Source organism: Pinus tabuliformis, chromosome 9 (genome assembly GCF_031772625.1).
Source record: "Pinus tabuliformis cultivar Carrire ecotype Pingquan chromosome 9, CPIR1, whole genome shotgun sequence".
Lineage (NCBI taxonomy): Eukaryota > Viridiplantae > Streptophyta > Pinopsida > Pinales > Pinaceae > Pinus > Pinus tabuliformis.
The window spans coordinates 1,655,746,891-1,655,818,979 of NC_142307.1; the positions used below are offsets into that span (position 1 = coordinate 1,655,746,891).

The following is a 72,089-nucleotide window of genomic DNA, read 5'->3' on the forward strand; positions in this document are numbered from 1 at the left end:
TTTGTTAGGAACACTGTTTATTTTTTGAGCACCATATATGGAACCTTGTTGGTTTCAATCCATCATTGCAGAGAGTCAACGAACCAAACTTTCATTTAATTTTCTAAAATGTCTCACTATAATCCAACTTCTGAAAGTTGTTATATAAATGATCGAACAGACACTAACTATGGCAGTAAACTATCTTGAGGCATTATCAGGGCAACGAATCATCCCTGAGACATTATCTGAGGCATTGGCCTATCTCTAAGGCGTTATCTATAGCAGCACATTAAATATGACGCTTCACTATGGCAGCAATATTTCTATGAAGCAATTATGAGATAGAAACACTACAACAAAACAGGCAATTTGCGCCAGATTTAGCACCAGATTCTAGTGCATTTTTTTCTCAATTGGGATGAGCAACCTGGCGCAAAATCTGGCTCTATTGTACAATTTTTCAAGCGTCCTTTTTTGCACCAAATTTTGCATCTTTTTTACGCCAAATTTTCCATCATTTTCTGCATCATATTTTGCACCAAGATTTTCATTTGGTTTTACAACAGGTTTTGCTTCTAGTTTTGTGCCTTTTTTTGCATCTATTTTTGCATCATTTTTTGCTTCCTCTTTTGTGGAATTCTTTGCTTCTATTTTTGTGTCATAATTTGCATCGATTTTTACACCATCTTTGACATCTTATTTAGCGCCTTTTTTTACATCCAATTTGTGCCAATTTTTGCATCTGCTCTTATGCCATCTTTTGCTTCTAATTTTGTACTTATTTTTACATCTATTTTTGTGCCAATTTTTCTGCCTTTTTTTACACCATCTTTTCCATCCAATTTTGCACCATATGTTGAATCTGATTTAGTGCCAAATTTCGCATGCATTTTTGCACCATTTTTTGCATCCACTTTTGCATTTTATTTATCTCCCTTTTTTGCATCCTATTTTGCACCATATTTTGCATTTAATTTTGCATCATTTGTTGCATCCAATTTAGCATCATTTTTAACACCATTTCTTGCATCCAATTTTTCATCCTTTTGAGCATCTAAATTTGCATCCTATGTTGAACCATATATTGCATCTACCTTTGCATCCAATTTTATGTCTATTGTTAAGTTCACTTTTGAGCTATTTTTTCGTCTACTTTTGCATTTGTTTTTGCACCAAGTTTTGAATGATTTGTTGCATCATTTTACATCCAATGTTGCATCTCAATTTGCATCCAAAATTGAGCCATTTTTATGCCCATTTTTGCACCATTTTTTCTTCTTTTGTGTCCAATTTTGCACCATTTTTTATGTCCAAATTTGCATCCTTTTTGGTATCTAGTTTTTCATCCTTTTTGGCTTCCAAATTTGCATCCTTTTTTCTGCCACATTTTGTGTCCACATTTGCATCTCATTTTTCACCTAGATTTTAGTTGGAATTTTCATCTAGTTATGCATCATCTTTGACATCTTTGGTTTCACCATTTTTTAGTCCCATTTTGCATCTTGTTTTGTGTCTTTTCTTACATCCTTTTTGCATCCTAATTTTACACCATTCTTTGCATCCTCATTTTGGTGTCCATTTTTGCATCCTTGTTTGCACCCAATTCAGTATCCTTTCATATGCCCTATTTTGCTCCCTTCTTTGTGTCTAGTGTTGCACCCTTTTTTAATTTTACTTTAAAAACCTTTTTGTGTCATTGTTTGCATATTGTTTTGATGGCTAGTTTAACATCCAATTCTACTCCCAATTTTTCATCCATGGTTAAATCCACTTTTGGCTTCTTTTTTAGAGTTTTACTTTTATTTCCATTTATGACCACCTCTATGGGTTCATTTTACTAAGTTCATTTACATAGTGAAATATATTAAATTTTCTAAATATCATTTTGCTGTAGGATTTAATGCATGGTTAGATGAAAACAAAACCATCTCAGTTTATCTCAGAAACCTAGGACAAACCAATTAAGAGAAAGGTTGTTCTAAGGCTTAGGATTCTTAGTAGATCAAGATGTAGAGTATAGATTAAGAAAAAGAGAATGAATTCTTGTGAGTCCTCACATGCAAGTCTTCTTGGAGTTTTTCGTATAGCCAAGAAGCGCTCCTAGCTAGCTCCAAAGCTTGGTCCTACACATAAGAGAGAGAATAAAGCAACCTTCACAACGTAATATCTTAATAATCAAAACTATAAAAAACATATAAATATTATTGAATAAATAAATATAAACCAAAATCCCATGCATACATTAGTTAAATAGAAGAAGTAAAGAATGAATAGAAACATATGGAAGGAAGAACAACTGATCTATATGAATAAAAGAGTTGGAGGAAAGTTACAACAATCAGATATAGTTGCAACATCACCTCCCCCAACTCATAGCTCCAAAACTCTCCCTCTCAAGACAGATCTCAAGAGCGTCACAATACAAAATTCCCATCATTTTTTCAATGGCCAAGCCTCTAATATATAGGAAAGTGGAGGCTATGAAGATTTCCAAAATTCCTCACTAGTTCAATTTGGGAAAAATCTTTTGGGTGAATAATGTTTCCTCATATAAAAAAGGAATTTTCCACTTTTTAGATGCTTTTGTTCTTAGGAAAAAGCCTCCCCATGCTTTATGGCTCTTTCCCACTTTTGTATGCTTTTATTTTTTAGGAAAAAGCTAAAGATGAGGATAAAGAGATTACATTCCACCATATGTTTCCGAAAGTGACCAAGAATGTCAAATTCAAATTCTAGTTTGCTTATGTTTTAGTTTTTTTTAAATATATATTTAGTTTTAGTATTTTTTTTTCTAGAAAAATATATTTAGTTTTTGGTATATTTTTCTATAAGAAAATTTATATTTTGTTTTTATAAAAATTGGATTTTAAACATTCCATTCATGCTAAATTTGTGATTTTATGATAGGAGTTTAAATTATATATAGTAAAGTAACTTAATGTCATGTGTCGTGTTGCTGAGATGGGTGTTATACATCTCTTTCTTGCTAAGTTATAGAATGTGCTTGGGTTTTCTTAATGCAATAAAACTAATTATGTTCTTCATGATATCTTGAAATGTTCCTCTTGAACCAGGCTAATAAAACAATAAAGTTAAAATAGGTTTTCCTTTGTCCTTTACAGCTCTTTGTCCCCATTAATCTTGGTCTTAATAGATTAATTGTATTGTGGTGGCCTTGAGTGGTCACTTCCATTAGTTGCATGCTTTGTAATTTTCAGTTAGTGACATTTCTTAGGCTTGATAATATGATATTTAATTTATCAAAATGTGTTATTGTCCATATTATTGTTAAGTATTAATCTTAAATATGTTGATTTTTAAGCATGTTTTAGCAAAACTTTCCCAAAATGTTTATAGATTGTATTTTATAATTCAATGATTCTTTGCTTGATGAAATTGTTTTGGATATTTTTTTTAATGATTCATTGATTGATGAAATTGTTATGGATATTTTTTTTAGTATATTAAATTGTATGTGATAAAGTCAAAAATCAACTCTTTTTTAGATTTTCATTGATCAATTTCCCTTAAGGCCATCAAGTTCACCATTTGGTCCCAGGTTAAGGAAATATAGGAGTCATGAAGTGGAATTGTCCAAGCACTTAAATCTTGAGACATGTTTCTTTTCAGTCACTTTATACTTTCTTTCTATGTAAATTTTTGATGAAAATAGTCTTGGAACATGAGGGGCGTCAATAGTAAGCGAAAACAAACTCCTAAAAGAAAAATGGTATGCAAAGCACCCATAAATAATGTTGATATAAGAAGCAAAAATATTAAGTGAGGTTCAACCTCATATAATTAGAAAATGGGGGAGGAATTTCCAAGTAGTAGTGATTGATGCTTAGAGATACTTGGGTGGAATGGTTATTATTTGAAATGATTAAGACATCAAGGTTACCAATATGTTTACCTCTTTTCGCATTATGACAATACAATTTTAGTTAATTGACATTGAGGACTACTACCATGTATCCAATGTCTATGACTCCAATATCGCAAATGGAAAACCTCTATTTCTCAATTCTATTTCTAGCACAAGTAATTTATACTCCCCATCTCCATGGATTGTTGGGAGTGACTTCAATATTATAAGTGTCTCGAGGAAAAGAAAGAATGAATCGAAATGTTTAACAAGATATTTTGTAAGCTATACCATTAAAGCCACAAAGTAGTCTCCATTAAAGTTGTCAAGAAATGAGTCTCCAACCCACACATGTGGATCAATGAGATGTAATACATGTTTGTGTGGTTACGAACTCAATACACCTCTATAATAATTCCACAAACTTATGTATTTCACTCTGTCACATAAATTGACAGTAGTGTGACATAAGTAAACCAAGAGTAGACATGAAAGCCTTAGGAAACAAACATTCCTTAGATCCTCAATTAGGTGCTTAAATGATGAAGTGAAAATGCAAGGAGAAAAGAAGAATTCATGATTTAACCATCACATACATGTGATCAAGTGTGACTAGGAGTGTATATATTCATATATTTTCCAAAGAGGGAGTGAATACATGAGTTACCATTTATTGGTCCTTATTTTTCTTTCTTTTTCATTTTCTTATATATAGGACTTAGGGAATAAGGTTTTCATAATTTTGGCACAACTCATAGATATAAGATTCACATGAATTTTCACTTCAACCTTAGAGTTTAGACTTAGATAAATCAATATAGTGTATGTTTAATGACTTTGGCTTTCACTTTTTTATTGTATTTCATCACAAATACAAAAGGGGAAATATTTTGCCACAAATCTATGAATGCTTAATCATAAAGTCGTCATGTGATGAAAACAAATTAATGATGGATATTCTTGAGAAAATATTATGCTTGTGGATGTTTCCTCCTTGGTTGAGAGGGAGTGAGGGTAGACACCATGTTATCCATGTGTCATGTACTATGGCTAGGATTAACAATCATAAGCCTAGTAAAGGCACTAGTAGGGATAATGGTGGATTGGATAAACATCTGGGACCAATATTCTTTGAGAATTTGGACATTGACTAGGACTAATCGCCATAAGTCAAGTACATTAATCCAAGATAAGAATAGTCATGAGGATTGACATTTTCTGGTGTCAAATATTATGATAGTGGATTAGGAAATGATCATGTGAGGACATACCTGGTAAACATCTTGGTGGGGTAAGTGCCTTGAAAGGCAGTGGTGTCCAAATTTATGCCTCCCAACATTGTGCTCTGATCTAATGGAGAGATAAACTTGTTAGTCAAGGCCTTACTATTTTGAAAATTTTGGCTATGATGATGTAAATCATCATTGATGGTTATCAATCTAGATCCCTTCTTATATGAATATTTCAACTTGAGAGTACTTTTTGGTCTCATTATGAGTACCTCGCTAGTTTAGAGGGAGGGTCATCATCTTCATTATTGCCATCATCACCACCATCAATGTGATCATTATTGTCATCATTGCATTATCATCATAATCACCATTCATGTCTTCTTTATGATCATCATCATCATCATGATTTTGTATATTGTCGTCAGATGTTCATAATTATAGGTATCATAAGAAATATCACCAACCTTAGGACACATGATATATGAAAGAAAAATAACCACTTTATTTTTTAGAAATGATTGATGATCATCAACATCACTACCATTATCATCGTCATTATAATTGTCATCATCCCCATCATCATAACTAATATAAGTTTTATCATAATTTTTGTCATCTTCATCATGAACATCATAATCATCATTCATGCCATTATTGTTCTTGATTATGACCAAGATGAAAATAATGATAATGATGATCAGATGATGATGACTTGGAAGATGACGCCAAAGATAATTATTATGATTTTTACCATGATAACATTTAAAAATTGGGAGGAATGGCCAAGGTCATTAGCATCATCATCATTGTCATTGTAACTCCCATCGTCTTTATCATCATTGTCATTATCATAACAATCACAATTCATGTCATCATCATCATCTTCATTATCATCATCGTTATAATTATTGACATTGTCATCAGTTGTTCATAATTTTCAATGTCATAAGAAATATAATCAATGCAAAAGATATGATGTGTGTTGGAAAATGGATGCAAAAGTAAACAAAAAAATGGGGGTAAAAAGAGACGTAAATTTGGATGAAGAGTGGACACAACATAAGTAGATGCAGAACAAGACAGAAAAATTGAACAAAAGTGGATGAAAAAGTAGATGCAATAGTTCATACAAACTTGAACACAAAATAGGACTCAAACATGGATGAAAAAGTGGAAGAAAACATGGGCACAATAGTAGGCATAAAACTTAGCATGAATTGTGGTGAAACAAATGTGGATACTCCAATGAATGTAAAAAAAAAGGACACAAACTTGAATGCAAAAAGGAGGAAAACTTGGATGAAAAAAGGGATGTAAACATGGGCCAAACATGAGTGCAATAGTGAACGCAAAATTAGTTGCAAAACTAGACAAATCAAAAGTGGATGTAAAAGTAAATTCGAAATGGGATGCAAAAAACATAAACAATATTTGATGCAAACTTGGACACAAAAGAGGATGCAAATATGGATGCAATAGTGGAAGAAAATGTGGGTTGCAATGATAGGCATAAGATATGGCACGAATAATAGCACAAAAAAGGTGGATGTAATAATAGACACAAAAAAATATGCAAACTTAGATGCAAGACAAGATGCTATAAGGGATGTAAAAGTGGATGCAAACACGGGTGCAACATGAGAAACAAAATTGGATGCAAAATATGGATGAAATGGAAGTACATGCAAAAGAAGATACAAAATGAGATGCAAAACACAACACAAAAGTGGATGCAAAAATAGATGAAATATTTTATGCAAAAGAGGATGTGAAGATGGATGCAAAATTGGAAGCAAACGTGGGTACAACAGTATGTGAAAAACATGGAACAAATTTTGTCACAACAAAAGTAGATGTAATGATAGATGCAAAAAAATAAGCAAATGAAGATGAAAAATAGGATGCAAAAAGGGATGTAAAAGTGGGTGTAAACATGGGTGCAACAATGGATGTAAAATAGCTTTTGCAACTTATTTGAAAGAGCAATTTTGTCCCAACAATTAGACTTGTAGCATAAAGAACATGGTTAATACATATGATTCGACCAAAAACTAGTTACTACCAAAATTCAAACAAAAAAAATATTACTGCATAAAAATAGAATTAAAAACAAAAAAAATAAAAACAAAAATTTCCCAAATTAAAAATAAATAAATGATAAACTTTTTTTTACCAAAATTTAGTGATTTTTTTAGTGCTAATACTAACATCACCATTACAACAAGATATTTTTCTAGTGCTGATACTGCCATTACAACAAGATATAAGAGGGATATAATGCAAAAAGTTTAATAATAATATTATGTAGAAGATGGTCTTCAGACTGGTGAATTCATGATAATCAATGGGACTACAGTCAAAATAATTGGATGTTATTTACTTTTTTACATAGATTGTCAAAATAATTGCATAAATCGATTTTTTTTAACCAAAATTTAACAAAAACTTTGCTAGTGCTAACATTAGAACCACCATTACAACAAGATATCTTTCTAGCGTTGACAACACCATTATAGTAAGATACCTCAAGAGAGACAGAAAATTTAAAAAGTATGATAGTAATATGTATCCAGAAGATGGTAGTGAAACTAGTAATTGTTCATTCTCATTATCATAATCATTGTCATCATCATAACCATCATCCTTGTCATCGTTATTGAAATCATTACATTATCATCATAATCACGATTCATGCCATCATCATCATCATTATGGACATTGTTTGCAATTGTTTATAATTATAGACGTTGTAAGAAATATCATCAACCCAAAAAATGTGATCAGTGCTAGAAAAGGGTTGTTTAGGACACAATGATATACGTAAGAGAAATAACAACTCTATTTTTGAGAGATGATCGATGATCATCATCATCACCACCATTATCATCGTCATTGTCATTTTTATCATCCCCATCATCATCATTAATGTAATTTCTATCAACATTGTTGTAATCATCATCATAATTCATGCCATTATTGTTTTTGATGATGACTTAGATGAAAATGATGATGATGACACCAAAGATCATGCTTATGATTATGACAATGACAACATCTAAAATTGGGAAGATTCGCCAAGGTCATTAGCATCGTCATCATCATAATCACAATTCATGTCATCGCCATCATCTTCATTTTCATCATTGTCAATATTATTGACATTGTCATCAATTGTTCATAATTGTCAATGCCATAAGGAATATCATCAATGTAGAAAATATGATGAGTGTTGGAAAAGGGATGCAAAAGCGAACATAGAAATGGGGGCAACAATAGAAGTAAAATTGGATGAAAAGTGGATACAACATAAGTAGATGCACAACAACATGAAAAACCTAACACAAAAGTGGATGCAAAAGTAGATGCAGTTGTCAACGCAAACTCGGATGCAAACATGAAGGCAAAAGTGGAAGCAAACATGGGTCCAATGGTAGGTGTAAAACTTGGCACAAACTGTGGTGAAACAAATGTGGATGCAACAACGGACACAAAAGTAGATGCAAAAATGGATGAAACAAAAGTGGATACAATAGGGGATGCAAAAACATAGACAATATCTGATGAAAACTTGAACACAAAAGAGGATGCAAATGTGGATGCAAACGTGGAAGCAAATGTGGTTGCAATGGTAGGCGCAAGATATGGTGCAACAAAAGTGGATGTAACAATAGACAAAAAATATGAAAAATAAGATGCAAAAATGGATGTAAAAGTGGAAGCAAACATTGATGCAACATGCAAAACAAAATTGGATGAAAAAAATGGATACAGTGGAAGTAGATGCAAAAGTAGATACAAAGTGAGATGCAAAACCCAATGCATAAACCTGACACAAAAGTGGATGCAAAAATAGATGCAATATTTGATGCAAAAGAGAATGTGAACATGGATGCAAAATTGGAAGCAAACGTGGATACAATAGTGAGTGCAAAACATGGTGCAAATTATGGCATAACAAAAGTGGATGTAATGATAGATGAAAAAAAAGAATCAAAGTACGATGCAAATGAAGATGTAAAAAGGGATGCAAAAAGTGAAATTTAAAATGGGTGCAACAGTGGATGCAAAATTGTATGCAAAAGTGGATGCAATAGAAGTCGATGCAAAAGTAGATGCAAAACGAGACACAAAACCCGATGCAAATCCTGGTCCAAAATTGGATACAAAAGGGGATGCAAAAATAGATGTAGTAGTTGATGAAAACCTAGATGCAAATGAGGATGCAAACGTGGATGCAAAATTATAATCAAAAGTGGGTGCAAAAGGAGGTACCAAACTAGGCGCCAATTGTGGCACAAAAATATTAGATGCAATAGTGGGTACAATAATAGATGCAAAAGAGTATGTAAATATGGATGCCAAACAAGATGGAAAAGTGGATGCAACAAAAGTAGATGCAAAATTATATGCAAAACTAGACACAAAACTCGATGTAAAACTTGGCCCAAAAGTGATGCACAAATGGATGAAAAAATGGATGCAAAAAATGATTTAAAAAAGGATGCAAAAAAGGATGCAAAAGTCGATGCAAAAGTTGATGCAAGTGTAGGTGCAAAAAGTGGATGCAAATGAGGATGCAAAAGTATGTCAAACAAAAATAGATGCCAAAATTGATGCAAAGCCTAGAACAAAACCTCGTGCAAAGGATGACACAAAACTTGGCATAAAATTTGGTGCAAAACGTGGTGCAAAACCTATTGCAATACCTGGTGCTAAACTTGGTGTAAGATTTGGTGCAAAACTTGATGCAAATTTTGTGTCAAGTTTTGCACCATATTTGATAAATGGATGCAAATAGCACCAAAAATGGGCTCTAGATGCAAAAAAAGAAGTAAAAAGGGACGCTAATCGCTGGTTTTGTTGTAGTGAAAGATACCTCTGAGGCACTGTTCATGACAACAGATCATCCCTGAGGTATCAATTGTGGCAGCGAACCACCTATAAGGGATTGTTTGTGGTAGCAAATCATCTTGAGGTATGGTTTGGGGTTTTGAGGCAAGCCAGGTCTGGTTTGGAGTTGATTGTGGCTGTAATTAGATAGTGAAGTAATGCTTATAGGCAACAAGGAGATATTCTATAGAGATTACTTTGCATTATGCGACAATAATTTAAGACATTGAATTACCCTTTGTAATATAATCCAGAGAACTCCTCAACGAAATTAGTATTACATGCATAGAAGTTTAAACCAACATATTTTAGAATAATTTTATGGTTTTACACGTTGTCATATATTTCAACATTTATTTATGTAATGATCCTAACTAGTGTCCACAAACTTTTCTTCGTAGATTTCTATTACATTATTCTATACAAAATGGCAGACCAGGTATTTATGTTGCTTTTGGTATTTGTATTATTTATGTTGTTGATTTAGTTAGAGGTTGGATTTGGTTTTAGAAATAAATTTAAAATGATACTTCAAAAGTTTGTTTGTGACTAGTTAAATGCTTGTTGGAACACTCTAATAAGCTTGCCTCAAAGTGTTGGACAGATCTTCAATGCTCACTCAACACATATTTGGTGTTACCAATTCTATTTTCTTACTAGTTTTTTGATCAAGGTTTTCTTATTTTTATGTTATTATATGTTTTTTAAAGAATGTACCCATGGGTGTTACCGATGCTACTATGGGGGATTCAATGATATTCACTAGCTTTATGGAAATGTTAACAAATGCACGAGGGCAAGATGCTGCTATGATGATGCATGAGGTAAGCTTGAATATTGTCTTTTATATGTTCAATTATCTTATATTCCTTATTATATTATGATAATTTATGTTTGTGGAATGCAAGCAATCGCTAAAGTCATTCCAACCCCTATAACACCTTATAAAACATCTAAGGTAATGATAGTGGTAAAACTTGATCAATATTTTTGTGCATTTAGTTAACTTATTTCACTATATATATTTATTAATATTTGTGTTTTTACTAAGCGTGCATTTTGTTGGCATGCAGGGATCATTAATGCCCCCATATACATCTAATGTTATGCAAGATGTAAGATTCAACCATTTATTTATGTGAGTTTGATTATGTTATTTGTTGAGAAATCTAGGGCATATATTTAATAAAGTTTTTGCACAATGACTCCATGATTTATGAGGTGTTACGAAGAGCTACATCATGCCTTCAAATGGATCACCCCATCCGTTTTTTTCTTCTTGTACATGCAATACTATTTTAACAAGTAACCCAAGCAATATATTATTTCAAAACATGATGTCAAGTTACTTTTTTAGGGTTTTTATGTAATCAAGAGGCCTTTTTAGGGTTTCTTAAATTCAAACCTTAGATCATACTCTTTTCCCTTTATGTCATTCTAGAGTTTATCCCATGTCCTAGAAATCAAATCATAGGGAACAAATACCTTGAGATTAAGGTTTATGAATACTAGGGTATTTCTTAAAATATAAACCCATAAATTCAACCCTACTATATCTTATGATGGACACTTTAAAAGAAAATTATTATACATACCTCATGGACACCTATCTGTGCTGATTAGTATTTTGGTTTCCATGATTATTTGCAACTTTACTATACATTTCATTGATCATTTACCACCTTCATGACCTTCTTTTAATGAGTCTTCCGATAATGGGACTTGCTTCTTCATGTGTTCATGAAACCCATGCCTTAGTCATAATAAAAATAATCTTCTTTTTCCTTTTTTTACATAAATTACATAGAATTGTGATTAGATATGTCATTATGAAGACCGAACCTAGTTACATATTTCAACATTATTCATCTGTTATTCCATATTATTATTTATATTTGTGCCTTGCAGGATGTTTCTAGGGTGACTCCAACAAGTATACAATCCGTTGGTATAGAGGGTCATGTTATGCCATCTACGCCTAGACTAGAACCCCATAACATGCCCTTTACTCAATCTGTTGGTATAGAGGGTCATGTTATGCCATCTACACCTAGACCAGAACCCAATAACATGCCATCTACATCAAATGTGGGTCTAGTCATCATTCTTCCACCAAGACTAGAACAAGTTTCTTTGAGGAGTCTTATAGACTCACAAATAAGAATGTCAAGGCTCCTACCAGATATTCCTGCAAATGATCAAATGAGACAAGAAATAATTGAACAAATTCAGTTATGGGAAATGTCATTATTGGAGAGTGTAGCTACTGCAAGAGATCAACGGGTAAAATTATTTTATTTTTTTTATAATTTCATTTGTTATGTTTAGGATCATTATTTTAGAAATGAAAAATAGTTTCATATTTTGGTTGGGTTCTTAATAGTTCCACAATTTCATTGTAAATGTAGGAAGTAAGTGACACAGTGCCTAATGTATCTATAAGGGAACCTTCCTCAATCCCCAGGACTACAACAATATCATCGGTGACCAGAAGAGGAATGTAAGAAGCTACAATCTTGCTCACTTCAGAAGGAAATATCTTGAAGGATGAAACAGGGCTGAAATTTTATCACTTTATTTTTCGTCATGCAAAACAATTATTTAGAAATACCATCAAAATGGATTGGAGGAAACAAGCCAATGCCAAAAAATAGGAACGATTTAAGGATGTCGTAATAGCATTTGGTAATCCTGGATTTGATAAGGAACTTATTTTACAAATTGCAAGTAAATACATGCACTCAAAAAGGTCCAATTTAAGGACAAAGTTGACGAAAAACTTGATGTATCCACGTCCATCTTGGATCACAGACCAAGTGACGTGGGATGAACTTATGAAATATGCCAAGTTTAAGAGGAAAGTCCTCAGAAATCCAAACTATACGCCATCTACACAAGGAGGAGCTAAAAGATGCCTACAAGATACAAGAAAAGCAACCCAAGCTAGGGTGTCAAAAATTGGATCTCACAAATTAGGCTCTGGTGGATATAATAGTATTCATGGTGGTATGGTAAGTGATATTTCCATCTATTATATTTTCTATTTTAGGCAAAGTAACCATGGCCACATTGAGTTAATTGTATCTTATTAGTTATTTTACCTTATAGATATGATTATCTTTGTTAATATAGGTTCACCAGTTTGAAAAGGAAGCTTCAGAGGAAGACCTAAAATATGATTTATTACATGGTTCCCAAGGTCTTTGCCAACACATGATAAATCGAGGGGAAAAATTAATTACTGGTTATGGATCCGAGGTTAGTTGTTTATAATATTATATGAATAATGCAATAAATCAATTGGAGGTTTTAATGTTATTATAACAAGCTAAAGTGTGTTGTGTATAGGAATCAGGTGAAACATCTAGGAGTGAGCATGGGGAGGAGATACAAGAACATGATGATTTTCTTGTTGCACAAAATCATCCAATAGTCATTCCTGAACCTTGGCAGGAAGCCATTGTTGAATTTCAGTGAATGGGTGACAGAAATAATGAGGAGGGTGTTCAATGTGATGAGCATTCCACACCCACAATTAATGTAGCGCCTCCCAAAAAGAGGACAAAAAGGATTGATATGTGTTAAATTTTAATAACTTGAACGTGCATTGCTCTAGCTTCTAAGGAGCACACTAGGTTGTGAGGGTCCAAACATAAACTAATTATGTGTGCAACAAAACAAATTTTGAAGATACTTCATTTTTTCGATGAGTACTTACATATTATGGGCATCACTAAGACTGTTGCAGGTCCTAACTTGTATTATTTGTTTGATTATGATCAATTTGATATCCTTATATTTGTCTTGTATGTAGATGACCTGGTCCTAAAAGTTAGTTAAAAAAACTCTATCCCATGGTGCAAGAAGAAACTGGCAAGTGAAGTTGACATGAAGGACATACACCTCATGTGTTATTTCTTGGTCTTGGAGGTTTGGCTGAGTTGAGGTGAGGTGGTCCCCGAATAGGGGTAAGCAAGCAATTGAGATTCTGAAGAAGTTTCAGATAATGGACAATAAACCATAGGCTACTTTTATGATACATATTTTGAAGTTATCAGTAGATTAAGATTTAGATTTGGTTGATTAGTCAGCGTAGAAAAAGTATATAGGTTTCCTAATATATCTGGTAGAATTTAGCAGTCAAATTGTTGTGTGCATGAGATCCCTTGACTCACAAACAAGGGGGGCTCAGACACCAATTTAGTGTCCAGCTTGGCTGCTAATATATGGTTGAGCTGAGGTTTTTGCAGATATGCTCCATGGTCTGAGGTATTCGAGGTACTTAAAGGGCACACTAGCACAGTGCTTTGAGCTGCTGCATGCTTTAGTGGATTTTGATAGGGCCAGAGATGCAGGTGGTAGGAAGAGTGATTCATGGTTTTGTTTCAGCTTGGGTTCAAATATAATATCTTTGTTAGGATGGGATATCCATGTGTGCAAGTTGAAGAAGTCCCTTTCTAGGCTAAAGTAGCCTCCTGTGCTTGGTACTCATGGATTTATGAGTACTTATAGATTATGGGCATCACTAAGACCGTTGCAGGTCCTAAATTTTATTATTTGTTTGATTATGATAAATTTGATATGCTTATATTTGTGTTGTATGTAGATTACCTAGTCCTAACAGTTAGTTTAAAAAACTCTATCCCATGGTGCAATAAGAAACTGGCAAGTGAAGTTGATATGTATTATTTCTTAGTCTTGGAGGTTTGGCTGAGTTGAGTTGAGATGGTCCTCGAACATGGGTAAGTAAGAAATTGAGATTCTAAAGAAGTTTTGGATAATGGACAATAAAACCTAGGCTACTTTTATGATACATATTTTGAAGTTTTCAGTAGATTCAGATTCAGATTTGGTTGATTCGTCAATGTACAAAAAGTAGATAGGTTCCCTAACATGTATGGTAGACTTTAGCAGTCAACTTGCTATGTGGATGAGATCCCTTGTCTCACAAAGAAGGGGGGATCAGACACCAATTTAGTGTCCAACTTGGTTGTTAATATATGGTTGAGCTGAGGTTGCTGCAAATCTGCTGAAAAATGCATGTGCCATCCTTAGATGTGTTTTCTTTTTCCAATTCAGTTCAAAAATTATTTTCTGTCATAGCAGTTTTGCAAATGGTTTTTATTATTCTAGATTGAAATGAAAAAGTAAACCTCTAGCTCATGTACTTGCTTTTTATTTGGCTTTGCTTTTACAGATCAATGTCTTACAATGTTTCTAGTTAGCCTTCTCTGTTTTCATTTATCAATTTCTTATGCTTTGTCCGATTATTAGGCCGATAGGCCTTCCTCTACATCAACAATCATCAACACTTTTACCCTGCTCCGTTTGATCAATTGAGACACTTTCAACCGTTGATTTGAAGTGTGACTGCTTTTTCCAAATATTGGTTGAGCTTTTACTGCTTTTTCCCATTCTTTTATGTCACTCTTGAAGATATTTTTACTGCTTTTTCCAATTCTTTTATGTCACTCTTGGCCTCAAATTTAATCATTTCTTTGGATATTTTTACTGCTATTTCCCATTCCTTTATGTCAGTCTTGGCCTCAAAGTTAATAGTTTCTTTGGTCTGCGAGTTGTTGTTGTTGTTCTTCTTCCCTGGCTTTTGGCAAGCACTATTCTTCACCACTTTCACTACTCTATTTGAAGAATGAAGCAACCAACCATTACAGGCCTGCAGGTTTATACACATCAGTTATTGGTTCTTCATCATAAACTAATGTTTTCTCCATTCCCATTCCCATTGCATTTGTGGAGCTGCAGCTGCTCAGAAGGGTTGTTGAACTCTTCCTCTGGGGTTTCTGCCTGATTCATTAATTGATAATATCAAAGGCATCATGGAGAGAGGAGAGTTAAAGTATTCAGAGGGAAGAAGTTGCATGCAGAATTGCCATATGTTGATTAGGAATGCAGCTGGGTTTTTCTTGGCATTAAATATCTTTGCTATTGCATTTGCACCTGCAGGTGATGTTCCAATTTAGGGGTTAAATTTTGCTAATTTCCATTTTACAGGTTTAAATTTTGAAGTTTGTTTTCTATAACACGCCAAGATTTATAATATAAACCTATTTTTACCATAAAATTTGGCAAAATTTTAAGTTTTAAGATCAATTTCCATTCTTAAACTTTTCCATCATTATCAAAGGTATGAATACAATATTAACTTAAAATTTATCTACATTGTGTGCTTTACAGGTGCTTATGATCCACTGGATCCAAATAGTAACATAACGATCAAATGGGATATTGTGTCTTGGACTACAGATGGATATGTTGCAAGTAATGCCCTTTCATCAAATAGGTCTTGAATTATAATTCCCTTTCCTCATTTTCCTTAAATAGATGCTGAGCTTTTCTAAATCTCATTCCTACTAGCCTACAAGTTAAATTCTCAAAGCTTGACATGATGACAAATTTGGAAAACCTTCAAGTCAGGTAGAGTTTATTTTGATATTGATGAAAATTTTTGATAAATTTTGTTGTATTGATTGGTATGTTTGATATTTTCAGTAAATACTTCACTCATTTTTAATTAGCTTTATGTCCTTGAAATTAAGTAAGTATTCACTAGAAACATCGGTACAATTTACTAAAAATTCCCTGAAAATCTTCGTGCTAGAACTTATTTTAATCTTTGCTGAGTCTAATGAGCTTCCCTCTGTAGGTGGCCGTGACCATGCACAATTTTCAGCAGTACCGCCATATACCAAGCCCCCCAGGATGGACTTTGGGTTGGCACTGGGAAGAAAAGGAGGTCATCTGGGCTGCGGTTGGTGGCCAGAGAACAGAGCAAGGAGATTGCCCCAAATGGAAAGTAGGTGTTCCACACTATTGCAAGAAGGACCCCACCATTGTTGATCTCTTACCAGGTGTGCCTTACAATTAGCAATTTACTTATTGTTGCAAAGGTGGAGCATTGGCATCTTGGGATCAGGATCCTCCAAATTCCATTGCATCCTTCGAAGTTAGTGTGGGCAATTTAGGGACCACTAACAAAATTTTCAAATTGCCAAAGAATTTCACTTTGAAGGCTCCAGGACTGGGTTATACTTGTAGCCCTGCTAGGATTGTTAAACCCAACCTCTTCTTTAGTCTAGATCACTGTAGAACCACTCAAGTACTGAGTAATACACTATTATAATCCCTTATAATTTATATATTTGTGAATGTTATGTGTTTCACTCTGAGCTGGCTAAGTCTTATATTTGAATTTCCCTTGTCCTTGTGCAATGACATGGAATGTAACATGCACATATTCTCAGTTCCTGGCTCAGAAAAGTTCAACATGCTGTGTCTCCTTATCATCATTCTATAATGATACTATAACACCATGCCCTACTTGCGCCTGCGCTTGCCAGAACAACATAAGTCAACCTGCTTGTATTGAGTATGATTCTTATTCCCTTGCAAATTCATTCAATTAATTTTAAATTTGCAGATTTGTGAAATATTTTAAAATATGGCCGATAGCAGCAACTTCTTTTTTCTTTCTGGTTCATTACATTCCAAAATATTTTCAACAATATGAAGTCATTTCTATCTTTATGGCAGATTGGTAAAATATTTTAAAATCCAATAAATATGTAATTAGGTTACTGTTAATAAGATTTCAAAATATTCTTAAAATCTTCAATCAAATTGAATTCAGCAAAAAGACCCTGATCTTCTACCAAATCTAGATGCATCAGATTCTAAACTGTGTTGTTAATTTGACACAGCACCGATTCACTAGTTCTTAAGTTCTTGGGACAAATTTTTCCACGAACACCTTGCATCCACCACTTCTACGATGCACCCTTCATATGTGCCCGATTAGAGTACACTGGCATGTGAAGTTGAATTACAAAGAGTACTGAAGAGTGAATATCACAGTGACAAATTTCAATTACAGAATGAACTACACTGACTAGACATTAGTTGCACAGCATCCAAACTTTGATAATGTAACCCAAGTTTTCGGCTTCAACTATAAATATTTAACTCCATATGGATCGATTAGTAAGTATATATTTCGAAAACATTTACTGTTATTGATTTTAAGCACAGTTAATTTAACTATATCTATCAAATCAAATTTTTAGAATATTTTGGAATCTGCAATCAACTATACAAACTTCTGGTTAATTGTGATTAAAATATGAATTGATGCTATTCAACTGAAGCCTAACCTTATTTTAGATTTAGGGGTATTTTAGAAATCTGATAGAAATGAATGAATTCATCCCATGTCCATCAAATTTCCAAGATCTTCTGAAATCTGCAAAACTGTTAACTGTAATCTGTATATGAATACTAATAATGTCAATTAAAACTACCTGCACTTGATCTAGTTTGACATCTTCTCATCCAAACCAGCCGGGACGCAGACCCAAACTTGGTTAGCTTTTCCTCTTTTCACCCGTCAGGTGACCAAAAAATCACTGTTGTTCAGGTTATTGGGAGGGAGGACAGTCAAACATTCAATGCACTCCACTGGAGTCTAAATGTGCAGATCCTATCATCTTAAATATTTCTGTCATGTAATTCTCTCATCTTGGAATTTGAAATAGAGTTGGATCCTGTTATATTTATTTTGTTGCCCATAAATGTAATATTGGAGGGCAACTCGATTAATGGCAATAATTGATGTCATCCATCATTCAATTTTTATGGCTTTCAAATTTTACAAGTGGTCCAGCCAAATCAAAGAAAAATGGAGGAGGTAGTGCAGGCTTTAGGGTTAATAATGATAGTGCTCTGCTTCTTCCTGCCAGGTAAATATTGTGCTTCCGCTGGTTGGTTAATTTTTTTTTGTTGGTGAGTAGCCAGGCTAGCTAGCCTTTTCACTTGGTGGACTATGTGGATTACATAGTACTTGGCCTTCGTTCCTTCTATTTTTAACAGTTCAAAATGCTGTTTAATTTCATTATTTTATCTCAGTGGTTGAGTTTACAAGTTTTTGTAGGGCATGAAATAGATATGCTGTGATTTGTGAGCTGCTTTGCACATCAATATATTATTTCCAGATGACCAGGTACGTGTAGATTGATACCTTACATCTAAATTAATTAGAGAAATTGGTCCTGATTCGTTTCACAGAGTTCTAACCAACCATATTCATTAATTAGAAGTGTTGAGAGTGGGGTATGTATGTCAAAAGGAATCATAGTAGCTGAAAAACATCATGGGATCATGAGCATATCCATGAATGGCTCTTGGTATGCTATGAGAAAGAAGAATATTTCATGGAATTTGTTTGCAGATATTCCTATTCATAGTATTCTCATTTCATCTACTCTACTAGATGTTAAATTGTTATTCTAAAGCACCTTATGATTGGGCTGTACAAGAAACCTGACATTGTTGTATCTATTTTGTGATGCTATATGTTAATCATTAACAATATTTAATTTCATACATCTGATTCTAATGGTTTTCTATTTTTTCAGGTGTTTATTTATTTATTTATTTTTTTGGCAGAAAAAAATGGATGGAGAATGGTCATGTCGAGATCATGGAATCAAATAGATGGATGGGACTTATAGTGTTTTTAGTAGTAATTATAATCTGCTTCACCTGCCCACCAGCTGGGTAGATTGTTCAATATTTTACTTTTTTGTCCATGGGTCTATGTTTTCATCCTTCGAGCGACCAATAAATGATTGTTGTTTGGGTTTTCTGAAGGGAGGGAGGGAACTTAAACATTCGATGAATTCCACCTAAGTTTGAATGTGTAGATATCTTAAATATTCTCATAAGTAATGCTTTCATCTCAGAAATTGAAACAGAGTATCAATTCACATCTTGTGTCAGTAGGAGGACATGTTATATTTATTTTTTTATTAAAGCATGGTTTGAGTTTGATAGGTGGTCAGTTGTGACTTCCCATGCGCCTTCAAAATCTCCAAGGTGGAAAGCATTTTGGAGTGATTCTGCATAAGAGAGGTCCAATTCTTCTCTCCACATCATTCCTGAGACATCTGGTAGCTTTTTTTCCTTTAGCTTTACTGTGTTATAAAAAATCCCTATTTCTTTCAAGATGAGTTCTTCTCAAGCGAGCGTGTTCGAAGATATCTACATGGATCTTTGGACATGGTATTCAATTCTCTACATTGGAAATTGGCTCCATGGTATGTTTGCATCTTCAAGATAGGTTTCTGAGCAAGATGAGCTCTTCGTTTCTCAAGGCATGTAGCGTTGTGTTTAGAGTAGAAGCTATAAGGAGACTCACAATTTAAAGTAAGCTACTTTAGTTGTTCATTAGGAATTACTCAACTATACTCTTTATTTATCTGTATGCTCCAAACCCTACATTCTAGCACTTGCCTCATGAATTCATAAGTTACATTCTTTGTTTAGTGACTAGTTGATATATTCAAACTATCATTTGTGTATGCAGACTAATATGGAGGGCTCTCGATGTTCTCGGTGTTGCAGAGTCCCTTCGCTTGAAGCATCCACAGTTACAGGGGTATTGTCATTACATCATTCAATTTGATCCTCTGTACTTTACCTCTAGCTACTCTTCCCACTATAATTTAGCTTCTTGTATGCCAATTTACAGGGCACATGTGACTTCCTTCCCTTCAGCATTTACCAAACAGCTCTCGTACACTGGCTTTGGAAAATTGTAAGTATGCCAGCATAACTCTTGGCTGATAAATGTCTCGGAAAGCATGCAAGGCCATAGCAAACATAGATGTAGAAATTGTAAAAGCTCACTATATTATTGTTTCTGCCCTCATGCATTCAGGATTTGATCGCCAAAACAATAAAACCACAATGGCTGACACACAACTTATCACAAGGCATGCAGTGTTGCGTTTGGAGTAGAAGCTATAAGGAGACTCACAATTTAAAGTAAGTTACTTTAGTTGTTCATTAGGAATTACTCAATTATACTCTTTATTTATTTTTATGCTCCAAACCCTGCATTCTAGCACTTGCCTCATGAATTCATAAGTTACATTCTTTGTTTAGTGACTAGTCGATATATTCAAACTATCATTTTTGTATGCAGACTACTATGGAGGGATCTTGATGTTCTCGGTGTTGCAGAGTCCCTTCGCCTAAAGCATCCACAATTACAGGGGTATTGTCATTACATCATTCAATTTGATCCTCTGTACTTTACCTCTAGCTGCTCTTCCCACTATAATTTAGCTTCTTGTATTCCAATTTATAGGGCACAGGTGACTCCCTTCCCTTCAACATTTACCAAACAACTCTCGTACACCGGCTTTGGAAAATGGTAAGGATGCCAGCATAAGTCTTGGATGATAAATGTCTTGGAAAGCATGCAAGACCATAGCATACATAGATGTAGAAATTGTAAAAGCTTAACATATTATTGTTTTTGCATCTAGGAGATGGCTTCAGCACTCCCTCATTACTAGTATGACATGATGTACTTTCTATCCCATTAACTATTTTGAAACAACTCTCGTACGCCGGCTTTGGAAAATGGTAAGTATGCATGCATTACTCTTGGCTGATAAATGTCTCAGAAAGCATGCAAGACCATAGCAAACATAGATTTTGAAATTGTAAAAGCTCACCGTATTATTGTTTCTGCCCTCATGCATTCAGGATTTGATCGCAAAAACAATAAGACCACAATGGCCAACACACAACTTATCTCAAGGCTGTAGCATTGCATTTAGAGTAGAAGCTATAAGGAGACTCACAATTTAAAGTAAGCTACTTTAGCTATTCATTAGGAATTACTCAATTATACTATTTATTTTTCTGTATGCTCCAAACCCTGCATTCTAGCACTTGCCTCATGAATTCATAAGTTACATTCTTTGTTTAGTGACTAGTCGATATATTCAAACTATCATTTGTGTATGCAGACTACTATGGAGGGCTCTCGATGTTCTTGGTGTTGCAGAGTCCCTTTGCCTGAAGCATCCGCAGTTACAGAGGTATTGTCATTACATCATTCAATTTGATCCTCTGTACTTTACCTCTAGTTGCTCTTCCAACTATAATTTAGCTTCTTGTATGCCAATTTACAGGGAACAGGTGACTTCCTTCCCTTCAGCATTTAACAAACAGCTCTCATACACCGGCTTTGGAAAATGGTAAGTACGCCATCATAACTCTTCGCTGATAAATGTCCTGGAAAGCATGAAAGACCATAGCAAACATAGATGTAGAAATTGTAAAAGCTCACCGTATTATTGTTTCTGCCCTCATGCATTCAGGATTTTATCACCAAAATAATAAGACCACAATGGGCAACACACAACTTATCTCAAGGCATGCAGCGTTGCATTTAGAGTAATAGGTTATTAGTTTTATCGTTTACAAGGGGTTGTCACATGGAATGAGTTGATCTTGCGGACAAGATAGACCTTCCTAGAATCTAAAGAAGACCTAATGACAAGCAAACCAACCAGACACTATCTTTCTCTAAATATGCTTTTGTAAACCATGGTAAAAAAGTGTTTTTAGGGCCTACCTCAGGTCCTTCGCAAGTTTGTGGATGCCCTCGCTCCTTTGATCCAAATTAGCTCCTTTTCGCGAATCTGCAAACACAAACAAGGTAAACAAATTAAATAGCACCTGGAAAACCAATTGCATAAAACATATTTAACATGAAAGTCAAGGAGTCCATGAAACAAATAGCATAAGATACTTGTTGAGGAAGATGAGTTTGATTGTATTAATTCAAAAGAAGAAGAACTTTACAACCTTTGCCTTGACGCTGTACAAGCTCCTCCCAGGGTCCAACAAGAAGTCTCCTCTACTTTGACAAGCTTCACTCACTCCCCAACGGAACCAAAAAGGTATGTGATCTCTCCTGTTAAGCTCAACTAGGAAGTCTTAATTTCACCAACATTTACCCTCAAAATGTTCAGCTTCTAACCTCCGTAGTCCTCACCCCAATGCCTGTATTTATAGTGCAATGGAGGGAAGTTACTAGTTTCTCCTTCAAAGGGATAAAGCCCTCCTTCAAAGGGATAGCTCCTTTAGTCAAGGGATTAGCTCCTCTTTTGGGATGCATGAACCACCTCAGAGTGAACAATCCACGTCAAAATTCCTTCTAGAATCCTCTAGATTTTACCCAAAGTGAGTTTTTTAAGATAAACTTTGCGCCTTTTGACTTTCCAGGGGTAGGCACCCACCCCTTTACAGACAGAGCGTGCAGATACGCAGTTGACATGAACAAAGGTTGCGGGCCCGCAGGTGATAGTGAGAGAAAGTGCGGAACCAGAGCTTTTATTGATTTTCAATATCTTTCTCTTATTTTCAAAGCTTGACTTAAAGAGCTGAGGTCTTAGACTTGCTTAGGAGGACAGTACAAGTGATGATGGACCCATACTGACTGCAAATAATCATGATGACGATATTTTTGTGTAACATATTGCCCCCTAAAGTGCGAAGTCTGTAGTAGATGAGGATTTCATTTATCATATAGGAAGAGTGAAGTATTTTATCATTTCGAGGATCATCTTGTGGAGAGCCCGGTCGGAACCTGTAAAAACATTCAATACAAGATATATATATGAGATCATATCATCGCTGAGGTAGACATTCCCATACTCAGATCAAAAACTAACTAGAAAACTATCTACTGCTCTGATATAGGAATGATCTTGTAATACATCACAAGTATAGACTCATGTGAACACAGTATGGACATAGCCATCTGTTTATGAATAGTCCACAATATAATGAACACAAAATTCCTCGTAGCCTGGATGGTGGAAACTAGATCCAGGGTCTTCATTTCTACTTCCCGAAATAGTACGATTCTATCCATGCGAATAAATGTGTTGAAGTCGAACATGGTAGAAACCACTTGATTACCAGTCAATGATGTAAACTGTAAGCAAGTGTGAGAGAAACCACCAGTGATGTCAATGGCTCTCAAAGTACCCAGTACAATCCATGAGATGTGAATAGATGTGTTGATGTCGAACATATCACGGAATTCTTTGATCGAAAGTCAATGATGCAAACTGTCGTCAAAGGCGAGAAACCTGCCATTGAGGCATGCAGATCCCAAGGTACTGACGATCTCTAGATCATCCTTCTAGATAATGAGCTGAAGTCGATAGAAAGCGATCCATTGCAGGCAAGCCCACAACACGAAATCATAGATCAAATTGAAGAAATTTAGTTGCAAGGACTGACTCAGGGATGGTCAAGATGGATGACAGATATTTTGCAGATGAATGGCTTATTGGCAGTGACCTCTTGAACACATAACGACACGACAGATGGTTTGGCGACAATTGACCCAAAGTTAATACCCAAAAACCGGCTGAAGACTTTCAATGTGGTTTGATCAACCGTTAGGCAAAGGATTTCCCAACCCAGGTGAATGAAAGTGTCGTGTCCAAGAGGGGTTACAAAGTATGACAATCAGGCTCATTTTTCTCTCTTTTCCCCCACCATTTCTGGCAAGTACCTCTTTATTTTTGACAAGCTTGAGGAGGATAACATTTGCTTGATTATAAGCTCATCCTTCGGATGAGTCCAACTTAGTTTAGATTCGAACCCTAAGAAGGAGTGGTTCGTTCCTATTTGTAATTGAACAGGTCCTCTACTGTGAAATTTTAATGAGTCTAGTATAGGAGAAACTCGGTGTTTTTCAATTTTAGAGAGTCTGAAAAAACTTAAGAAAACTCCAGGGTTGACCTTTTTCGTAAATTTGTGTCTCCCAAGCCTGAAAAAGTATAAAATAATACTTGAGAGAACTGCTTGATCTTTCGACCAAGGAGCACTTTTCGTAATTAGTGCCCTTGACCCGAAAAAGTAAAAAAGCAATCAATGACATGTCGTTTTAAAACCAATATCAAAATTGAAACGACAAAAATCCGGAAATATTTTCATGTTTTAGGTGTCAGAAAAGGGCTTAAAGATGACTCTACTTGTTTTTTCATCGAAAATGATAGATTTCGCCTGAATAATCCGTATCCTGAACAAAAAGCAAACATTACTCATACCTATTTGAAATAGATAAAAATGCTGCCAAATTACCTTTCTAAAGTAAAACATAAACAAATTTGTAATTCATTTACTCAAAAAACGTATAAAAATGGGTTTTGACAATTCATTTTTACCGTTTGAGTTTGGGTGAGAAAATAGTGCTTTTGCTCAGAAAACTTCCCGTGAAGATTGCGGAAAATCCAACCGTCGGAATCGAACGCCATCTTCTCCAGGTATTCCACATCAACTTACTCTTCACTTTTAACCGTTTCATTTCTTGTTTTAGTCATGCATTTTATTTTTTGGAGGGTTTTTAGGCTTAAATTCCGCGCGCGGGGGCCCGCAGGTGTAACACTGGTAACCCGCGGGCCTCGAATTTTTCTCCATTGGGAAAAAGCCAGGGGCCCGCACCTTCCATGTAGACGAAGCGCGTACCCACGCACTGTGTCTAACCTGGAGGGTGCGTACCCCGTCGCGATGGTTTTTAACCCAACAATTCTCAAAAATCGACCAAATAAAACAATTCCTAGCAATTTAATTAATCCTTTTACTTGATGTTGAGAGTACATCATGCTAGATTGGCGCGAAAGAGAGCATGAGGACATGGATGCTGCCGCATGGAATCATCAACCTTCAGTTGATGCTTTGAGGGCGTGCGGTTTGTACAAATTCTTGACCATTCCTGGCATGAGGGCTCAGGTGGATTTCTTACTGTGGCTGGTTGACAGGTGGAGCATACAAGACCAGTGCTTCTTCATTGGCGGCCACCAGCTTGAGATCGAGCCGGCAGACATATATTTCTTGACTGGTTTTCCTAAGAGAGGTGAAGACTTGACTCTATCTGGGACTAGGCCAGGTGGCCAGTCTGTCGATAGCCTCAGGCTAGAGTACTGCAACAGCCAGGCTAGAGACAAAGGGATAGACATAAAGACCATATCCCGTCCTGAACTCATGGTGATTGCGTTTACTGTCACCAGACTTTGCGGAGCTGCCACATTACATATTGCCACCGGATCCCAGATGCGTATGGTAGTTGATTGCTTTCGAGGCACCATCTTCAACTGGTGCAATGCTGTGTTGGCCAATCTGAAACGCCAACTGACCAGGGCCAAAGACGGACGACTCAAGACCTTTGGTTATGGGGCTTTGGTCGTGAGTTTTGGCCTGGAGAGGGTTCCTATGTTGATCCTGCAGCACCTTATTGTTGGAGTTGGGCTTCCTCAAGAGCCCAAACTCATGCGACGGGTCGCAGTTATGGCCCGTCACCCGGACGAGGGAATAGAAGTTGTTCGATTCCAACCTGAGTATTTCCAATGGCTGGAAAACCAGGTCTTTTCTACTCACGACTTCCCTTACGCTGGGGTAGATTTTCGTGGTGACCCAGACATGGCTCTTCCTCCAGGAGAGCAGTGGGATGACTCATGTAAAATCCTTTTCAACATTTTTCCTATTAATTTTTTTTTATTATTTTTCCATCGTCTCAAAACTGATAGCAAACGTTTTAAATGCAGATGTGGGTCCACAGAGACCAACCACTCTTCGGCCTTTCAAGAGGAAACAACCAGTTGCACCCGCGCTAGCCCCATAGGACGAATCAGCAGAGGTTTTGGCCGAGTTGGAGAGTGATCTCGAGCGTATGACAGGAGATATTCCCGAGACCACTATAGATGACATTCCTCGTCGACTTCAGCGCTATGTGATTGGGGTCCCGGGACCTTTTAGGAGGTTCCTTTGCAAGGTGGCCCGGGCAGTGGTTTCTTATAGAGATCATCACCAGTGATAGGATGATCGCCTATTGTGGGCACATATGACATTTTTGTTTTTTGTACTTATCATTTTTGCCGATCATAAGGTGTTTTTCAACCTATGATCGAGGACGATGTATTTTTTGACACACTCCTATATATATATATATATATATATATCACTATTACCGACTTATCTTGTTAAACATGTGTGATGAAATGTTTTTAAATTTACATGTATGATTATTGCAAATGTCTACTTAACGTTCGAGAAGCAATTGCATCTGCTAATGTATTTAAAGATCTTGGAATATGTTGATATTCAATATAATCAAACTCACGTTCCAAGAGACGCACTCTCAAAAACAATCTCAGTAACACTAGATTTCTAATGGCATACACTCTATTAGGCTGTGATACAACGAGTTCAGAATCTAACCTCACTATCAAACTCCGAATCCCAAATGAAATAGATTCAGATAATAACTCAATCACTGCACTATACTCGGCAATGTTGTTTGTTGTTTGACTGAGGCTTACCCCATGCATAGAAACTAACTCGTCAGAGGGCGAATAGATAATCCAAGATGCGAAAGAAATGTTCTGTGTATTATGACAAGCACCATCAGCAAATCCAATGTATGTTTGGAGAGGCATCGACATCTGCAATATCAAAAGTAAAACCAAGATACGCAGGAATAATGACGAAAAACACTCTCTAAGCTAAGCACACTTTTTAAACTAAAACACACCAGCTAGAAAGAAAAAGTAACCTAACTAAAATCTCCATACCCATCTTTTAAGCATAATACCTCTTCAGGTAAAGACCATTTCCGGGTTTACCTAAAGAGTCCCCGTCAAAGTCTACCAATTCATAGGCCCCTTTTGCTAGCTTTCGCTTGACAATATAGGGACCATGCCACATAGGAATGAATTTTCCAGCACCTAATTTATCATTAGCTTGATCATACAATAACACTAGGTCTCCTTCCGAAAAATTTCGAGGGGTCACATTTCGATCATACTGAGCTTTCATTCGTTTTGCATGAGTCTCGATTGCCAATGCAGCATCACGTCGATTCTCATCTAATTGAGCCAAGTATAACAAATGCTTTTCCTCTTCGGAAGTGGCTGGAAGTAATTCGATGGCCATTTGCAGTGACGGTATTTCGCATTCAATGGGTAACACAGCTTCCAGACCATAAACTAGTTGGAAAGGATTAAACCCTGTTGATGTTTTCACTGATGTTCGGTACGCCCAAAGCGCTGAAAATAGCATGTTGTGCCAATTCGATCGATGAATTCCAATGATTCGTCGGATCCTGATAACTAAAACTTTGTTGATGGACTCAACCAGACCGTTAGCTTGTGGATAATAAGGAGTTGAACTATCGTAACGTAAACCAAGCTGGCCTGTAAGTTCGGTCATCATAACGTTTCGAAAATGACGCCCATGATCAGTGATAATCGCCTGTGGGACACCAAACCTAGCAATTATATGATTGAATACGAAAATTGCAGCTGTTTTGCCGTCTGCCTCAAATGTAGGCATCGCCTCGACCCACTTAGTAAAATAATCTACCGCAAGGATGATATATGCATGCCCCCTGGCCAAGTGAGGGTTACATGTAATAAAATCGATACACCATTTGGTAAAAGGACCAACAACAATTATAGGGTGGAGAGGAGTAGGTGGAGTGCACATCTTTCGATCAAACACTTGATAGTTGTGGCATTTTCGGACCGTGTTAATACAATCTTTAAACAATGACGACCAGAAGTAGCCAGCGCGCAATATCTTTTGGGCTGTGGCATACCCAGACATATGACCGCCACACGCTCCAGAGTGACAGTCATTTAGAACCCTTTCAGCTTCCTCGTGAGTTAAGCAATGTCGAAAAACCAAGTCCGCCCCACGACGATAAAGAGTATCTCCAATAATCCTGTATTGTTGGGACTGGAATCGTATTTTCCGACGTCGTGATTTTGAAATTTCTGGCCGAAAGGATTGGGTCTGGAGATAGACGATGATATCCCCATACCATGGATCTACAGTGCTGATTAGAAATAGGGATTCGTCCGCAATGGGCTCCTCCGCCACAGTTTCCGTGTCAGCATGCGGGAAGTCGCACATTAACTCCGCAAAAACTAAAGATTTCTTAGACTTGGATTTCTCAAACTCCAAGTCGAACTCCTGTAGGATAACGATGCATTTAGAGTACTTACCTAGCAATTGCTTTGTCAAAATGTAGATCATAGGGTTGCAATCCGAAATTATTGTAGTTTTACGAAGTAAAATGTAGTGACGAAAACGTTGGATAGCTTGAACGGCTGCCAATGCCAATTTCTCCACATGTGAGTATTTTAGCTCAGTTGGATTTAATGTTCGACTAACGTAATATATTACATGTTCACTTGCGAATTCATCTTCCTGAACTAAGACCATTCCAATGGTGGAATGAGAGGCGGCGAGATACAAGAAGTAATCCTGGTTGTAGTTGGGAGGATGCAACAACGGTGCATGGGTCAACGCGTGTTTGAGTGCATCAAAAGATTTCTAAGCTATCTCATCCCAATAGAATGGAGTATTCTATTTCAACAACCGGGTAAAACCCTTTGTAACCTCGGCATAGTTAGGAATGAATCGTCGTAAGAAGTTTTCTTTCCCTTGCAAACTTTGGAGTTGGCGAAGACTCGAAGGAGGAGGCAGATTGATGATAGCTTCGACCTTCGAGGGATCAACGCGAATGCCAGTTTTCGAAACTACAATCCCCAGCAATCGACCCGTTTCTATAAAGAAGACACATTTGTGCGGGTTCAACCCAATCCGATAATGCCTACACCTCATAAAGATTTCTCGTAAATGGACAAGGTGATCAGCTCGATGTAATGAATGAGCAGGCAAGTCATCGAGATAAGGTTGCACAATGTGCTTGATGTCATGAAACGCATAAGACATCGCCCTTTGAAAAGTTGCTCTGGCATTCTTGAGCCCAAAAGGTAATTTGCAATAAGCAAATGTCCCCCATGGACAAATGAAAGTCATTTTTGGTTGATCAGCAGGTAGAATATTGATTTGATTGTATCCAGAAAAACCGTCCATAAAGGAAAATATTTCGCTGCCGGCACAATCATCAATGATTTGATAGATATAGGGAGTTGGGTAATTGTCCTTTGGACAGGCTCGATTAATGTCCCTATAATCGATGCATATTCTTATTTTTCCCTGCTTTTTGTTAACCGAAACAATATTCGATACCCAATCCGTTAATGGGAGCGGATAAATGAAACCTGCTTTCAACAGTTTTTCAACTTCTGCTTTAATTGCAGCAGCTTTTCTCGGGTGAATCCAACGCAAACGTTGCCGGACGGGTTTAGCGTCCGGGTAAGTATTGATCTCATGAACAACAATCGCGGGATCAATTCCTGGCATTTCCTCATAAGACCAGGCAAACACGTCGCGAAATTCTTGAAATAGGGCCTTATATATTTGAATTTCGTCATCTGTACACGAGGCACCTATATGAATGTTCTCAACAATTCCAGGCTTAACCGAAATGTCAATAGGAACAGTTCAGGAGATGTTTCCCAAATTCAACTCTGAATGAGGATGTTTCATTGGATTCTGAGGTTCCTTGACATATTCAGTCGTAAAGATTGATGAAAAATCATTTTCAAAATGATCATTCTCGGGCAAGAACGAAGATCTATGATGGAGATCTTCTCATGGTAAATCATCTACACATAGGACTTCACGAATTTTCTCATCAGAGTGAACAAGTTCAGGAAACGTAGTCGAGTCCAAGCTTGATGTGAAAAGTGATTCCTCACGGACCACATTCATTAAGTCAGTTTCGGTTGAAGATGGGTCGGCAAAAGACTGCACGGCTTCATAGGCAATTTCATATGGACTCAAAGGCATAGCATCACCAAATGAGTCTATCTCAGATTCAGAATGAATGATCCAAGGATCATCATAAACAATGGTGTTTGATCTAATCATATGAATGGAAGCAAACGAAGACGATGTGTTGATTGGAGGAAAAGGAAAAGTTCCCAGTAAACCGGCATCTTTAACTAGTCCTACTCCAACATCCTTATACGGGATAGTCGTTTTACCGACATGCTGAATATTCTCTGAAGAGGCTGGGTCGGATGAAGAGTAAGCTAGCTGGTCTATGGTTACGATCTTTCCGTTATGTGGAAACTTTATTACTCGAAAGACCGATGAAACGACCGCTGTCATAGCGTAAGACCAACTTTGACCCAAGAGAAGGTTGTAATCTAGAGGGGCATCAACCACCTCCACATCTAGACTAATGGTTTTTCCTTCAACCCCTATAGGCAAATCCTGTAGAATGCCAAAAGGATGAAACCCACGGCCATCAAAGGCCTTAAGAATTGTCGGGGATTGATTTAGTGAAGGAGAACCAAGTGATCTCCAACACTGTATTGACATAATACACGTTGAGGCTCCCTCATCAATTACAGTTCGATGAATAGGCCTATTTTTGACTATCACTGGAATCTGGAAAGCCATTTGATGAGGCAAATGCGGTGTACTATTTTCTAGATCGAAAATTATTAGGTTCGGGTCCTGAACGTCAACAGCTCCTATAGCCGACAAAAGTAATTTACATTGTGCTGGACATGATTGCAGCACTTCCAAAGCTGACATTGCTGAGGGTGAAACAGCTAAATCCTCAACAATGAGTTGCTCTCGCATGTGGATTGAAAGCAGACTTTTGAAGTATACCCTTGGCGGGTAGTTTGATTACTAAGTCAGGGTTAGGTTTCTCGATCTGTAGTGGATTGGAACCGAGAGCTGAGGTTGATGGATTAGAATGAGAAGATTCTGCTTCTTTACCATCAACAGGACTTTTACTACCATAATCTTGGGATCGATTCGCAATCCTTACCTGGGACATCATCAATATGGGTTCCTCATTGGCATTTGAGGATGAACCTATCATTTTGCTGTCTTGACTTGGAAATGGATCCTTCAGGACGGCAGGAGTTTGGGAACCTTTGACAATCTTCCCAACCTCTGTATGATGAGGGGAGTCTCTTGTAAAATGATCTTCGTCACAAATGAGACAAGGATAACGAGGTTTGTGCTTTTCATCATTGGATTCTGATTTTTCAGGTTTCTCCTTTGAATTTTTGTTCGTTTTATTCTTCTTCTTTCCTTTCTTCTTCCCACAAGATTTTGATTTAGCTGTAGATGACTCTACAACGTGAATATCGGTGAAAACTTCTGCAGAAGAATCTCCTGTTCGGGAATCAGGCAAGGTTATGATAGGAGAAGAATTCTTGGAAGACTTATTCTTACTTTTAGTGTTAACCGTACCAATCTTGCCATCAGCGGCATGAGATCCCGAAGGAGCTGCAGCGATTTGATTTGACTTGGGAAGATCGGGGATCTTTTCGTGTAACGTACCTGACTGAGTATAGATCAAGTCAAGGTACTGTGCTTCAGCAATCACTTGCTCCTCAGTAACAACTCCGGCTTTAGCCACATCTTCAGTGGTCTTTGGCAACAAAGATTTTACAAACCACTCAGCCAAAATCTGATCCGGAATAAATACCTTCACTAAACGCCATCGATGTCTCCATTCATGAATATGATCAGAAATATAAGTGGACGTCGATTGCTTTAATGAAGTTAGTAATTCCATGCCATTTTCATATCTGACTGGCAACTTAAAATGAGTTAAAAACGAGGTAGCTAACTGACTAAAATTATAAAAATTGCCTCGCGGTAACTCAATGTACCACTTGGCCGCGAGACCAATCAGAGTGCGCTTGAAGAGTCTAAGACGGATCGAATCATATGAAATGGAGTTAGACGCACACCAGAGGTGGTAAGTCATCACATGATTCGACGGGTCCTCTCCTGATTTACCTTCGAACTTGGGAATGTCACTGGGCAACTTATTTGGCATTGGTGGCCAAAACGGAAGATAATTAATAGGATCGTTCGTTAGGCGCGACAAGTCAGGTAAGTCCAAAGTTGCGATAAATGGTAGCTGTCGATTAGGATCCCTAAAACTCTGGGTCATGAGACCAGCCCCAGGAGGAGGATATCCAGGATAACTTGGAATAGGAATTGCGTTCGGGATATTGTATCCTCCCAGAAAACCAGGATTAACTGGACCGTACTGGGGTTGTTGAGGTTGTTGATAAGTGTACCCAGGGTACGGTTGATACTGATAGACTGGCTGTTGCACAGCAGGACCGAATTGGTACTGTCCCTGGTACGGTTGATAAGTGAATTGTGGTTGACTTGTGACAACCGTACTTAAACCAGGTTGTCCTACACGTATCTGAACCGTAGTTTGAATCGTAGATCCAGACGATGGTAAAGATGTCTGAGGAGTAGATACAGGAACAGTAGAAACCGGAGCTGTCGATACTCTAGAAGTAGGTGGGGTAGATTGAACAGATGTTGCGGTAGTTGCAGCAGTTGTTTGAGATGGAGTAGGAGGCATAGTAGGCCCAGACTGAGTAACTACCGAAGGTACAGAAGTTTGAACGTTAGACTGGACTGGTTGTTGGGGTGTACCAGAAACTAAGGGTTGTCCAATTTGAGATGACAACTGTACATTTGACTGCAACACCTGTTGAGTTTGCGATGGATCCCACACTAAATTCACTCCGGGGTATAGACCCATTACAGGTTGAGGATATGGGGGACCATAACCAGGTTGAGGGTAGGATTGATAATTGAAAGGTACATTTCCCGTTCCTTGAACATATGATTGACCTTGGGGTGGTTGGAAACCTTGGTTCGAGTACTGACCTTGGGGTTGATACCCTTGAGGCATGTACTGATACTGGGGTTGACCTTGAGGTATAAATTGATACTGGGGTTGACCTTGGGGTACATATTGAGTCTGGAGTTTACCTTGAGGAACATATTGTATCGTAGGTACATACTGTCCTTGAGGTTGCCCCCCAGGCGTTAATTGAGGCTACCCCCCAGGCGGTAACTGGCCACCTTGAGGTTGAGAATTGGGAATAGAACCTCACATCATGAGAATGTCTTCTACGCTCAATGGTTTATTACCATTGTTTCCAGTTAATAATCCTTGTTCAATGGGTTGAGGAGATGCTCCCGCAAAAGTACCAGAAAGTGACTGATACCCAGAGGGAACAGAAGGACCACCATACAAAAAGGATTCAGGCGATTGAGTAAACATGGATGACTGACCTGACATATTTACAGGAGTATAAAAACCTCTAGGATGATAAGGAGTACGAGGTGATGAAAAACTTAACCCTCGGTTTTCCAGATAATTAGTTAAAGAAAGATACCAAGTAGTACTCCTTGGTGGACTGTAAAAAAATTGATTCACGCTCCCTTAGATCAATAACAGGTTGATTTTCAGGGATAGGGATGCCTACTTCTTCTTCCGGAGCAAGTTCTTCAATAGCAATAAGTCCAGAAGGAATATTTTCGGTGATTATTCTTTCTACCCTAGGTGAATCAGGACCACTAGAAGTTGGAGAGACAAACCCTGATGTTGGAGTAACAGGTTCAGATATTTCAGGTTCTTCACCTATATCATTAGCAGATGAAAAGCTACCAGCAAGTTCGGAAACTGAAATAGATTCAGGATTATAACCTATTACTAGAGTTTGGTAATCAAGATGTACAACCAATGAAGACTCTCCTTCTTCAGGTGACCCAACTTTACTGCCACTAGGAGTGACAAGGACTTTCGAGCCTTCAAGCTGGCTCGGGACTTCTTCAGGAGGTTGGCCCCGAAGTCTACGGGACTTCCTCAATAAATCAACCACGGTTACAAACTCAGGAGACTAGCCCCGAAGTCTACGGGACTGTCTTGGTAATTTAGCCACAGTTAAAAACTTTAACTACTTCACACGAAAACAAAGTAAAATCTCAATGAAAACCACCTAAAGTTTCTAGAGAACCAAACCAATTTGAATCACACGCCTAAAGAATCTAGAGATCAAACACACACAAACAGTAACTTTCCGGACCGAAAACACTAGTTGGTGATGAAGCCCAACGTCGCAGAATTCAGTACAGAAATGGTGGTTGGAACACTTACCTCGGCAACCTTCTTAATGAATAGATTGGCACAAGTTCCTCCACTTAACCGTCTCGAGTGAAGCGAACCCCCCAGAAAATCCAAATGAGTCTAGCCGACGTCTGCTCCAGGTACAGTGGGATCTTCCCACCACTGTCACCTCAGGAAGAATCCTAAAGAATATGGTCACTAAGGCAACCAACTGAGACAAATACACCTGGGGGAACAGTCTACGATCCGATACGCACGCAAGGGCAGAGTAGCAAGCTCAATCCCCTTGAAGGATCCTTGACATAATCCAAGGTTTACCAACAAGTGACCCCAGGCTCCTCGACAATGGTTAATCCGAGGTTTACCATTTTTAATACGTGAATATCTGGCATCGTTCCCAATGAGGAAGGATTGATTCCCACACTGGTTCGGACACGATCTCGTGCTTCTCCTTTAAGAGGAGCTTTCCCAGAGCATAAATGCAACAATTGGATTTCTTCCTACCATAAGATACAACTACTTGTTTGTTTTTACTGTCTTGGAGAGTTAATTACTCTCCTACTCCAAGACACTAGCCTAAGCTAAGTTGGTGTATCAGAGCCCTAGAAATAAAAATGTTACTAGGTGAATTTTACTTTAAGCGTTAATTTTAGTGGTTTTTGTTTAAGTCAAGAGGTGGTGGAGATGAAACTCGTGGTGTAAAGACTCGACTCGAAATCACTAAAAATATGCGCCTAAGACGATTTAAACAATCTTTTCTCTTCGATGAACTTCTAGACTAAGAAAGAGTTTGAGAATGCAAATACTTTGTAAAAACAAATCTTTCTCAATTAAACAAATTAAAAGAAGAGCTTTTCCTTTCCAAAGCACTCAAAACGAGACAACTAGTTATTTGACAAAAATTTCCCTTTTCTTTTCAAAGCACTCAATCACTACAAAAAACAAACTTTTTCCAAAAGAGATTTTTTTATTTTTCATAAAACACTCAAAACTATAAAAATGACTAATCTTGAGTTCTACAAACTATAAAAACCTATTTGAAGTCAAAGCTTACAAAGTGTCTTTTGAGGATGTTTTACTTAGCTAAATGTGAGCTAAGGACTAATTTATGCAGAATCACGATTAGTCAAAAAACAAGCAATATTTCGTTTTCTTTTTTTTTTTAAATGAAAATCCAAACTTTCAAATACAAGCTTTTCGAAATTTTGAAATGAGAAAACACAAAGCAGATTCCTCAATAAGGGGAGATTTCATAAATGGTCAGACTCATAAGAAGGTTGGTAGACACCAATGCGATCTGAGGTCACTACAGCTTCTAAGCTCAGAGCCACTACACAACCAAAATGAAAAACAAGCCCAACAAGCAAAACTCCTAGGAAATTCACCTAAAACCCTAACACTAGTGAAATTAAACCAAGGAAAGTTTTTGACAGGGAACAAGCAGGTCTGGGCAGTTGCTAAAAATTATAAACAAATTCTAAACTGACAAAAAAGAGAAAAATTTAAAATTTCTCAAACTTTTGACAGGGTACACAAGAAGCTTGTTTACACAGGTGCGTTCACGCTCTGTGCACAAAGCAAAAGTGCGTACAGGTACACACTATGCTTAACTCAGAGGGTGTGTACCTCTCCCAAAACTATGAAAAATAAAAACTAATTCAAAATTAACTAAATCCACCCAATCCCATAGTCATCAAGTCAAAAACAGAAACGAAAAATACAGTTTCTCAGGTCAAAGTAAAAACAAGGAAAACAATCAAGTCCCCAGCGGAGTCGCCATTTTGTCACACGGAATGAGTCGATCTTGTGGACAAGATAGACCTTCCTAGAAACTAAAGAAGACCTAATGACAAGCAAACCAACCAGACACTATCTTTCTCTAAATATGCTTTTGTGAACAATTGTAAACAAGTGCTTTTAGGGCCTACCTTAGGTCCTTCGCAAGTTTGTGGATGCCCTCGCTCCTTTGATCCAAATGAACTCCTTTTCGCGAATCTGCAAACACAAACAAGGCAAAGAAATTAAATAGCACCTGAAAGACCAATTGCATAAAACATATTTAACATGAAAGTCAAGGAGTCCATGAAACAAATAGCATAAGATACTTGTTGAGAAAAATGAGTTTGATTGTATTAATTCAAAAGAAGAAGAACTTTACAACCTTTGCCTTGACGCTGTACAAGCTCCTCCCAGGGTCCAACAAGAAGTCTCCTCTACTTTGACAAGCTTCACTCACTCCCCAATGGAACCAAAAAGGTATGTGATCTCTCCTCTTAAGCTCAACTAGGAAGTCTTAATTTCACCAGCATTTACCCTCAAAATGTTCAGCTTCTAACCTCCTTAGTCCTCACCCCAATGCCTATATTTATAGTGCAATGGAGGGAAGTTACTAGTTCCTCCTTCAAAGGGATAAAGCCCTCCTTCAAAGGGATAGCTCCTTTAGTCAAGGGATTAGCTCCTTCTCTTTTGGGATGCATGAACCACCTCAGAGCGAACAATCCACGTCAAAATTCCTTCTAGAATCCTCTAGATTTTACCCAAAGTGAGTTTTTTAAGATAAACTTTGCGCCTTTTGACTTTCACAGGGGTACGCACCCACCCCTTTACAGACAGAGCGTGCAGATACGTAGTTGACACGAAAAAAGGGTGCGGGCCCACAGGTGACAGTGAGAGAAAGTGCGGAACCAGAGCTTTTATTGATTTTCAATGTCTTTCTCTTATTTTCAAAGCTTGACTTAAAGAGCTGAGGTCTTAGACTTGCTTAGGAGGACAGTACAAGTGATGATGAACCCATACTGACTGCAAATAATCATGATGATGATATTTTTGTGTAACAGGGGTTGATATGGTTGTACCCAGTGGACAGTTAGAAAAATGTCCATATTCATTTGAATACTTTCAAGATTACAATGACCGTAGGGCTCACTAGAGGGGTCTTCCATGGCATATAGCCCATGCCATGCTAGAATATGGACTCCTAAAAGGTGTGAACCCTGAGTTTAACCAATATAAATTCAAAATAATATAAGCCAATTCTTATTGGGCACAACATTCTTAAAATTCTTTGCAATGACAACACCTATGAAACTTGGTATCCAAAAAAAGCATAATAAAACAGAGGAGAAAAAATATGTCTATCCAGATTGATATCAGGTAGCTTTTTATTTCGCATCTAGAGGGTTCCCTAAACTTCTATTTTAAAAAAAAATCTCACTTACATTGGATGTTTTCTTGATTTGCCCATTTTGTTATCCAATGCTTCTCGTCTGAAATCCCTCACTTTTTAGTCTGGTTGGTTCTTTCATATTAATGCTTCTACTTCTCTGTTTCAGCTTTAATGCTTCACCTGCTGCTTCTTTGTCTAGGGTATACCTGTTTGTATTCTTTATTTCTGTTCCTAGTCATTTCTGCATCTAGGAGATGGCTTCAACACTCCCTCATTGCCACTATGACATGATGTACTTTCTATCCCATTAACTATTTTGGTCATCTTTTTCTTCGCATGCTTTGTAATACTAAGTACTTTTCCTGTCTGTCAGCGGAAATCATGAAGTTCGATGCATGCAAAGGAGTATGCTTCTGGATACCGTGCAAAAGAATTGGCTCCAGGAACGATCAGATTCAATGCTAAAGTTGTTTCCATTCAACAATCTACATATTCTTCTTTAACTATAGTAAAACTGGGAGATGGAATGCTTATCAAAGCTAAGGTAGCATCTTAAATCCAAACTTCTGACTCCCATTTGAAGTAGTAAAACTTGAGCATAATTCTGACAAATTACCTGGCAGTTACGCTACAATAAGCTTTCTGAAGCTGAAGCAGAATAATTACATATGATTGGAATGTAACAATGTAATAGAGTGTCGAGCCCCTCTAGGGACATCCTTCTATAGACTTTGATTCTCAAATGATATTTGAGGCATACCTGTTCTCCTATGTTTTTTACCTGTTTTCTATGGAATGGGGATGAGAACAGGAAGGCCACAAATATCATTTGATGCATCTCTAGTTTTGTTGGAATGGCTCATTGGATGTCGCTGGGAGATCCCATACATGAAGGGACCATTTTTAGGATATTCCCAGCAAGAAAGGCACTAGTCTACCATTCCTGAAATTTGGTTCTATGTTGAAGCCATTGGTGAAATTCATTTGCTTGCTAATTCTTGCTAGAAGATAGAGTCATTAACCTTTGGCCCATTGCAATGTCAACCTGCAAAGACAATTAAAGCATTGGATAAAGATGCACCCTTTATACTACAACAAACCTTTCATAGGTTGTTTGAGACAAATAAAATGCAAGCTAAGTTGAGTTCACTGTTATATATCCATAAATAGAAGTTCCTCCTCAACTGTACATTGTATATATTATAACCATTAACATAATGATGGCATGATCTGGTGAGAAGTGTTCATTAACTGAATTACATTATGTTATATGGAATTGTATTAATTTACTATCAAGTACTCACATGTCTGTTTAAGGTTAAGAAATTAGTAAACTGCATTCAAATGCATGCTAGTCACATTATTTTCTGTTGGACAATTATATTGCAGATAAGTAGGCATTGTGCTGCTGGACAATTGTTCAACTTATGAATAATTACAGGTAACCAAAAAATTTGGTTTCTCTGGTAGAGAACTATTTAGCAGAAAATGAAAATAGGTTGCTAGTCTTTGCTTTCAGCTACGACTAACATCCTTTGAGTTTTCTTTGATCTTCAAGACAAACTATTTCCACTGTTAAAACTTAAATAGATATAAGGTAGAGGGTAGGCAATATTTAGCTAGCCAGAGTCCAAGACTACTTTATGTAACCCAAAGTATAATCATGAACAACTATAGCTTGTATTGAAACACTTGCATATAGGCTATGAAGCACATAAAGTTCCATCGTAAGTTGCACATGTACATAATCAAAATGTTTGCTATTAAATAATTTAAGAATCAATACACATTTTAGCCTAGGAGACCATGACCATATACAACGATGAGAATATAAAAATTATTTCCCAGCTTAATATTCAACCTTAGTTTGATTTTCTTGTTTATAAAGCAGGAAACCATGATAAGAAGGCCTGTAGATCCGGAGGAGGAGCTCAGAATGATGGCTCAAGAAGTCCGTGGTTATGTGGAAGCTGTTCTGAATAGTCTTGCTGCAAATGTTCCCAAAGTAAGACATCCATGTGGATGAGCACACAATACAACCATACAGAATCTTAGTGTTTATTCAGTCCATGATACTTGAATTGATGATTTGATGATTTGCAGGTTGTGGTGCTTTGTCAAGTTGAGAAAGCCAAGGATGAAATGCTGACCCAAATTTATAGCTCAATCAGGTAAGGTTTAATGACAAAATGTGGTTAAGGTACGTCAATAATTAGTTTGATAATTTTCCCATTTCTGTATTTTGCCAGACTGATTTTGATTTTCACTTGAAATCAGGTTTCTTGGGACTTTACGAAAGTAGTGTTTTTTGTCATCCTCTGCAGGTGTAGTAGACACATGTTTATTGGAGCACTGTACATTTGTGCTTTTGGGGTGCCTTTTCAAATTTTTATTTAAAAAGGTCCTACATGGATTTAAACTTGGATCGATCCCAAGAGAACTTTTGACTTATCAATTCTATTTTCCCGTGTTGATATGTATGTAGTGTGGGCTCAGTAGCAACACCTTTTAACCTCAATATCAATGACAATGGAGCAACTATGAGTCCTTTTTTGGTTCCTTTTCATCAACACTCTGTTCTACTCATTTATGTCTCTTTATTTTGAATTTTAATTTAATGTAATTTTGAATTTATAGACAGACTGTGTTATTGGTTGTTTTGATCAATACTGGTTTGCTTTTCCTACTTCTGTTGGCATTTTCATCGTTGAATTGGCAAGGGTTCTGTATTTTTCCACTTAAATTTATTTGAATTTTAATTTAGTTTAATTTTTAATTTATAGATAGACTCTTTTATTGGTTGTTTTGATCAATACTGGTTTTCTTTTCTCGTTTCTATTGGATTTTTCCTGATTTAATTGGTGATGGTTCCGTGTTTTTCCACTTCTATTTATTTGTTTCCTTCTTATTTACTGATTGGGATTTTGTTTGTTGCAATATTCATGGGCAATGTGAAGTTATCATGTTTGATGTTACTGCACGATTGACTTACAAGAATGTCCCAACGTGGCACAAAGATCTTTGCAGGTATCTATTTTGCAGAGGGGTTGGATCTCTAAGTAGAAATGAAGATTCCTTAATTGTGTGGTGGCACAACTGCTTGAACCAATTAGCTAAATATATTTGTGAATTTCAGGGTGTGTGAGAACATTCCTATTGTTCTTTGTGGAAACAAGGTTGATGTGAAGAATAGGCAAGTGAAAGCTAAGCAAGTTACTTTTCATAGAAAGAAGAATCTTCAGTACTATGAGATATCTGCAAAAAGTAACTACAACTTTGAGAAGCCATTCCTGTACTTGGCACGGAAGCTCTCAGGGTGAGCCTTTAATCTAGTTTCTAATGCTCCCTAATATGAATGCTATATTAAAAAAATTGCATTGATTCTATAATGGGTTATTTTTATAGGGATCCAAACCTTCATTTTATGGAGTCACCTGCTCTTGCTCCTCCTAAGGTTCAGATAGACCTTGCAACCCAGAAGCAGTAAGTAGAATGCTATTTTCTTATTAATTTTTGTTAACTTTTATTGAAATAATTTGTTCCATTTCTAAAAGATTGAAACTTTGGCTTACAATCTTTTATGTTGTCAGGTACGAGGCAGAACTTGTAGCAGCTGCAGCCCAACCCCTTCCAGATGACGACGATGATGCTTTTGAATAGCTTTGTTAAGATGCTTTTGCATATTTAGGGATTGGCGGATTCAATTAGTTTTGTATCATTGGAGTTTTCTCTTGAGTTCCAAAATTTAATTCTGATTTGTATTTGGGGCTTAGAATAGCATTATCGCATCTCTCTATATGTGATTTGGGTACTGCGCAGATGTTTTCATCGGTGGAGTTAGCTAAGCTATCTTATTTCAACTCCATTATAGAGCTATTTTTATATGCTGAGACAGTGTTTTCCGTTATATACTCTTGCACATTTTGCATAAGAAATTTTTGTACTCTTCAAATATTTCAAGAATGCTCAAGTGCCTTTCGTTGTGTACTGTTGGGGGAAATGCTAGTTGCGATGATTGTTGCTTGTAATATATTATCGCTTGTTAAAAATTTCTCTGAAAATTCTAGCTATGTCTGAGGATTTATTTTAACTATGAAATTGGTTTACATAGTTGATAACTGTGGCTATCAAGCCTGCCTGGGTATTCTTGTGGGTATGTTGTCTGCCGAACACATAAAGGTATCGCCATTTCATTAATTGAGCTCTTGATTGATTTCTACATAAAGATTCACATTGTCTAAATCTAAAGTCATTTCCATTCAACAGTCTATAGATTCTTCTTTAACTATAGTAAAACTGGGAGATGGAACGCTTATCAAAGCTAAGGTAGCATCTTAAATCCAAACTTCTGACTCCCATTTGAAGTAGTAAAACTTGGGTGTAAATTTATTAATGAATTGAATTGCCTCTTGCTAAACAAAGGTAATATTAATAACCCATATGTGCTGGTTTCTATCAGACAGGAATTTCTGTGGTGGTTTCTCTCAAATGCGAGTACTATTTGTGAACTTTGAATGTGAAACTACTTTGAAAGAACATTCAAAATGATTTTATTTATTTATTTTTAAATAATTTTTTATATTGTCTCTAGAAAGACAATAGTTTGAATTACGGACATATAGTCTCTATAGAGACAATATGTTTTTAATCTCAGCTATTGTCTCTAAAAAGACAAAATCGTAATTGTCCCTAAAGAGACACAAATGAAGTTGTCTCTAGAGAGACAAATGAAATTGTCTTTAGAGAGACAAATCAAATTGTCTCTTAAGAGACAATAATTCTTGTCTTTATAGAGACAATAATAATATGTGTTCTATATTGTATTTATAGAGACAAATTTTTGAGACATTATATTTTGCCACACCCGCTTAGAGACAATATTTAAGACAATACACAAGTTTCTTTTTGTCATAAGTTAAGACAATTGACTCAAATATTATCTTAAATATTGTCTTAAAACCCCCCTACATGTAGTTGTGTGAGGCATTTCCTTCAACATGCAGTGTCTATCTCTGTATAAATCCCTCCATTTCATTTGCTTACCAAAGTCAGTGCGTCTCTCAGTGTATTTCATGTGCTTACCAAAATCAGAGTGTCCTATATATATACATCTCTTCGTTCCATAAGGGTTGTTCTTCGTTTTACGTTTAATTAGAAAATCAACTGTTCAATATGTTGTGTCATCATCGTCAAATATCATCTTGGCATTTCCTACCACTGGATTCACCACCCGCTACGCTCCAGGGCAACATCTAATCTCACAGTTTTCCAGAGAACGTTCAAACGAACTTTCGTTTGTTCTAAGAAATTACTATTGCCGAGAGCAACCATTACAGTTGCAGGAATTCCCTTAAATATTCGACGCATAAGGTATTGTTGAAAAAATTTACCCGCAGTTATAAAGAGACTTAAAAATTCATCCAAAAAGAAAACACAAAAGAACCAAAAAAAAAAAAAGGTAAAACAGAGTAAGTTTGGAGCAACACTATAATAACTTAGGATGGAATTCTAAATCATGAGAATACATTTGTGTCTCATTCACCAAGGAAAACAAAGGTTTTACAGTGATTTACACTTCATGTGAAATAACAGAATAAAACACATTAACTGTATTTTTTCACACGCTCACCAAAGACTCTCGCTCTCTTTCTCTCTTACTTGCAAAATGACTTTTACATACATATTTATCTCAACATACAATTTTACATTAATACATGACATAACAAATTTGTTGTTGTTGAGTGTGGACACTAATCACACACGTGTTTGTGGAGTGTGGCCAATAGTCGGGAAATGAATGCTTTCCCATATCTATTTACCAAAATACATTAAATGCCTTAAATTCTTTGTTGTTTTGTAGGATGGTTCGTGTGCTACCTCTATTATTTGGCTTCAATCCTTCCATCTTCAAACACAGACGGAAGCTGCAAAAATACAAGTATGGCTATTATTAAGGTGTTTAACGCGGTGATTAATATTAATATTTCCCACAGTTATAACTCTGATGAATAGAGGAGGGACATATACTACTACTGATACAACAATGCCACATTAAAATAACTTTAACAAAATGACACAATAGCATAGAAAAGAATTGTAGGTCTTTAATTTGAATTGTTTGAGGAGGTAACAATAAATAGATAAAAGAACATATGTGATATCCTTTAAAAAGAACTTTAGAACCCTAAAATCACACAATAGCACCGAATAGAGTTGTAGCTAATAATAAATGGATAAAAAAACATATTCTCACGTCTGTTTTGACGTACTGATCGATGATGAATTACAGCCACAATTTTTCAAACATAAAACTTATAACCCGTCCATTCTTTATGGACGCACGATGTATTTGTAGGTTGAGACATACTGCAACCACAATGATCATCTGCATAGCCATAAATATTACCACTAAATGCATTATAAGGGAAACCCCAATGCAGATCCTTCCCTTATAAGGAAGTTACGTACTTTATTTCAGAAATTATTATTTTCTCCGGCAATCTTGCTGCAGCTCTGTTATCGAGAGGTTCCAAAAAATAAAAAAGTAGAGGGAAGGGGAAATATATATAGTTAATTGCATGAGATGTTTAATTGACTCTGATCTCCTCACGAATCTGGCCATCTCTTAATTTTTAAAATGTTGTATAATTGAGAGTCAAATTGCCTGATCTCTTCTCGAATCTAACTATCTATAAATTGTGAACTCTGTTACTATGGGTTGATTAAGATATGTAACTTTATTCCAATTAAAATTGTTAGAGCAAAATAGAAATCTTGTTGAAACAATTTGCATTGCTAGCATAGTTATTTACTTATTAATTATGGGTTTGTTTATTTTTACATAAAGTTTTTATAATTTAATTTAAATATAGTTTTTTATAATTTCAATTTAATTATCAATAATTATTAGATGAATGATAGATATTTAGTTTTTAGGTAGCTGGTTTCTGAGTCAACAGCTCTCATGGCTCTGCCATCTAATGCAATTTTTCCGATGTGCATCAGTTAGAAGGAGTGCTCCCAATGCCTCTGCTTCCATAGTTACATTGGTCTCAAGGAGTGCTCTCCTTTCATAGCTACATGTAACATTTTTTTCAAACCATTTGTGACAATTTATAGATGCAAAAGTTTAATTATGATAAATATCATGATTTGTTACTTAATATTATTAAATCATCTATTGCTTATCATTTATTTTATCTGAAGAATGCATGTTCTCTGCTTGCATTCTTTCAAGCCTTTGTGTTCTTGTCGAACACCTTCTTCTTGTACTCTCTTTGCATATAATACATCAGTTAGCACATTTTCTACACTCATATGTCTGCAAGGTCATAACAGATTAGTTCACATAACAATATATATTCATCATATATATATTCATCGTAATTGTATGTATGCGAAACTGCAATTAACCATAGTCACTTATACCAAACTTACTTTCCTTCTTCTCGGTAACCTCTAGGTTTGTTGACCTGGCCAGACATCTATCTAATGACTGTATGAATAATGTACACAAGGTATGCTATACACACTAATACACATTTAATTTTTCAACCTTGTAGCATATGTAGTCATACGGTCCCATATGTACTATTGTACATAGTCCATCTGTGGTACAACCTATAATACCATCCTCATGGTATCACCTGCATGACATAAAATTTATCCACATATTTTTCCACCATGTTTGTATCATACCAACATTCCTTTATCTTTAGCTGTGTTCAGTTTTCAAGGAATTTTTATGATCATGGTCCATCTATGTAATTAAGAAAGATTTATGTCAAGTGGAAATCAATTTCAAATTTCATGTGGTTACAATATCAGTCATATAGTATTGTATTCATGCATATTTTCATCTTAATCATACCTTCTTCTTAATGTTCTAAAGCAGACTATTAACTCATAGCTTTTGAAGTTTAATATTCATGAGACTATTAATTCATCTCATAGGTTTAACCATTTCCCATTTTATGCCTCAACAACCTGTTGGCCATGCATAATTCAGTGTAGTTATAAATGAAATTTTTTACTACTTTCAATCATACACTCCTTTTAGTTGTAAGTATTTATGATGTCATCTTATTTACACATTAGCTCATCCTTATCATTAAATCACCCTTTACCAAAATATTAGTTCTCTATTTTATGAGTTCTTGTTTGAATTACGCAACGTTTCCTTATGTCGTCCAGACACCTTATCAATGCAATCCAATAAGAGATCCTCTCAAAATTTCTTGGTACAAATTATGATATCAATCTATTTAAATAGATTGTTAAATATAATTTAATTAACCGAGTGTTCAATACCATTTGTGCTACTTCATCAATTAATATGGTTTGTACTCAAGGATACTTCTAGGTTCCATTATGCATATCCATCGAAGATGCATATGTCCTGGAAATATGTTTAAGTTAAGTTTCCCCTTAACCATGCTTTCTTCCAACCGAAGAATGGATCATATTGTAAGCAGATGCATTCATCACATGATTAGTTTGAACAACAATTTGTACAACTTATTAAACATTATCATGAGTTATTCATGCATACTTTGCTTATTATTTTTTTTGGCACATAACAGCCCATGCATGTATGCTAGAAAAATATAATTTTAATATAGTTCAAGCAACTTAAATCCCCTGTATGGAGGAAAAAGCCACATTTCTACATGCTATGAATATTTGTAAGCATTGCTTAGCAGCATAAGATTGATTCTAAAAGTCACAAAAGATCAATCCTTGCTCAACATAATTATTTCCAACATCTAAGCAAAAAAACATACATTTTATCACAACACAACAACAACTCCACACTACTTTACCAATATAATCATTAGGTCAATCTCTCTCTTTCCTTCTACAAAACATACTCCCTATTAATAGGAATTGGGATAAACAAGATCTTTATGATTGTTGAGCAATGACTTTTACTTTTTGTCACCATGTAAGAGACCATAAGGTTGACTAACGAGTCTAGAATCAATACCAGAATTCAACAGTAAGTACTTACATGGAAGATTCATATGGCTCATTACTATGCATGGATATTAGCGTGATCCTTTTTAAAACATTTATATCTGAATGACCACTCAACCAGACTATGATATGAAAATGCATGGGTACAACAGTACAGCAATGATACAACCATGATTTTCTTTACTATATAATCTTCTTTTCTAGGGTTAGATGATTTTCTTTAGCCATGCATCTATACCACAATTGTAACAATCACCATTTAAATCTCTTACCTATTGGAACAATCAATTCCAATATAGTTTTCCATAGGGTTCACCAACCGGTTTATGTCGTGGTTTGGGATGTTGATCCAATGCTAGAAATTATGTTAGAGGTTTTAAGCAAAACTTTCTAATTTGTCTTCGTCATTCATAATACAAATTTTTCCCAAGTTTCCCTTTATGTACATCTAGTTGCTATCATATATATATACATATATATATACATATACATATATATATATACATATACATATATATATATATATACATATATATGTATATATATATACATATATATATATATATATACATATATATATATATACATATATATATGTATATATGTATATATATGTATATATGTATATATATATACATATATATGTATATATATATGTATATATATATATGTATATATATATATATATATTACCTTCAGTTTCAATGCAACAACCTCCACATGCTAAAGCATTACTAGTTTGGAAACTTACAGGAAAAATAAACCCAACAACATAACCAAGAATTGTAGGTAGAAAATTGCCTCTGCTCATGTAAACAAAAATCAATACACATAAGGATTTAACTCTGCTACGCAATTCCAAATGAGTATTTATTTTCTTAAGCTCATGCAACTACTTTTTCCATGTAAGATTTCCAAGTCTTGCCAAAAAAAAGTTTTCACATACCTCAACAATTCTAATTTTCCATATATAATTAAACAATTAATTAATTCATTCATCATGCTTTATGCATAATTTTCCCTTACTCATGACGCAAATTTTTTTAGAACAAATTCTTCATGTTTTACATGCTTGACCATACCTTGGTTAATATTTTAACACCGCGACCTTCTCTTTCAGATTGTACTCGCTTACTTCATAAATTTTTGTTTCTCTTTATTTCAACTTGATCTCGTGATTTAAAAATTGAGATGTTCACGAACTTTCTTATCAGAGGAATGATCTCTTTCCTCACCCATCCACACATCCTCATATTTCAGAATGTTGTAACAGATAATCTACTGCAACAAGAAATCTCTTCAGAACGGTGATGGAAATTTGCATCGTTGTAAGGTCATTCACATGCAACTCTGTAGAGAGGCACTATCATCTCGTGAAGATCAGAGACTTCTTTTGTATCATCACAAACACAAATATGTGAAGTGATTCAAATTGTCCAAAGATCGATGCTCTCTGCTGCACTGAAACAGTCTAATCAAACTTTCATTTTCTGAATCAACAAACAATTTTCAAATTACACATGCAATCATGAAAATCAGAGAAGGGAAATTACCTCCTAATTAATAACAGTTTCTGATGTTCTCTCTTTCTTGATGACCTAATCATCTTAACGAACCTTTTTTGTTGTTTTTTATCATGGCACTGTCGCTTCCACAGTTTTCTTGGTTTGAGTGCAAGTCAATAAACATTTTTCGTGGAGTTCATTTAGCTGTGGAAACTATTGTAGAGATTCCAACGATATAAATCTATTGTCAAAGATCTCAAGTTCGAAATATCACTGGAAAGATTTAAGGTAGAAGGGGAATGACAGTATTTAGCAGGTACTCAATACCTTGAGAGCCACGAACTTTTGAAATCAATATGTCTTAACAACCTTTATAACTAACTTTCTCCTCTTGGGGTCCAAGACCCTAAAATCAAATCAATCAATATAGGGGAAGGAGGTATGGCTTCCATTGATGTCATAGTAGTAGAGGATATTTTGAATTCCACAGAAACTGCATTGGAAACCTCAGCTCTGCCTCCCATGAAACGAAATACGACAGGACTGCATACATGCCATTGTTTTGAAAATGTGAAAAGGGTTGCAACTAATCCAAGAAACAATGACACAAACGTTGTCATTGCCAGAGGAAAAATGCATTTCCTCCATTTTTACCAACCATAAATGCATGTGCACCAGGTGCTTTATTCTCTTCTCCATTCCTTTTTTCGCTCAAACAGTCAATTAGGTACTTTCGGTTAGATTGGAACATGGAAATCGAATCAATTATTGCTAAAATTGAAACACAATAATGGCAGTTAACGACAGCCTAACTACTTCTTGAACCTAGCAATAGTGTAGTCGTTACAACAACCTTCTTCCTAATTTGATGACTCAAAATCCTGTGCCTTTTGCCATCACGTCCTCCTAAAAACGATATGCTCATAGAGTAAGCCTATGAATTGGTTTTATTTTTACTCAATATAATCATTATCCTTAATTAGCACTTTCCATTCGGCAGACAATCAATCGAATGAAAACACGCCGAACTTCGATTCTTCCTCAATCGTTCAGGGAGACAGTATTATTGGCTTTGTTTCCAATTTTTCATGCCTCCGACTATGACACGGCACCCGAAAGGCAGCAAAAAAAATAGTAATCTTATTCCATTACCCATACACACATAGAGATACACTTTGTTACAGTTAACGTTCCTACCTTCGTAACTCAAAAATTCGGATTTCCTTACGATATAAGGAAAATGAAAAATTCAATATTTAAAAGGGAAACATCAATCTAAATATTTTTTAGTGATGTTTCTAAAAGCTACCACCAGTGAAGGTGATCTTTGAAGGTGTGTAATTTTTAGAAACAATGAAGCCTTTTGTTAATTTCACAGATTGATATGACTAGAAGGCTACGCCTTTTTATAACAAAATCACCGTCCTCACCCATTAAGATCACTGCGTCATCCCATTATGCTATAACCTCATAGGCGTACATCCTTATTAATTCATTGCATGATACTTTATCCCATTCTGTGCATCATATTATCCACACCCTTGTACCTTCATGCCTGTGGTAATGCAAATAGAATAGGAAACAACGTTTATCAAAAATATCACAGATAAGTTGTTTTAATAGGTATTTATTATTCTTATTTTCATGAACTATCACTTGGATGGTTTCAATTGTTTGATCTGTGGTGACGGACATGCCCATCAGAGTTTTTATACAACTCCCATACTCAGCATGTAATCGAGTGCTGAGGAAGTCCAAGGGAAGTGGGAATAAACCGGGGATCAAGTCATAGTGGTTGACGTTTGGACGGTGTTCTGGTAAGAGAACCCACTTGATACCTATGTACTTGTTAATCTCTCTGGACACTTGTTGACGTGTTATGCAAAAAAATGCTTCCTCTATTGACTCCAATCACGACTGACGATATGTATTTGGAGTGTTGGCTTGGTTTATGGCTTGGCTTAGTCACTATTTGGGATGCGTTGATATCTATCGATGTTCCAAGAAACCCCTTCAAGAACAAGATTTTTAAGAGAAATTCTTTTGCTCTAATCGTTGATGTAGCCGACGCAATATATTCATTGTCGAAAATAAGTTTGTTTTGAGCAGTTCATATGAATAGGTTTTTAGCTTTGTAGTTTCGATGTGACTAGTGAGCTTTTTACTACTTGAATTTTATCTTCACCTACTGAAGCATAACTTACTCAAATAATAACTACCCGACTTGTGGCTATGTGAAGATTGGCCCAAGGGAAATATTTATTTACATATAATTGCACTTAATTACCACAATAATCCTATTTACACACTACATGGATGTAAGTGGCTCTCGACATTTCATACACAGTAAATAAATTCTCTTCTTCCCTTGGTGGTTTAAGTGTGAGCACTCTCTAATTGCGCATGCATTGTAATTGATCTCGTTTGTATTTGATGTTGGTTTATCTCAGATATGGTTGTTTCTTGGTAATTTGACATTTGCAGAAGATTACTCTCTTACATTTAGATAGACCATACAAACAGACCATACGTGATGAAGCAGTGGTTGGTACAGAGTTTTGGTTAGCTTTAGGGTTAACAATGCACACACATATAATTACGGGTAGCTGTGTCCTTAAAAAAATTCCCAAGAACATGGGTGCATTTTCTTAAGGTCCAAAGTGAAAGCAGAGATCGATTCAATTTCTGAAAAAAATATGCCGTCCCAACAGAAAAATATCAACCCTCAACCAATACAGATTGAGACTGGTCATATTCACATGGATGCACTTGTAGGCAGATCTTGTAATTTTTTTTTTCCTAAATCGATAAACTTACGATTAAAACCAATTTCGTATAGTTAAAACGTCATCTGATTCAAGAAGGCCTTAGGAAACAAACCCATCGTAGCTTCATTTTCCCATTTTATTTCTTTCGTTCCATTAGTGTTCGATTAGTATAATGTTTAAGGGTTTCCTTTAAAATACTCTTGCCATTTCATAGAGCCAAAGTGGACCATTATAATCAAACCCTTTAGCAATAAACATATATATATATGTTGTTTCAACGTCCCTTCTTACACATTCGTATTTATGACAGCCATAAATATTTCAAGCAACTAGAAATGTGCATATGGATTTAACATTAATATTTAGATTAAATCTTAAGGAGTTTAGATTTAACACTTATACTGGAACCCCTTCGCAAAGTGTGTGGTAATGACACCAAATTCAGGCTTAGACTTGTCCATACCTTATGGAGGCGTATTGGCCCATAGGCTGCAATTTTTTAACTTGATTGCTCTGATACCACTTGTAATGAAACTCCTTAGCCTACCTTGGAATTTAGCTCCTAAGCTCCCATTTTGTAATTTTTTTTTTATATTTAATCGTTAAGTTGCGATGCTGGCAAGGGGTATCTTTAGCCTGCCCTAATATCATCATTAGTAATTCTATAATGAACTCCACAATCACTATCAATTTAATTATAGAGTGGTTTTGATATGGTCTTTTAACCCTATTGTCAAGGCTTATGTGTCTGATTTCTAATAAACATGATTTAATAGATGAAGACAAAACTAACCATAGCATGCAACCTATACTAATTTCCCTACCTACATTAATTATCTTAATTAAACTCTACTATCATGATCATCCATCATGATTATAGGTCTTTCTTCCATCATGCATAACGAATTGGTTAATTAGATACAAATATTAGATTAGGAATTATACAGGTAACCTATCTCATACAATTATAAATATTACAACTATTTAGTGAGTTGTGATGCAATACTAGAGATATTTTTCATTATAGGCGCACTAGGTACTGTCAGAAACCTAGTGATATTGAAGTCAATTTCACTAGATATCTTAAAGAGCCATATATGCATAACTAAAATTTGTAGCATCAATTCCTTATACCGCATGCAGGAGCAACTAATTTCATTATGCACGACATAGACCATGTTTAAGCTTTCATTATGCACGACATAGACCATGTTTAAGCTTTGATAGTACTATGGAAGACATTCCCCCATAATTGTTCCACATGCATGAACATCTGCAAAACACTAAAGCATGCTACTCTTTATTACCACTGTAAAGATAATATTAATAACTTTCGGTTAGATCAGAATAGGGAAATTGACTCAATTACTGCTAAAATTGAAACACAATAATGGCAACTAACGACAACCTAACTACTTCTTGAACCCAACAACAGTGTAGTGATTACAGCAACGTTTTTCCTAACTTGATGACTCAAAATCCTGCAGATTTTGCAATCACGTCCTGCTAAAACCGATATGCTCATATAGTCAGCCTATGAATTGTTTATTTTTACTCAATATAATCATTATCCTTACTCAGCACTCTCCATTCGGCAGACAATCAATAGAATGAAAACACGGCCAACTTCGGCTTTTCCTCAATCGTTCAAGGAAAAAAAATTATTGGCTTTGTTGCCAATCTTGGATGCCTCTGACTATGACATGGAACCTGAAAGGAAACAAAAAGACACGTTGCTGCAGTTAATGTTCCTAGCTTCATAAGTCAAAAATTTGGCTTTCCTTATGAGATAAGGCGAATGCGAAATGCAATATTGAAAAGGGAAACATCAATCTAAAGATTTTCTACTGATGTTTCTAAAAGCTACGACCAATGAAGGCGAGCTTTGAAGGTGTGTAATTTTTAGAAGCAACGCATCCTTTTGTTAATTTAACAGATTGCTATGACTAGAAGGTTGCAGATTTTTATAACAAAATCACCTTCCTCACCCCATTAACGTCACTGCGTTATTCGATTACGCCATAACCTCATAGGCGTACATCCTTATCAATTCATTGCATGATACTTTATCACATTCTATGGATGATATTACCCACGGCCTTGTTTCTTCATGCCTGCAGTAATGCAAACAGAATAAGAAACAATGTTTATAAAAATTTTTACAGATAAGTTGTTTTAACATGTATTTATGGTCCTTCTTTGCGTGAAATGTCATTTGGATGGTTTCAATGGTTTGACCCGTCATAACCAATATGCCTGTCAGAGATTTTATACAACTCCCATACTCAGCATGTAATTGAGTACCGAGGAAGTCCAAGAGAAGTGGAACTGAACTGGGGATCAAGTCACAGTGGTTGATGTTAAATGTGTAATTTCAACGCAGCCGAAAACCACCAAACAAAACCACCTATCTTGTTCGCACTGCCTTTTGGCAAAGGCTGTTTTTCCTTGGAGCCCTCCGAACACATTCACTGGCCGCCACGCGTCCCATGTACGAGCACCCAAAAACCACTTTCCCCGGACGGTAAAGTTCGTTTGTTTTGCCCGAGGTTGGTGTGCGAACCTCGTTGGATCAGCCAAGTGATCTGGGCACGAAATCTTCACTGTCGATCTCCGGAAAGTGCACAAGCCCACGTCAAATCGATTTTTACGTGGAGTAAAAGGTTTATGGGTTGACCGCCGTAGGAGGAATTCAATGTTTTTAATGTGTCTTCGTAGATATTATGTGGAGGCGTTAATTTTAGTCATGGGCATATGTTTAATTTTGGTAATGGGCATAAGTCCCATATATCTTTTATATATGTTTTATATAGATTTAGGTGAGGCCCATTTAATATCGTTATGGGCATGTATTTAATATAGTTTTTTTTATATATGTTTTATATATGTCGTAAAAAAACGTTCACGTGCAGTAGTTTTATTGTTGTGGTGACTGCACACAGCAGTGTAAAAATCATTTTTGTAAAAGAGAGACCGAGTTTGTTTTGTAAATTCCTCTCTGCACAGAGGATGAAATATGTAACAGTCTTTTGTTTTAATCAATAGAAATGCTTTATGGTGTTGCAATGGTCTCTTCTGAGTTAATTTGGTTTTAAAGAGGTTCTCTGCAAAAGATCCTGGACAGAAGAAACAGAGAACTGTCTCTGTAGTGAATTTTATTTGGTTTTGGTATTTTCTCCATTAAAAATACCCAACAGTGGTATCAGAGCAAGGCTTAGGCTCTTTGTAGGAGACAAAGAAGCTGAAGGGAGAAGGTTGTTGCTGCAGCAAAACCTCTCAGGCAGTTAGAAGACTCAGACAGCGAAGGATTCAGGTATTCCCCAAAAGCATTTCTCTTGTTATTGCTGAAGACAGTCAGTTTTTAAAAAAAATCACAGTCAAGGATTTAAAACCATAGTTCAAGATGCAAGGAATGGCAAGCACAAGCATGGGTATGTTCAACACCCAGCTCCCACACTTTAATGGGAAGAACTATGACTACTGGTCTATAACCATGAGAGCTTTGTTCATCGCTCAAGATATATGGGAACTAGTAGAATATGGGTTTGAGAAACCAGCAGATGAAACTGAGTTCAATGCATTTACTCAGGGAGAGAAGGATCAGCTGAAGCTTAATAGGAAGAAGGATGCAAAGGCCATTGTCTTGTTGTATCAAGCAGTGGACCAGAGTATATTCCCAAGGATAGCAGCAGCTACAACATCACATGAAGCATGGCAAACTCTCAAGACAGCCTATCAAGGCATGGACAGAGTGAAGACAGCAAAATTGCAAATGCTGAGAAAGGATTTTGAAAACTTGAACATGAAGGAGTCAGATAACATTGACTCATTCTTCACTCATGTGATTGGTGTAATCACACAAATGAGAACTCATGGAGAAACAATTGAAGATAGAAGAATAGTGGAGAAAATATTGAGGGTCTTACCCTCAAGGTTTGATGCCATAGTCACCACCATTGAAGAGACAAAGGATCTCTCAAAATATTCAGTTGATGAGCTACATGCATCACTGATAACTCATGAGCAGAGGTTGAGTAGGAATGAAAACTCATCCCTTGAGCAAGCCTTCAAGACCCAGATGTCCTTTGGAAGAGGAAGGGGTCAAGGAAGAGGAAACCGAAGAGGAAGAGGCAGAAGCCAGAACAGAGGTAGAAGGAACAGCCCATCAAATGCACAAGGAAGAGGCAGCAATCCAAATCAGAACCAAGGTCAAGGCAGCAACCAACAAAGAGATCAGTATCAGGCTTAAGGACAAAGGTATGATAAATCTAATGTTCAATGCTATTATTGCAAAAAGTATGGACATTATGCTAGTGATTGTAGAAAGAAACAACATGATATGAACAGCAGACAAAGTGCAAATGTTACAAGAGAAAACAACAGTCAAGAAAATGTCCTGTTAGCTTGTAACATGGCTGAAACACATAGTGAAGACATTTGGTTTTTAGACTCAGGTTGCAGCAACCATATGACAGGGAATATAGCCCTCTTTTCAGCCTTAAATCAGAACTTGAAATCAGAGGTCACACTAGGAACTGATAGTAAAGTGTCTGTTATGGGAAAAGGGGAGGTAAAAATATTTACAAAGCAAGGAGAAAGGAAAACCATAGCAGATGTCTACTATGTCCCCAGAATGAGATGTAACCTATTGAGTGTTGGACAGCTTATCCAAAAGGGTTACAATGTTTACTTTGTAAATGATGTGTGCACCATCATGGACATACCACCCAGCAAAAGATGCATTGCTGAAGTGAAGATGACAAGGAACAGGATGTTCCCTCTCCGGATCCGGGCAGACTTGAAAAACAAAAGGGAAATGGCAGCAGTCACCCAAGAGGCCTTCCAAAGCGTGCCAAAGGATGAGAACTGGTTATGGCACTTGAGATTCGGGCATCTAAATTTTGGAGGTCTAAACTTATTGAGCAGAAAAGGAATGGTAAAGGGATTACCATTAATAGAGAAACCGGACAGCCTATGTGAAGGCTGCATTTTGAGAAAACAACACAGAGAAAGTTTTCCATCAGGGAAAAGTATAAGGGCAAAGGCACCCTTAGAGATTATCCACTCAGATTTGTGTGGACCAATGCAAGCTCCATCATTAGCTGGCAGCCTATATTTCTTGACATTCATTGATGATTTTACAAGAAAGACTTGGATATATTTCCTCAAGAACAAAAGTGAAGTCTTTGAGAAATTCCAAAACTTCAAAGCACTTGTGCAGAACCAAAGCGGGCTGCACATAAAAGTATTGAGAACTGATAGAGGAGGTGAGTACATCTCAAATGAATTCCTAAAGTTTTGTAGAGAAAATGGAATACATAAACAGTTCACAACTCGGTACACCCCACAACAAAATGGAGTTGCTGAAAGGAAGAACAGAACCATCATGGAGATGGCAAGGAGCATGTTGAAGGCAAAGCATTTGCCAAATGAGTATTGGGCTGAAGCTGTACATTGTGCAGTTTATATTTTGAACAGGTGTCCTACAAAGGCAGTCATGAACAAAGTGCCAGAAGAGGCATGGAGTGGGAGAAAGCAATTAGTCACCCACATGAGAGTTTTTGGGTGTGTGGCCTATGCACACATTCCGGATTAGCTAAGGAGGAAGTTGGACAGCAAAGGGGAGAAGTGTATCTTTATTGGATACAGTGATGAATCCAAAGCCTACAGGCTGTACATTCCATCTACCAAGAAGTTCTTTGTCAGCAGGGATGTTCAATTCATTGAAGAGGAAGCTTGGGATGGAAGCATAGAGAAAACAGTGAACATTAAAAACTGTTTGTCTCATGATGAGGATGAAGAGGAGGTGGCTGAAATGAATCCCCAAATAGTAGCACCAACACAAGAACAGCAAGGTACACCATTAAGGATCAATGAGAGTGCTTCTCCAAGCACACCACAAGGAGGAAATTCAAGTGCATCTTCAAGCACTTGCACACCAAGTGAACGAGGTAAGAAGTTTAGAAATTTAAGTGAGATTTATGAAGAAGGAATGAATTCCTTATTTGCCTTGTTTTGTCATGTTGATGATCCTATTCATTTTGAAGAGGCTATTAAAGATAGGAAATGGATAGAAGCTATGGATGAGGAAATGAATGCCATAGAAAGAAACAAAACATGGGATTTGGTTGAATTACCAAAAGGCAAAGAAGTCATTGGTGTGAAATGGGTCTACAAGACCAAGAGCAATGCTGAAGGCAAGATTGAAAGGCATAAAGCAAGGCTGGTTGTCAAAGGCTACAAGCAGCAGTATGGGAGAGATTATGAGGAGACTTTCGCCCCGGTTGCAAGAATGGAAACCGTGAGAGCAGTGCTGTCCATAGCAGCTCAAAACAAATGGAAAGTCTACCAAATGGATGTGAAATCAGCATTCCTAAATGGAGTGTTAATGGAAGAGGTTTATGTGGAACAGCCTCTCGGATATGAGAAGAAAGGAGAAGAGCACAAAGTGTGCAAATTGAAGAAAGCTCTTTATGGGCTGAAGCAAGCGCCAAGAGCATGGTACAGCAGGATAGATTCATATCTATTGGAGAATGAATTTGACAAATGTGAAGGAGAACCCACAGTCTACATCAAGGAAAAGGATGGTAAAATTTTAATTGTTGTCTTGTATGTAGATGATGTTATTTTCACTGGAAATGATATTTATCTTATTGAGAATTTTAAATCAGTCATGAAGAATGAATTTGAAATGACTGACATGGGTTTCTTGAGATACTTCTTAGGCATAGAAGTAGATCAAAATGAAAAAGGAATTTTTATATCTCAAGCAAGATATGTAAATCAAGTTTTGGGCAGATTTAAGATGCAAGAATGCAAGGCAGCCATCACTCCCACAGTGATGGGATTAAAACTCAGCAGAGAGGACAGCAGCAAGGATTTTGATCCTAGCCTGTATAAAAGCATTGTGGGCAGTCTTATGTATTTAACAGCCACTAGGCCTGATTTAATGTATGCTGTTAGTTTGATTTCCAGGTTCATGGAGAGGCCAAAGGAGGCACATTGGCAGGCAGCAAAGAGAATTTTGAGGTATGTCAAAGGTACCAAAATGTTTGGAATTCTATATCATGCCTCAGAACATTCAGATTTGGTTGGGTACACAGATAGCGATTGGGCTGGAAGTGTAGATGATCGGAAGAGCACTTCCGGTTATGTTTTCAATATGGGTTCAGGAGCCATTTCATGGGCTTCTAAGAAGCAATCCATTGTAGCGTTATCTACAGCAGAGGCAGAATATGTGGCAGCCACAGCAGCAGCATGCCAGGCAGTATGGATGAGAAGGATGTTGAGAAGCTTAGGCCAGGAGCAGGCAAAAGCGACAGTGGTCTTTTGTGACAATAGCTCAGCTATTGCTTTGTCAAAGAATTCAGTGTTTCATAAGAGAACGAAACACATCGACACAAGGTTTCACTACATCGGAGAGTTAGTGAACAATGGAGAAATTGTCCTAGAACATTGCAGGACCCAAGAACAGGTTGCGGACATCTTGACAAAGCCGATGGATCAGAAAAGCTTTGAATTTTTGAGGAAGTGTCTGGGTATGACCGAATGCCCAGCTGTTGAAATTAAAGGGGAGTGTTAAATGTGTAATTTCAACGCAGCCGAAAACCACCAAACAAAACCACCTATCTTGTTCGCACCGCCTTTTGGCAAAGGCTGTTTTTCCTTGGAGCCCTCCGAACACATTCACTGGCCGCCACGCGTCCCATGTACGAGCACCCAAAAACCACTTTCCCCGGACGGTAAAGTTCGTTTGTTTTGCCCGAGGTTGGTGTGCGAACCTCGTTGGATCAGCCAAGTGATCTAGGCACGAAATCTTCACTGTCGATCTCCGGAAAGTGCACAAGCCCACGTCAAATCGATTTTTACGTGGAGTAAAAGGTTTATGGGTTGACCGCCGTAGGAGGAATTCAATGTTTTTAATGTGTCTTCGTAGATATTATGTGGAGGCGTTAATTTTAGTCATGGGCATATGTTTAATTTTGGTAATGGGCATAAGTCCCATATATCTTTTATATATGTTTTATATAGATTTAGGTGAGGCCCATTTAATATCGTTATGGGCATGTATTTAATATAGTTTTTTTTATATATGTTTTATGTATGTCGTAAAAAAAAGTTCACGTGCAGTAGTTTTATTGTTGTGGTGTCTGCACACAGCAGTGTAAAAATCATTTTTGTAAAAGAGAGACCGAGTTTGTTTTGTAAATTCCTCTCTGCATAGAGGATGAAATATGTAACAGTCTTTTGTTTTAATCAATAGAAATGCTTTATGGTGTTGCAATGGTCTCTTCTGAGTTAATTTGGTTTTAAAGAGGTTCTCTGCAAAAGAGCCTGGACAGAAGAAACAGAGAACTGTCTCTGTAGTGAATTTTATTTGGTTGTGGTATTTTCTCCATTAAAAATACCCAACAGTTGACGTTCGGGCAATGTTCTAATAAGAAAACCTGCTCAATGCCTATGCACTTGTGAATCTCTCTGGATGCATGCTTACGAGTTATGTAAAAACATGCTTCTTCCATTGACTCCACCCATGACTGGCGATATGTATTTGGAGTGCTGGCTTGGTTTATGGCTTGGCTTAGTCACTGTTTGGGACGCGTTGATATCTATCATTTTTCCAAGGAACCCCTTCGAGAATAGGATTTTGAAGAGCAATTCTTTGGATCTAATCGCTGATGTAGTCGGTGAAATATATTCATTATCAAAAATAAGTTTGTTTTGAGCAGTCCATATGAATAGGATTTTAGCTTTTTACTACTTGAATTTTATCTTCACCTATTGAAGCATAACTTACTCAAATACTAACTACCTGACTTGTGGCTGTGGTGTGAAGATTGGCCCAAGGGAAATATATTTTTACATATATAATTCCACTTAATTACCACAATAATCTTATTTACACACTACATGGACGTAAGTGGTTCTCGAAGTTTCATGCACATTAAATAAATGCTCTTGCTCCCTTGGCGGTTTAATTGTGAGCACTCTCTCAATGCTCATGTGTTGTAATTGACCTCGCTTGTATTTTATCTTGGTCTATCTTAGATACGGTTGTTGCTTGGTAATTTCACATTTGCAGAATATTACTCTCTTACATCAAGATAGGCCATATAGACAGACCATACGTGATGAAGTGATGGTTGGTACAGAGTTATGGTTAGCTTTAGGGTTAACAATGCACACACATGTAATTATAGGTATACGTGTCCTTGAATAAATTCCCAAGAACATGTGTTCATTCTCTTAATTTCCAAAGTGAAAGTAGAGATCGATTCGAATTCTGAAAAAGATAGGTGGTCCCAACAAAAAAATATTAACTCTCAACCAATACAGATTGAGACTCATCATATTCACATGGATGCACTTGTAGGCAGATCTTATATTTTTATTTCTTTTTCCTATATCGACAAACTTACAGTTCAAACCAATTTTGTATAGTTAAAACATTATCTGATTCAACAAGGCCTTAGGAAACAAACCCGACGTAGCTTCAACGTCCCTTCTTACGCATTCGTATTTATTACAGACATAAATATTTCAAGCAACTAAAACTGTGCATATGGATTTAACATTGATATTTAGATTAAATCTTAAGGAGTTCATATTTAACACTTATACCAGAACCCCTTTGTAAAGTTTGTGGTAATGATGCCAAATTCAGGCTTAGACTTGTCCATAGCTTATGAAGGCATATTGACCCATAGGATGCAAGGTTTGAACTTGATTCCTCTGATACCACTTGTAACAAACCTCCTTAGCCTACCTTGGAATTTAGCTCCTAAGCTCCCATTCTGTATTTTTTTCTATATTTAATCATTAAGATGAAATACTGGTAAGCAGTATCTTTAGCCCACCCTTATATCATCATTAGTAATTCTATAATAGACACCATAATCATTATCAATTTAACTATAGAGTTTTTCTGATATGGTATTTCAACTGTATTGTCAAGGCTTATGTGTCCAATTTCTAATAAACATGATTTAATAGATGAAGATAGAACTAACCATAGCATGCAACCTATACTACTTTCCTTACCTACATTAATGATCTTAATTAAACTCTACTATCATGATCATCCATCATGATTATAGGTCTTTCTTCCATCATGCATAACAAATTTGTTAATTACATAAAAATATTAGATCAAGCATTATACAGGTAACCTATCTCATACAATTATAAATATTACAACTATTTACAGAGTTATGATGCAATATTAGAGATATTTTTCATTATAGGCACACTAGGTACCATCAGCAACATGGTGATATTGAAGTCAATTTCACTAGATATCTTAAAGACCCATATATGCATAACTAAAATATGTACCATCAATTCCTTATACCGCATGCAGGAGAAACTAATTTCATTATGGACGACATAGACCATGGTGAACCTTTGATAGTACTATGGAAGACATTCCCCCATAATTGTTCCACATGCATGAACATCTGCAAAACACTAAAGCATGCTACTCTTTCTTACCACTGTAAAGATAACCTTAATAACTTTGATATGCATAGGAGAGCACATGACAGTTACATGCATTATTAAATCCATCATTTCTGTAAAAGAGGAAATTAAGCAATCCATATATCTGAATTCTAGGATTTAACATCCTAATAACTTTATTAGTACAAAAACACATGTAATTCATTCAAACATTCTCATGGTGAGGAAACTTAGGCAATCATGTCATAGAAAAACTGGAATAATAACAAAGAATTAATAAAATATTCTCATAAACAAATTGAAACTATAAGAGAGAGAGAGAGTAAGAATCATCATAAAAACTTCCCACACATCTGATACCAACTAAAACCTCACTTGGAGGGAACCATTAATCACCTCTGATCACCCCCAAGCCAAAGATCTTGCCAAGGATCAACTGTCCTCAATTGATCAATGCACTGGGTATTTAATACCATCTTTCATGATTTAGTTACCATTAGCGGCTTCTCGCTTTTATTGATTTTTCCATTTGCCTAGGTCTTTTTAGGAAAATATCGTCTTTATCTCCCATGAGGATTTTCGTCATGAAAGATTTCATTTATCTCCTACAAAGCTTTTATGTCTTATGGATCTTTATCTCCCATCCATCCGATGGATCTGCAATCCATCCAAGCTTATCTAGAATCATATCTAGAAGCTTTATCATGAAAGATTCATCTCTATCCCATTCCTCATGGGATTTGGCAAGCATCTCCTCTCTCTTGGTGCTCCACCCTCCAAGTGATTTATTTTATTAATTTATTTAATAACAAATTTTCTTTTCATATTACATATCACCTAGCTTTCCTCAGCTTAGGTTTACAAACATCTAACACATAAGGGAGGATATCACACCTAGCTTTAACTTGGCTTAGGTTTGCAATATTTTAGTAAACAAGGGAGGGTTGTTACATTTAGAGATATAGACAAAACAAGTCTGCTATAGGAGGTTGTCCTGAATTACTACAGGAAGATCCTGTAGTACTACAAGATGACCGAGAAGAAGGTACAGGACATAATCTGACTAGAGAAATGGGTCAAAAGATCATGTATTCTTTAGGGAAGGTTGATATAGTTCCCCCAACACCACTTTCATGACTCAGCCACTCCATATAACCAAAATCCATCTACAAATTCCACTCTTGCTTACATGAAAAAAATAAAAATAAAAAATTGTCATCAATGTTTCCACAACCTGAACCACCTCTTGATGATTTTAACCTTGTTCTTATACCTCCTATGACTCCTCGTCGATCCCACATGCATCAATGAGGTCCAACAGAGGAATTAAATGGCTATTATACGAAGAGGATTATTCATGTACACAAACTACATAGTTACAATATAACTCAACATCAATTCTTTTTTCACCCGCACAACAGAAGATCTAGCCACCTTGAGCAGTATGAAGCAATTTCTGAAGATTGAAAAGAGGGCACAACCTCCTTAGGAAGCAGTCCATCCACTCCACCAGCAAAATATTAAACACTGGAAAGAACATTATACACAACAACCTTATCAGACAAAGAATTAGAAAGCTATGAATACCTATATAGAAGCAAGAAAAGAAAATTATCACTTCCAAGGAAGAATGAATCGATCATCAACTTAGTAGCAACATACATGCCTCTCGGACAACCATCAGGTAGGTACATGTATGAAATATGTTATAGAAAGCAGATAAGGATGTGGAAATGTCAATCTAAAATGGCATTGAGGGGCATGGATGTCAAGTTGAGGGCCTACCCTAGATTCCGACTATCATTTCTGCTCAAAACAGATTTAAATAAGCTGCTACAGGGTTTCCTGTAGTTACTACATGAATTACTACAAGATGTCCTACTTTACTACAGGATCTCATCTAAGGGAATTTTGAGTATTCTAGAGGTTTCTAAATGGTGGAAAAAGGTATCAGTATATTGGAAAAGGATGTGGAAGATCTTGCCAAACCGAAAATCTTAAATAAACCATCTTGCATAAGGGGAAAAAGGTAGGGATGTACAAATCAAGGAGGCTGCTAGGGCCATGAATGAGGCACAATGAGGTCACTAAGTTGCTTAGAGGATGAACAACACTTTCAACAGGGGGGGTATGATGGGCCTCCAAATTAGACATAAATTAAGGCCCATCTAACTATCATTCAACACATTAAACTTCTCTTTTGCATTAGATAATGTATTTTAAACTTTAATATGTTCGTTAGGAATGTTTATGGATAATTGCATATTTTTGCCTAATATTATTTATTTTTGTGGAAAATTGTGAGAATATTGGGCAGATTATGAATATTTGGAGGAGTAGATAATTTAGGGACTTGATCCCTACTACAGGGGGATCAATCTTAAATTATAAATCACAAAGATATTCTGAAATTATGGCACAGATTATTAAGCTCCTATGATTGAGAAAATCTAGGAATGCATTCTCTGTCATTTAATGGAGATTCCTAGTATTGGGAACTAGATCCACTATTTGAGGGTTTTTGCTGGGGAACACTTACCCATTTCATGAGGAATGCTTCATAATCATTTTTTATAAGTACTGAGTGGAATTTTCCTCTAGGGGTTGATTTTTCTTAGTCTTCTTGTGGAGAGAACTCGTATTTTTTGCAGCTCCACTTTCATTTCTTGTAGGGATGTAATTGTATTAATGGAAATAATGAATATTGGTGGCATGTTTAGCTTATAAATATTGGTCTCCTTCATAGGACCCTGAGTTTCCATTATCTTAGCCATCTTAGGAGCCTCGGAGCCCTTTTCGATGATTCACTTTTATTCCTTTCACTTCTTATTCACATGCATCTCTTGTTCTTGTCTTTTATATTTCTGCATTTAGTATTGATAATTTATTGTTGTAAGATTGTGTTAAATGGATGAATTAGGTTCTTTTGAATGATCAAAAGCATCATTTAATCCTTGTAACAGTTTTGTAAGGTCATAGTAATCATTGAGCTACTTGGATTAGTTTGCTTATTCCGAAATCTAGATTTCTGAAAGTCTCTTGTGGAAAATAACAATAAGATTATGCTATTTTTTAGAGCATCCTAATGAGCTTAAATCTAATTGATTCTACTTGCATTAGAACAAAAAGAAATTCTAGTTAATAACAAAATTTACCCCATTGAATTTTCACTCAATTAAGTTCGGCATTTGATAGATTTACTAGCTCACTAGTTCTCGAATTTCTATATTTTAGACTAGTAATTTTCTTTTATTTTTTAGCATGGGTTAAAATAGGTCTTTTTGAGTCATTCCACTTGGAATAGAGACCTAATACATCCTATTAAATAAATAAAAAGTTTCATCCAATTCAGATTTGATTTTCCTGGTCATTTAATGAATTATAACTTCTTGTAGTAAATCTGTAACATTTAGTAGTTTCTTGTAGTACTCTTCCAACGTGTATGTACTTGCCCAAATTTGCTCAAAAAGATTGGTTTTGGTCCCTTAGGGTTGAATCATGTCACCTAGGCTCTAAACCAATAGTTTAGGAGGGATAAACACAACTTAGGACTTGTCGTTTTACCCATGCAAAACATCTCAACGATTTGGGTTAATCGACAAATTTATGAATTGGATAATACAATGATGATTTTATTAATTGCCACATCCAATGAGCTTTGTTAATGGATTTAAACTCTTTGAAATTTAATGGTTTAAATTTAGTTCATGATCTTTACTTTATGAAATTAGAATAGGTTTATTTCCTTGTATTCTCTTTCTTGTAATAGGTTAAGGTTTCCATTTCAAGCATTTCATTTCCTACAATTAGTTTAGGATTTGATTGCATTACATGAACTCTATTACATCATGACAACAAATGAAGAACACATTGTATGCTGCACATATAGTGCTGATACCTCTTAAGTTTGTAAGAACCCCATGTTGATAATTAAAGTTGGTAGCCTTGGGTGTTGCAACATTCTTGTTTCAATACCGAGGCTCGTCACCCAATATTAAGCACAATATTATAAACCTCCATATTACAAAATCAAATATTATAGTCTCTAATATTTAACCCTAATTTTGTAATCTCACATTGTAACGTTAAATAATTAGTAGAAAGTTATGTTATATTTGTGGTATATCAACCAGATTGGTATGAAGCAATCACATTTGAGGCATTCAAACTTAATTTATTGAAAGGGCACAAATATTGTGTTTCTATTCAAATTTGTATTAATTAAATATTAAAACTTAATAACACAAATTAAACAACGGAAAATTATTATTATTAGCTTTATTATCCATGTAAATTTATAAATGTAAATATTAAGAGTTTGGATAAAATTGAATATGATTGGACATATATGTATTACAAACAATATTTAATATGTGTTTATAAAATACGCTAGATTAATAATAGATTGACTTTGACTTTTGTATATCAATTTTTCTTTCTAAACAAAATCATAATACTAGGCAATAGATAACATATAACACTATGTAAGGCAATCGATAGCATATAACACTAATTAACGCTTCTTTGACAATTGTTGAAAGACAAAAAAAAAGATCAACAAAAAACAAGGACCATGCTATATGCAATACATGCTTCTTAGCCTTACAAATCATGAGTCATATGTCATATAACACTAATTAATGCTTCTAGCATATCACACTAATTAATGCTTCTTTGACAACTGTTGAAAGACAAAAAAAGAGATCAAGAAAAGGAAAGGACCATGCTATAATGAAAACAAATTAATGCTTCTGTTATCTCAAAATCAGATCCTGATAGGCTGCTGGTCAGGTTGACTCTAAGTAACTATTTCAACCTACTTTAGGCTGAGGCTTAGCCTCCTCAACCTGAGAGGGCTCTCTCTTGATGGATTAATGATTTTGATTAAAGATAAGATGGCTAACTCTTATAGAACAATTGTGAAAAATATGAATGGTGGAAACACATTAAACAAAACTATCCATTGGGCTTATGGAGTCAACAACACCTCAATATAACAATGAACTCAACCTTACATGGAAGTCAGGGCATTCAGCATTTAAACATTCAGAACATAAACTCATATGGGACCACACAGTTTATAAATGTATACAGGAAGTCAGAGCACATTCAGTGAATTCTGAGTGATTATACATCCATACCACTGTAAGAATTAAGAAAAGGACAACATCACATATTTTGAACATAAAAAATCCTTCATGAATCCTGAGAAGTAAAGTCCAGCATGTATATTACTGAAAATGAGTCTTACCTAGGCCAAATACCAGCTTTTTCATAAAATTTCCAACCCTTTGTACATCAGCTCTTCTTCTATATATAGAGCTCTTTACACAACGTAGATTCCTCTTCTAGGATGAGGAAAATTCGAATTCTACCTGACCTGACACCTAATGACACTCAAAACTAACTATTAAATGCAAATGACACCTAACTAGCAGTCCTAGAGACCTAATACAACTAGGAGTGTATCTCCTTATTATGATTACAACAACCTTATCTAAACATTTAAAACACTCTTTGACACCTAAAACTCCATGAAGTCGAATTTGATGGTGCTCATAACCTTCCAGCTGGCCCTTGATGACTCATCCCTTTGTTGTTCCTAGAAACTAGGAGACTGTCCCTTGCTTTGTTCTGGCTGAAAAATAGGTCTTGGGACAGAGCTCATAACTTCTCATAAACAATGTATTTGAAAAAACTGAAGGAGGCTTTTGTGAACCAATCCATTCTTAACAAAATTCTCTCTTGTTTTTTTGAAACACCTTTCCTACCGTCCAGAATACTGCTTTGAAAAACAAGTGTCAAACAAAGAAATATGCCTGTGGAAAACTTGCACCTACAGCAGTTTCGTAGCGCAAGTTTGATAACAACCATTGCCACTGTGTTGCTGTCTACAATTCTATGAAGTTGATCTAGATTGATTTCCCAACCCCTTTCTGGAACTAAATCATGATGCCTTGCTTCCTTTTTCTTGCATTGCCAATATGATGGTAAGTGAAGATGACATGAGATATAAGCTTCTATTCTGGTTGAAAAATAGGGCTTGGGACAGAGCTCATAACTTCTCAAAAAAAACGTATTTGGAAAAGTGGAAGGAGGCTTTTGTGAACCAATCCATGCTGAACAAAAACCTATCTTGGTTTTTTGAAAAGCCTTCCCTACCGCCCAGAATGTGTCTTTGAAAAACAGGTATAAAACAGGAGATGAAAAACTACACCTAGAGCAGTTTCGTAGCGCAACGTTGGTCATTCATTTCTCTCAAATCGCAATGGATTTGAAGAAAGTGGAAGAGGTTTTTGTACTTCAGAATCTTAGGAATGAAAACCTCTTTCACTTTTCAGAGATGAGTTTTTAACTACTTGGTAATACCTTTGGAAGTGGACTATTCTTTTCATAACATAAAACTTTGGAGTTCATAAAAGTCTTTCCTTTCCTTGTTTTGCCTTTTCTTGATGTTTATACCTTGTAAGTAATCCCTTTCAGCTACCCATCCTCAAAAAGATATCCTTTTGTCTTACAAAAATGATCCATCAAATCACAATATGCAGCTACAGCAGTTTCGTAGCGCGCTACGAAACTGCTGTGTAATTTCAAAACACAGCTTTAAGACCAAAATTTAACCCTTTTGAGTCTTTCTTTTTCTTGAAATGGCTTTCTCCACATGTCATGAAGCTTGTTCAAAACTGAATATAATAAACACCATTCTTCAAGCAAAACTTTCAAAATGTAATCTATATCAAAATTTACGATTACCTTACATGCCTTGCTTGAGCCTTCAAAGAACTCTGATGTATGCTGACCCTGAGTTTACCAAATGCTTCTTATGTATGAAAGGAGCATGAGAATAACCAAGACCAATTCTCCCTTACCTTACCCTTTTCCTTTGAAATCTTTTCAGTGATAACAGTGGCTCCACTTGGGATAGTGTGCCCTTGTGGTACACTAAGAACTCGCAGGTCCAGTGCCTTATCGTCTTATGAAAAACGGAAATTTGTTTGAAAAGCATCCCCTTTAAGCTTCTTGGGCCTTCACCTTAGATGATCACTGTAGGAGAAAGAAATCTATATCTACTGAAAAAAATGCTCAGTCAACCTTGAGCTTATTTGCATTTTCTTACCTACCTACCCTATCAGTTGCAAGCTCCACTTGTAGCTCAAGCAACATGATATTTCCAATAAAGCCAATCAATTGTCCTTTCTGATATTGGAGGCTCTTGACTGCATTCAACCTCAAAATAACCATGGTAGTGAGCTGACCAAATCAACTTATAATGTATATGATCTTCATAATGCAAATGAAATTGAAATGCTGATGTGCAAAACTTTGCCATGTATTCATTTATAGGGTCAAAGAAAACATGGTTATTTTGATAATCATCATAACATTCTATCTCTTTAGACAACTGATCCTTAGACACACAAAATTCCTTTGATGTGCTATCCAACTGCCTTTCTGCATGATTCCCATAGACAATGTAATTTTCCTCACTAATGTGATCATTCTTTGAAGTAATCTGCTGCAAGGAATTACATAAATGATCAACCGCTTTGTCTACCTGAGGATTATAAAAAAATTCTTCCAGTATTTGTTCTTGTTGTGTATAATCATTTTTATCTTCATTATGATTCGAAGACTGAGAATATTGTTGCATCTCTTCATTCATATCAAAGGATGAAACATGGTTTTCACAAGTAAACCCCTGCTGCTCTTCATGCTGCGTTTCATGGGATGTTATACTTTCTTCTTGGTGCTGAAATGCATTGTTATCAAGAGCCTCTAAAATTTCTTCATCCATAAATTCATCATCATCATAACAATCCTCCAAGTACTGAATAAGACTTAAAGAATGCCTACAACAATCTTTAAGCAGCAATAAGGAAGGATAACATTCTTTATACATCTCATAGAATTCATCATGAAAACTAGCAAGCGAATATATTGAACCATTTTCCAAACTTTTATACCAAGACCATGCTTTTCCTTCTAAAGTGGTCTTAAACATCCTCATGAGACAATATTCAGGGAAATGAACCTTAAGATTGCGTACATGCATATGAAACCTAACCAAATGAAGAGCAGCATTGTCTTTCTTTTCATCTTTGAATATCGGAAGATCCTCTAACCAATCAACCTTTGGCATAGGATTTGGAAAACCAGGGATATGAGACCGAATCATAGGATCATACCTGGCATTCATTCTTGCAGTGGAATTCATCTTGAAACTTCATCAAGCTACTGATCTTCTAGCAGTGGAGTCACCTTCCAATTTCTTATTCGATGTGTGGAGTCGCCAAGGTAGTTTTGCAGCCTCAAATAGATGTCTGAGCTGCTGCTACCTTCAGAAGTTCAACCTCTTAATTTCGGGAATGAATAGATTTCAGGCTCCCGGCAAACGCACCAAAATGTTATCTCAAAATCAGATCCTGATAGGCTGCTGGTTAGGTTGACTCTAAGTAACTATTTCAACCTACTTTAGGCTGAGGCTTAGCCTCCTCAACCTGAGAGGGCTCTCTCTTGATGGATTAATGATTTTGATTAAAGATAAGATGGCTAACTCTTATAGAACAACTGTGAAAAATATGAATGGTGGAAACACATTAAACAAAAATATCCATTGGGCTTATGGAGTCAAAAACACCTCAATATAACAATGAACTCAACCTTACATGGAAGTCAGGGCATTCAACATTTAAACATTCAGAACATAAACTCATATGGGACCACACAGTTTATAAATGTATACAGGAAGTCAGAGCACATTCAGTGAATTTTGAGTGATTATACATCCATACCACTGTAAGAATTAAGAAAAGGACAACATCACATATTCTGAACATAAAAAATCCTTCATGAATCCTGAGAAGTAAAGTCCAGCATGTATATTACTGAAAATGAGTCTTACCTAGGCCAAATACCAGCTTTTTCATAAAATTTCCAACCCTTTGTACATCAGCTCTTCTGCTATATATAGAGCTCTTTACACAACTTAGATTCCTCTTCTAGGATGAGGAAAATTTGAATTCTACCTGACCTGACACCTAATGACACTCAAAACTAACTATTAAATGCAAATGACACCTAACTAGCAGTCCTAGAGACCTAATACAACTAGGAGTGTATCTCCTTATTATGATTACAACAACCTTATCTAAACATTTAAAACATTCTTTGACACCTAAAACTCCATGAAGTCGAATTTGATGGTGCTCATAACCTTCCAGCTGGCCCTTGATGACTCATCCCTTTGTTGTTCCTAGAAACTAGGAGACTGTCCCTTGCTCTGTTCTGGCTGAAAAATAGGTCTTGGGACAGAGCTCATCACTTCTCATAAACAACGTATTTAAAAAAACTGAAGGAGGCGTTTGTGAAGCAATACATGCTTAACAAAAACCTCTCTTGGTTTTTTGAAACACCTTTCTTACCGTCTATAATACGGCTTTGAAAAACAGGTGTCAAACAGAGAAATATGCCTGTGGAAAACTTGCACCTACAGCAGTTTCGTAGCGCAAGTTTGATAACAACCATTGCCACTGTGTTGCTGTCTCCAATTGTATGAAGTTGATCTAGATTGATTTCCCAACCCCTTTCTGGAACTAAATCATGATGCCTTGCTTCCTTTTTCTTGCATTGCCAATATGATGGTAAGTGAAGATGACATGAGATATAAGCTTCTATTCTGGTTGAAAAATAGGGCTTGGGACAGAGCTCATAACTTCTCAAAAAAAATGTATTTGGAGAAGCTGAAGGAGGCTTTTGTGAACCAATCCATGCTGAACAAAAACCTATCTTGGTTTTTTGAAACACCTTCCCTAACGCCCAGAATGTGTCTTTGAAAAATAGTTGTAAAACAGGAGATGAAAAACTGCACCTACAGCAGTTTCGTAGCGCAACTTTGGTCATTCATTTCTCTCAAATCACAATGGATTTGAAGAAAGTGGAAGAGGTTTTTGTACTTCAGAATCTTAGGAATGAAAACCTCTTTCACTTTTCAGAGATGAGTTTTTAACTACTTGGTAATACCCTTGGAAGTCGACTGCTCTTTTCATAACATAAAACTTTGGAGTTCATAAAAGTCTTTCCTTTCCTTGTTTTGCCTTTGCTTGATGTTTATACCTTGTAAGTAATCCCTTTCAGCTGCCCATCCTCAAAAAGATATCCTTTTGTCTTACAAAAATGATCCATCAAATCACAATATGCAGCTACAGCAGTTTCATAGCGCGCTACGAAACTGCTGTGCATTAGGCATCACTTACCTAAGACCAAAATTTAACCCTTTTGAGTCTTTCTTTTTCTTGAAATGGCTTTCTCCACATGTCATGAAGCTTGTTCAAAACTGAATATAATAAACACCATTCTTCAAGGAAAACTTTCAAAATGTAATCTATATAAAAATTTAGGATTACCTTACATGCCTTGCTTGAGCCTTCAAAGAACTTTGATGTATGCTGACCCTAAGTTTACCAAGTGCTTCTTATGTATGAAAGGAGCACGAGAATAACGAAGACCAATTCTCCCTTACCTTACCCTTTTCC

General features: G+C 36.2%; 1 protein-coding gene and 1 pseudogene across 1 annotated transcript; both read left to right on the forward strand.

Moving 5' to 3' along the window:
• Positions 1–15,806: 15,806 nt before the first annotated feature.
• LOC149155211 (COBRA-like protein 4) lies at positions 15,807–23,116 on the forward strand (annotated as a pseudogene).
• A 16,631-nt stretch (positions 23,117–39,747) lies between these two features.
• On the forward strand, positions 39,748–41,510 carry LOC149155212 (GTP-binding nuclear protein Ran1B-like). Its single transcript, XM_089444357.1, has 6 exons — positions 39,748–39,855; positions 39,954–40,021; positions 40,782–40,877; positions 40,987–41,166; positions 41,256–41,333; positions 41,441–41,510. Exons 1-6 carry the CDS (start codon positions 39,748–39,750, stop codon positions 41,508–41,510), a joined length of 600 nt encoding a protein of 199 aa, XP_089300483.1.
• Positions 41,511–72,089: the final 30,579 nt, after the last annotated feature.

What these genes read in the sequence shown, in the direction of transcription:
- LOC149155212 (XM_089444357.1), top strand. Translation starts at nt 39,748, where the DNA reads ATGATAAGAAGGCCTGTAGATCCGGAGGAGGAGCTCAGAATGATGGCT. An exon ending in TGGCACAAAGATCTTTGCAG is followed by an intron (nt 40,878 to 40,986) that starts GTATCTATTTTG and finishes TGTGAATTTCAG; the next exon opens with GGTGTGTGAGAACATTCCTA. An exon ending in GACCTTGCAACCCAGAAGCA is followed by an intron (nt 41,334 to 41,440) that starts GTAAGTAGAATG and finishes TTATGTTGTCAG; the next exon opens with GTACGAGGCAGAACTTGTAG.